General features: G+C 43.5%; 1 long non-coding RNA gene across 1 annotated transcript; it reads left to right on the top strand.

Annotated features, from left to right (window-relative positions):
* Positions 1 to 30,082: 30,082 nt before the first annotated feature.
* On the top strand, positions 30,083 to 65,612 carry LOC147700939 (uncharacterized). Its single transcript, XR_015297146.1, has 3 exons — positions 30,083 to 30,132; positions 53,264 to 53,359; positions 65,503 to 65,612. It is a non-coding gene; the product is annotated as an uncharacterized LOC147700939 (long non-coding RNA).
* Positions 65,613 to 72,089: the final 6,477 nt, after the last annotated feature.

The raw sequence follows: 72,089 nt of genomic DNA, 5'->3' as shown, positions 1-72,089 counted from the left end.
GGAGAGTAGTTGCTGATAGCCTGCCCTGCCTGATACAATGCTGGCTCCACCTCCTGCCAGGCGACTGATGGCTCTGTGCCTGCCATGGACGATCCTGGCCCCACCTCCTACCAGGAGGCCGATAGCTCTGCTCCTGCCAGTGACAATGCTGGCTCCACCTCCTGCTGGGCGTCTGAGGACCCAGCCCTGCTCAGTGAATAGGCCAGGTGCCTCTGCCTGGCTACACCCACAACAGACCCAGGATGTTGCGAAATTCCCCTGCATGGACAAAGGGATCAAAGCCAAAAAGGGGTATAAGAGAAGGACCCCTGAACCAAGAATTTAGATCACTTCTGACAAGGAAACCTGAACCAAGGACAAGAAGCCTGCTGATCCAAGGACTTGCCTACCCCTTCCGCCAGTGTGCTGTTTGTTGGGGGATTCCTGCAGTGCTTCTTTATTTTTGCCAAGGAACAAGGAGAGAGGAACTGAGTGTGTACTCTCAAGCTTTGCTAAAGAAAATCTCCAAGGGCTGGAAGAGTGCCAGCCTCCTGTTGAAGTCACAGGGCTAAAGGACTTCATCTGCTAAAAGTGCTTGTTGCTGGAACTTGAGAATCCAGCACCACTGAAAGAAACCAGCAATCTCGACGCCGACGGACGTGGCCGAATCCAGCTCGGCATCGTGAGTAACGGCTCCAGTGTCCCGCTTCCTCGACGCCGGCCGCGGGCCCGATCGACGCCAGCAGCAACGCCAGTGAGTAGTGAGTTCGGCTCCAGCTCCAAGTGACCTCGTGTCTGCCCCGCTGCTGATCGCATCGACTTCGTGCCCTCTCGACGCCGTGAGCGCTGCTCACTCTTGCAACGCCATCATCGACATCGACGACGACGCCGTATCCTGCTTCACCTCGTGAGCGCTGCTCCTGCCTGACATCTGTCGATGTCGCTGCAGGTAGCCCAGTCTCCGAGGCCGGATCGATGCCGGAGACGCGGCGCCGGACATCTCGACGCCGCTGATCATCGTGTGATTCGCTTTTCCAAGGTACTGTGTTGTGGGGGTCTGTGCGACTCCGGGCTCGACGTAGCGCTCCTCGCGGTCGACGCCGAACCTTTGGATTAACTTTGCCTCGACGTCGTGTGACTCCCGTGTGGGTTACATTGTTGCCAAGAACTGTGTTTTAAAGAAGAAGTTGCTTTTGTTACTAAAGACTTTGTGCTAAGAAGAAACTACACTTGAACTATTATTTTTCCTTCCAAGAGTATTTATAAGATTGTGGTATATTTTTGTCGTTATTTGGTCTTGTGCTAAGCCTTATATAAAAATCCATATTTTTATTATACTACTGTGTCGTATCCATTTGTAGTGTATTCACTTTATTACTGTATATGGTCATAAATGCTTAACACACAGCCTCTGAGATAAGCCTGTCTGCTCTGCCAAGCTACCAAGCGGGTGAGCAGGGGTTATCAACGGGTGTGATCCCCTTGCCCTGACTAGAAAAGGTGTGTCCCTATTTGTCAGAAGTGCATACCTCTGCCAACTAGAGACAGCCGGTTCTAACAAATCTCTAATAGTTTCCCGGTTTTAAGAGGCACACGTCAAGGTTGCCCCTTGTCACCTCTTCTGTTTGCTCTTTCAATGGAGCCTTTTATTAATTCAATACTGACTCAAGAATGTATTATACCATTTATTCATGGTAATAACGCCCTCAAAATTACTGCTTATGCAGACGATCTGGCAATTTATACAACTGATGTACCGAAAGCCATAGCTGGTATCATTAAGGAAGCTGACGAATTCGGCTAGGTTTCGGGATACAAACTAAATCTGAACAAAACCCAAATCGTTGTTAACTATAAGCTGCCGGCCCCAGTTTTGGGGGTCTGTCATACCGCAAACTACCTGGGTATTAAAATAACATCTAACTTAAAAGAAATTATGGCTCTAAACTATGACACTTTATTGAAGGAGACAACAGGGATTCTCAAAAAATGGCATACGGTTCCCTTAAATTTACTTGGACGAATCAACCTTATAAAAATGAACATCCTGCCTAAATTTTTGTATTTGTTTAGGTCCATCCCTCTCTTTGTTAACAACTTATTCTTTAAAAAACTGGATGGTATTCTAGGCAGCTATATCTGGGGCTACAAGAAAAATCGCAGAGCTCTTTCTCTTCTCAAACTAACAGCTATTAAGGGCGGCCTTGAATTCCCAGATTTTAAATTTTATTTTTACGCTTCTTTCCTGGGTCGGATACAAAGCCTTTTTTCCCTCTAATTACCCTTACTTTTTTCACCAATTTATGCTTGGATTAAATTCTGTACAATTTCTAGCAAAAAGCATTGACCCGAACTACTTGAAACGAGTGAAGTTTAAGACCGCTAAAGATGCGGTTCATATATGGAATACCATCCTGGCTATCAATAAAACTACGCTCTTCCACCCTAAGCTAAGCATGTGGAATAACCCGGGCTTACCTGAGATTTTTAGTGATCCAATAGTTAGAACATGTGCTAATCTTGGTATAAACCAACTTTCTGATTTATACGGACCATCAGGCTTTCTAACATTTGATACTTTAAGAATACTTTATAAACTACCGGTAAATACGCTATTCAAGTACACACAGATACGTGATTTCTTCGTGAATAAAATGAAACTAAAGGATATTTTAGACTCAGAAATTAGGACTTGTATCTACGGGGAAACAAAGAATGATATAATTAGCTTGGGGTACAAATGTCTCTGCCAATCTAAACCTGATGACTGCATTAAAATTGCACAAAAATGGACCACTAATTAAGGAATGCCCATCTCCCTGCATAACATCTCCACTTTTCTCCATAACAGCAACTCTTTAACTCACTCTTCTAGCTTAAAACTTCAATCTTACAAGGCTGTATGCCAGCTATAATACATGCCACTTCACTTTTTTAAGTGGTCAGGGAACAATGCATTACCCGAACGGACAAAATGCCCAAAATGCGACCTACTAGCAGCTGATTTAGTACATATAATTTTCTCATGCCCGGCTCTGCAAACATTCTGGGGCGAAATAGAAAAAGTGTTGAAACTGAATAAAATGATCTCCGGTAAACTTTCTGCCGAGATGATACTACTGGTAATACAACCAAATACTGCTATCTATACGGACCTAATGTTTATTCTAACTTCCTATGCCAGATTGATAATTGCCAGGGCTTGGATTTCAGACAAACCACCACTGGTAACCAAATGGTGGCTTTTGATAAATGAGATATACGATATGGAATTTTCATCTGCAAAAATTCGAGGGATAGGCTCCTTGAAGAAAGTGGATAAAATATGGGGTTACTTGTTCCCTACTTACGAATGAAGGACTTTTTCTTTGATGCATTAGATCTGTGAATAGCTCCTACTTCCTTCACTTTATTATTTAAGGACCTGGATTTACTGCCTTTCTGTGCAGGATTTTAAATGTATAGCACTAATCTGACTATGATGTCTAGTAAACCCGGCTATTAACATTAGGGAATCCTTACTTAATTGACTAACTTTTGGTTTAAAAGCTGGCTGCGAGCCTATTTGATGCGCCTCAAGACGAAACTGACGTATTTCTCTTCGAAATACTGTAAATCCTTTTGCCTATTTGCTATTTGATTAAGTCATTAAGGAATTGTATGTACTATAATTTTTTTATTCTTTGAAAATGCTTTATTTTTGTAATGAATGCCTGCTTTTGCTGTCAATTAAAGTTTTAAAAAAATAATAAAAAAAAAAAACAGCAACAGCATTTTTGCATGTGGAAATGCACACAGTTTACATTTACACATGCATAAATGTAACACGGTAAGGAAAATGGAATTTAGAAACTTTTCATGCTAAAGGTATGTTTTCATCTGGAAAACTTTTCTCATCTTCACACCCACTGTTACGGCATAAGAGGTCACTCCCATTCCCTCAATGGACATGGATTTATGCTTTCCCTTAACACAGGTCATTATGCAATCATTCTCTGGGTGGTATTGGGCAGAGTAACGTTTTGCAAAAACCCACAAAACATTCTGGGTCTGCACAAACATGGAAGGGCATTCTCACCCCAAGAATTGTACTTCCTGCTCCTCTGTAACGTTTTCACAGCCTGAAGATTTTGTGTGATTAAGTCTTTCTTCTTGTTTAGTCCACCGTTAAAGGGTCTCAAAAGCAGAATTAAACTTGGAAATAAAGTCATCTGTGTACCTAAAGTAAACTAAGAAGCACCACTGACCTTGCAATTTAAACACCATGGAAGTCTCTCAGTTTCACATCATCACATCATCATCATCATTGTCATCATCACTATTATTACTAGTAGCAGTAGTATTAGTGGTAGTAGTAGCTGCAGAAACAGTTGTGGCAGTTGTACTACAATTACTACGAATACCACTAACATTACTACTACCACTACTACAACTACTATATCTAATAATTATAATAATACAAATAACAATAATATTATAATACCATAACAATGATAGAAATCCTAACAATAACAGTAATTGTTATGGCAACAGTCAGCACTTAGAATTGCTGTCTCTGTATTACTAACACCTCTTCAGATATTTACCTGTCCATGGTCACTTGAGTTTAAAAGAATATAAAAGGGAGTTACCTTGAGGCAATTTTAACCTATATCAATGTCCCAAAGTATCAAACTCAAAGTCCTCCCCAAATACTGGGTTTACCCCCACCCATGGGTAGTTGACATATGGGGTGTGGACTCAGTGATAAAGAATGCCACACAAGTTCATGTGTGTGATAGTACTTTTTCCTGTTTAAGATGGATGCAGGAATTTAAGGGTCTTTCTAGGGTAGGCAGGTGTCACATTATTGTACATATTAGAATGATCCTATTGGGAAGGCGAGGATACCTCCCTCATGCAATTAAGAAATGTTTTAAGGCATGGGCAAAGTGGGCTCTGACCATGGCCCCCAGCCCTTCAGGGGGCCCCATGATAGAGTGAGCTGTGTTCTGGAGAGACTCTTGCCCTGAAGATCTTGTATGATTCTTAAACAGAATGTTTTAAATAGTTTTCCTTTAATGTATTTTTAATGTGGGTGATGCGTGAAAGTCTATTGCAGACATTCAATCGATCAATCAAAGACATTTATAGAGCGCACTACTTACCCGGAGGGTCTCAAGGCGCTTGGGGGGGGGGGGGGGGGGGTGCTGCTACTGCTGGAACAGCCAGGTCTTGAGCTTCTTCCTGAAGGAGAGGTGGTCTTGGGTCAGGCGCAGGTCGGTCGAAGGGAGTTCCAGGTCTTGGCGGCCAGGTAGGAGAAGGACCTTCCTCCTGTTGTCGTTCTTCGGATGCGGGGGACGGCGGCGAGGGCGTGACTGGCTGATCGGAGGTGGCGTTTGGGAGCGTAGAAGTTGATGCGGTTGTTGAGGTAGCTCGGGCCTTGATCGTGTAGGGCTTTGTGTGCGTGGGTGAGGAGACGGAAGGTGATTCTTTTGTTGACGGGGAGCCAATGCAGGTCTCTCAGATGTCCGGAGATGTGGCTGTGTCGTGGGATGTCGAGGATGAGTCTGGCTGAGGTGTTCTGGATCCGCTGGAGTCTCTTCTGGAGCTTGGCAGTGGTTCCGGCGTAGAGGGCGTTGCTGTAGTCCAGTCGGCTCGTGACGAGGGCCTGGGTGACCGTCTTCCTGGTCTCGGTGGGGATCCACCGGAAGATCTTCCGTAGCATGCGCAGGATGTGGCAGAGAAATGTTGTGTTTACGTTTCTTGCAAAATCCATAAAACTGTTTCTTTTTGATAAAAACAGGAGCACACATATGAGAAATGGGAGGGTGTCACAGAAACTATTTGCAGTAAAAATAGTGAGCTGCGTCTGTGTTACAATATTTAAAACACACATCACTATCCCTGAATAATTGATATAAATACATTTGGAAGTTAAACTAGTGCACTTGTGCACTGTCAGTGACCAGAACTGAAACTGGATCAAAAAATCCAAACTGTGAGTAAAAAAGACAGGTTTTTCGTGGACAGGAAGTAATGGCGCTCTGCCAATATTAACGCGATAGTGTGTTGATTGAATGGTATGTTATGGTGCTGACAGGAAAAGGGGAGTCCCTACAACCCCTTAATTAGTGTGGGAGAATCCAAACACAAGTGCATATAACAACAGTCCTGCACACTCATATAGTATAATTATACATCCGGTTGATGTAGTGTACAAGCAAATGGAACCAGTCCAATGTTGAAGTTCTTTGATTGCTTTATTTGGTCATCACACAAAGGACACACATCCAGCAGACACGTGTTTTATCAGAGAAACAGTGTTCTCCGACTCTTCAGGGCTCTATGGCTGAATTCCAGGTCAATAGAATCCCCAAGCCGGTGATAATTCCAACCCGGTACGGTGTGCTAGTTCACGTTGAGGTGATCACCCCCCAAGAATAAAACTTGCGAGCTATTCAAAAGAAACTATGGATCGGGACGCCAGTAAGGGTGAGTGAGCAGGAAAATTTCCAGACGTAATTGTTACATAAAGCAAACAAATCAATCTGCCCGGATCGGTCTTGAAAATGTACGTGTTCGTCCCCTCCGAAACTTTTGTTCCATCAAGATGCTGGCGTCCTGGCGAGTATGATACAATCTGGGGGTAAAATTCCAAACTGTTCCGAATAGTGGCCCCCAGAATGAGTTTGGCCCAGGGCCCCCAAAATCTTTAAAATGTTCCTGATCCAACGTTCTAACTCCTATATTGATTTTGGAATTGTTCATAGGACAATGGGCCATTGTAAGGTTAGTGGATTTATGCAATTCAGTGGCAGCAGTATTTAATACATAATTACGGATTTACTGCATTTGCCACACAATTTGCAGATTTCAATGATGTTTCCAGCTGAAATGGATACAAAAATTATTGCTGGAGTATGTCCACATACCTTGTGTTTTTGTCATAAAATTTAGATAACCTTGCTGCATATTGTTTTCCTCCATATTCCATAGCCACAGAAGCCCTGACAATTTAAAGCTCTGCAGTATAGTTTGGGGGTTTTCACTTTGATGACAAAATTATTTTCTCACAGGCAACCATGAAATGTGCACATCATACAAGTGAAAGTAATTTCATGGCAAACTTCATAGCATATGCAAAGATACTACTGCACACCTATTCCTAGCACAAACCCTAAACCTAACCACAACCATAAATGTAACCTTAACTCTGGACTTAATCTTAGCCGTGAACCTAAACATAGCTACAATACGTTCCACAGTCCTGAGAATACCCAAAGATTAAAAAGCATTCCCATCCCTGAGTCTAACCCTAGATCTGAACCTTCTCTAACTCTGAAATTATTCATTACTCTGAGCCTAAACCAAACACTAACACACTGATTTAAAGCTCATCCTTATTTACCTGAAGATGGCATAATGGCCTAGATGTAGGTAATTTTATTTTACCACTTCTTAAATTCCGAATTTTACCGATTCGGTATTTAAGAAGTGGTAAAATAGAGGGGGGGATGTAGGTATTACAGAATCTGTAAATACCGAATTGTTAAGAATCGGTATTTACCAATTCTGTAAATACCGATTCGGTAATGCCCATTGATTCCTATGGGCATTGAAGCCCATAGGAATCAATGGGCATTACCGAATCGGTATTTACCGATTCGGTAAATACCAATTCCTGCAAGGGTGCAGGGGGTGTCACTTTGACACCCTCTAGCACCCCAAATACAGGCATGTGTGCCATGTGGAAAACAGACATGCCCTAGGGGCATGTCTGTCTGTCACATGGCATAGGTGTGCATGCACACATGTGCATGCACACCTGGATTCGGTATTTTACCACCCAATTGGATTGGGTGGTAAAATACCGAATCTGAAAGGCCTTTGGGACTCAGAAGAGTCCCACCTACATCTAGAAGTTACAGAATCGGTAAAAATACCGATTTGGTATTTTACCAAATCGGTAAATTTACCGATTCGGTAAATTTACAGATTCGGCAAAATTGGCCCCCTACATCCCAAAAACCCATTTACCGGTCGGTAACGGCCGAAATCGGCCGTTACCGGCCTGTAAATGGCCACCTACATCTGGACCTTGGACTCCTGATATATTTGACCAGATGATAGTTTACCCAGAATATGTTTGTTCAACACTTTTAAAAACTTGGGGCCAGATGTACGTCCGGATTTTGCAGTCGCAAAGGGGATTTTGGCACCTTTGCGACGGCAAAATAGGTAAGCCAATTTACTAAACCTATTTTGCGAGTCGCTAATCAATCAGCGACTCGCAAAATAGGTTTAGCAACTCGATATTAGGAATAGGCTTTCCAAGGGCGTCCCTTCCTAATAGCGACTCCTATACCAATGTATGAATGTTTGCAAACACTGTTGTGGTCACAAAACACTTGCAGTTTACCACCCTTCTCAGAAGGGTGGTAAGGCACTTGCAAACAAGAAGGGTTTGGGAACGCATGTACAATTATTTTTTAGGGGTAAGCAGTGGTCCCAAGGAGCACAGACTGCCCTTAAAAAATGAAACTTCAAAGTTTCAATTTTCTTTTTTTTAAATAATCCTGTTTTCCTTTAAGGAAAACGTGCTGCATTTAAAAAATAAATAACTGCTTTATTTAAATGCAGTCCCCAACATGATGGTCTGCAGAGCCCAGCAGGCCACCATCCCTGGCAGGGCCAGCCAATCCCAATGGGGTCACAAATTGCGACAGCATCATTAATATGCATGAGGCATGCAATTTGCGACTCCATTGGTAATCGCAAACAGTGTCTCAGGCACTGTTGTACATAGCATTTTGCGACTCACAAATTGCGACTCGCAAGTTTGAAGCAATTTGCGAGTCACAAAATGCGATGGCCATGCAACTGGCCCTTGTTTCTTAAGGCGTCAACCACATCAGGTGCACTATGCTCACCTGTTGACTGCCTTAACTTTAACGTCTTGTACTTTTTGCGTGACACAGAACAGACAATTCTTTTGATCTTTTGCAATCTCCCTCCCCTTCCTCCAACCAATCAGTACTCGCCCTTCCTGTTTTTTCAATACATTGAAGTGTGTTTGGTGGGTTCAGTCTCTTTCCTGCCTTTCATGTCTCAGAGTTGAGGGACATCTTATGTGCTAGAGACAGACTAGAAAAGAATATCTGCAAAACGTTAGTCCATTCCAGCACAGCACTAGTTAGAGAAATTCTTGTCAAGCCATACCTGAGGATGGCAGATGTGACATATGCCGACGTGAAGTTTAGTAAGAAGGAGAGAGAACCCACAACCTCTCAACGGAGTAAAGAAGGTAAGGTGATTCCAGTATATGTCAAGCACTCATGAACTTATCACATGCTTTGTTTAGGAAGAGCTTCTAACATTCAGCAACATTATTTAACTTTGCTTCCTTTTTACTGAAATTGTTTGTTTCCCATCCTATTTGGTTTAATTGTTTTTTTAAATATTTTCACCATAATAGCCCAGATTAAAAAAAAAATTAACATGAAAATTAGATTGTATTGCTTTTTTGCACTTTACCTGTCTTTCTTCTCTAGTAACTTATTCGTTTCATGTTTTCCATCCACTCATTTGTTCAATTCAGGAGTAGAAATGTGGGAGTCTTAAGGCTTGTGACCTGACATGCTGAGAACAAGCCGAATAACAATGATTTTCTTTTACACTTGTTTTCTGCACGTGCTCAAATGAAACATTATACATGTATTCTTAACCACCATAAATACTCTTGATACCACTCAAGTCCATGGTTGAATCTATTTTCTGTAATGTCACTCAACCTGCACATCAGTAACGCTGAAATCCATCTGAAGTTACTTCTGGTAGAAGGAATGTGACAGAGAAGTCTTCCTGTTACTGTCCAGATTAGGACAGGACCAGGACTGAGTGCTATTTGTAATCGCACAAAGGGATGAAAGTGGAGTGAAATGCTAGCCGGAGGATTTACCAGTGGTTACAACACCTTTAGCCTTTACCATCCACTGCTTTCTGCTGGTGTCCATGGGCTCTATAATCGGATACACTTACACACATTGCACACTTACACACACACCTACACACCTATTTCTATTTCTTTGGGACCTGTCTGTGAAGAATACAAATCAGGACATACAGATGGTTCAGAAGAAATAGTTAAGTGCTTCGAACATGTATCACTTTTTTGAGAACCCTCTTCCCACCCACTCCGACTTCCATAGATTATTTATTTATTGGCTACCGCTATGTAATAAAGGAAAGTATATATAGGTAAGCAGCGATTTACCTCTTTCGGTAGCTCCTTCTCTACGTACCTTGACAATGTAGAGCTAGTTGTTACAGTGGATTGGATATGTTTGTAGGTTGGTATTTCGACCGTGATATACTGACCTTGTTGCAACAGAGAGAGAGGGGGCAGGGCAGGAATTCGAGGGGCAATCCACACTGCACATCCCCTCTAGGCACAAAGCTGGTGATCATGGAGTTTGGTGGACAGAGGGGACTGGAAGAAGTTCTGCCACACTTCTGCTTATCACAATGCATCTGTAAGTACAGTACTAACAGTAGTAACTTTGAGCCAAAGAGGAAAGGGCACCAGTGCTAACTGCAGAGAAACATTCCAGGGGTCATTTCAGTTTTTCCCACTTTTCAAATACATGAACCCACATCGGTCCAAATCATATATATATTTATTTATTCAAGATTCATGAGGCATACTTTTAATGCTATTGAGTTTTATTTCAAAATCAGTCATTACATATCATGATTCCTCTGAAACCGTTCATGTTGGGCTGTAATCGACAGATCGGATGTTGTACCATGAATATCGTAATTCATTGAAAAGGTTAGCTCCTAACTACATTTCCTTTTAAGGTGTGGCGGAGTGTAGTATGCTGTATTTGCAAGCCCTTAAGGCGTTCTTTCCTAAGTGGCATGTCCTCTAGTTCTGTGCAAGCTATTAGCATTTTCGTACAATGAGGTTCACTTTGTATTTGGCGAAAAGTGAATCAATAATGTATTTTTGTAGATTCTGGGTGCTGCTCATTCTTGAGTTTTCTTAAGCAGTTTGACTATTATGTTATGTCAGGTTTCAATTTGTTGTCCTGCGCCATTTTTAGAAAGCACGCGTTCTCTGAATGGAAAGAGACACTATGAATGTAAACACATTCCATTGCTGCATTTTAGTCCTCAACTCTCACAGAATATTTAGCATTTTCCTTTTTAGATGCATAGTTTGCTACTCAAATATTTTTTGATTTGTGTATGTATTTTAAAGTTAAAACGAGACAATATACTATCGCTTCATCTTTTATCATGGCTATCCCTACTCCGATCTGCCTTCATCAGAACCGAAGTCAGGGGCATATTAGCAAGAACGTGGTTAAAATTATCACCTTTTTAGCGGCAGGAAACTGCAGCTGAAACGGCGATAATTGGCTTGCTAATATGCGTTATAGAATTCCAATAGAAGCCCAGGTTAGATGTCCAGCACATCTAACCTGGGCTTCTATTGGAATTCTCCAAGGCATATTATCAAGCCCATTATCGCCGTTTTAGTGGAAGTTTCCTGCCGATAAAACGCCAGGAAAATTTTAATATGCCCCTCGGTTTTCTAGCTGTGAGGCTAGGTGTGGTCAAAGTTATTATCATGTGAACAAAGAAGTTCCTTTGGGGCAGATTATCAAGAAGGGCGTTAAAATTATCCCCGCGTTAGTAGCAGGAGACTGTTGCTAAAGACGCAATATTGTGCTTGATAATATGCCCTTGAGAATTCCAATAGAAGCCCAGGTTCACACCTGAACATGGGCTTCTATTGGAATTCTCAAGAGCATATTATGAAGCCCATTATCGCTGCTTTAGCGGCAGTTTCCTACCGCTAACGCAGCGATAATTTTAATGCTGTTTCTTGATAATATGCCCCTTTGTTTTGGGAGCTTGGGGCATATTACCAAGCAATAGCGATAATTATCGCTATTGCTTGATTAGAGACAAAAATTTACCGCTGAGCTGCGGGGATTTTTATCGCAGATAAACCTTGGTATAACCAAGGTTTATCGCAAATGCGATAAAAAACGGCCGCAATGCATGAATATCGCTGAAAAGTCAGCGATATTCATGCATTACCGAGCTAATGCTCTTAGCCATGTTATCCACCTCCCATTGGATAACATGGCTAAGAACTGCTCAGGGCAGGTGTTAGCTTTTGGAGATATTCGCGCTTAGCGCGAATATCTCCAAAAGTTGGTAATAGGAGATAGCGATGTTAGCGACTGTTTCCAGTCGCTAACATCTTGGCACGCCCACTTTGCATGTCATTAGTGATAAATATCACTGACATGCAAAGTAGAGCCCAAGATGGTCGCTATCTCCTACTAGCTGTCGCTAACTGGTGTTAACAACAGCTAGGTAATAGGGAGATAATTTTATATCCGCTTTCTTGGCTTCTAAAGCCAAAAAAGCGGAGATAAACCCCCTTGATAATATGCCCCCTTGTTCCAATCAAAGCGTCACTAACTCCTCTCCCATATATATATATAGGGCACCATCATCATCATAACAATATATATATATATATCCAGGACCCCATCATCGCGCTAATTACCAGACGCCAGCACAACAAGATCCTCTGTTTTCATGATTTATTTGAAAAAGTTGCTAATAACGCGTTTCAGCTCACAAGAGTTTTGCTCAAACTAGATTAGAAAATAGATTAATATCTATTGTGACCTTAAATAGATTAACATCTATTGTGACCTTTTCCCTCCTGAGGCGGAAGCCGGGAGGTCTCGCTCTCTTCTTTCTTTATTTTAAAATTTGTGTTTGATATTTTTAACTTGCTGCCTCTTGCGCTTGACTAAGAAGCGCCAGAGACATTTTAATGTTGATGTTCCTCTGTGCTTGATTAATAGGCGCTAGAGATTTGGGACCTGAGACTTCCATAGCGCTCCTTAGCGCTTCGTTGTTACTTCCCCCCTCCCCTACCCCCGGACCGCCCTCGGCCGAGCATCGACGCCGAGGGCTGGGATCTGGCTTTGGCGGCCATATTGGGTGTGGGCCGCGCCGCTCATGCGCTCTAGCAGCGCTATAAAAAGAATGTTCACGACTCCGCGCAGCGGTCGGGTACAGCGGACGCGCCGGATCTGCGCCGGAGTCGTGCCAGAGTCCTGCCCGTCTGCGTCCGTCCGTGTCTCGGAGGCGCCCGGAGTGGCAGGCAGGGCTCGACCATCTGTGCAGCGTTCTTCCTTCCCTGGCGCAGCCATGATTTGTTATTCGCCCCAGGAGCTCCGCTCATTTCAAAGGGCCTCCTGTGCCTGTCATAGGGTTTTTCCTGGTCGGTATAGGGGCAAGAGGAAATGTCCGGGCTGCGGCTGGACTCTGGCCAGCGCCCTCCCCTCCTTATCAACCAGGGAGGTCGGTGGTGCTAAGCACCTCTGCCTACTTTTAAACACCAGGTCTGTTCGCAGACATGCCCAGGAAATCTTTGATCTCCTTGTTACTGAAAAACCAGCATGTTTGTTGCTGACAGAGACCTGGTTAGGCGAGTCGTCCAATCCCGATATTGCTACTGCAATACCCCCAGGATACAACATTTTTAGGCAAGATAGATTGAAAGGAAGGGGTGGGGGTGTAGCACTCGTGGTGAACAAATCCTTTGCATGCTCTATCATTCCTATGGATGTCATCACGGGCTCTGAATCCCTTGCCTTCTCCATATCATTGACACCTCAACAATCTTTTAAAGGGCTCCTAGTCTACAGGCCCCCAGGCCCTGTAGGGTCCTTCTTTGAGGAGCTCCAGTCGATAATTTCGATGCTGATCCTTAGAGCAGAGCAAGGTGTGCTGGCCGGAGATTTTAATTTCCATATGGATGACAGTTCTGACCCGGATACTATTAAATTGATGGATATCATGTCACCCTTAGGCCTGACCCCCTATCTTTCTGGACCGACCCATGACAAGGGCCACACTCTAGATCAGATCTTCTCCACGTCCCCTATTGAAATGTCAGCATTATTGCCGGTGCTGTGGTAAGACCATCATCTGGCCAAATTTTATGTTCAGTGCTTTAAGAAACCATTGAGCACTGCTCTGAGACACCAGGGACCAGTATCCAGGGCGTACCATCGGGTGACTCCAGAGATGCTGGCTCAGGCCTCTCTGGATCATCCTTTCCCTGTTACGGGGAATCTGGACAAAGACTTAGACTCCTTGCAGTTGTGGCTGATGGATAGGCTGAACGATCTAGCTCCTGTGATTCCCCCCCGATCAACACCTAAACTTGCTTCTGCCCCTTGGTTCACCGAAGCACTGTCGCACTCCCGTAGGCAATGCAAAGTGGCCGAAAGGGCCTGGCGATCTCAGTATGATGCCGATGCTAGGCTTGTATATAGAACAAAGCCTACCACCGGGAAATCCTCCAGGAAAAAAAAGGCTATTTTGCCAGGAGAATTGAGTCAGCAGCCAACTCTTGTAAGGAGATCTTTTCGATCATCAGAGAATTCACGACTCCTCGGTCTAATTCGACTCAGATTGCCCCCTCTAAGTCATGGGTGTCTGCCCTGGTCAATTTCTTTACCAATAAGATAAAGCTGATTCAGGATTCTTTCCCCACAAGGCAGACTGATGCTCCTCTTAGCCCCGTGGATGGGCCAGTTCCAGCGATCCCCGCAGGCCCAGTCCTGACGGTATTTCCTCCATTTTCAATATCCGCGTCTTTGGCATTCATGGCTAATCTTAAATCTGGTTCCCCTTTGGATCCTTGCCCTGCCAAATTCCTGGTGTAAACTCTTTGGCAAATCCGCTTTTTAATCTTTCTCTGAGTCGAGGGGTGGTCCCGCAGGCGTGGAAGCAGGCAATGGTCATTCCCCTCCTTAAGAAGCCCGGCCTTGCCCTAGGGGATCTCGCCAACTATAGGCCTATCTCGCTCCTTCCCGCATTGGCTAAGATCTTGGAGAAACATGTACATATCGTGCTCTCCAATTTTCTGGAGTCCCACGATCTACTACATTCCTCCCAATCTGGTTTCCGCCCCAATTTAAGCACCGAGACGGCGTTGCTGGAGGTGTCTGAGGCCATTAAAGAGTGGCTGGACTCGGGAGGCAAAATCATGCTTGTCATGCTTGATCTGTCGGCGGCCTTCGACACCGTCCCCCACGAGGGTCTCCTCGCCAGACTTTATGAGATCGGTCTGAGGGGGACGGTGCTCAGCTGGTTTAGATCTTTTCTAGCTGACCGCCGACAAACGGTCTGGGCCTCTGGGAGGCGGAGTCCCTCAGGGCTCCGTGCTGAGCCCGACTCTCTTTAACATCTTTATGACCCCTTTGGCGACATTGGTGGAGTCTTTCGGGGCCCAGATCGTATCTTACGCCGACGACACCCAGCTCCTCTTTTCGTGTCAGAAAGGAGAAGATTTCGACGGAGAGAGTATCCGTGAGCGCCTTGGGGCTGTTTTCAAATGGTTCCAGCTAAGCAGCCTCAAGTGCAACTCAGATAAATCTGAGATACTCTTCTTCGGTTGCTTATCTGACCCAGAGTGGCATGAATGGTGGCCTGCCGACATGTTCCCTCCAGCACATTCGTCCCAGATAGCTAAGAATCTGGGAATTAAGATCGACAACGGGCTGACATTAAGATCCCTGGTTCTGGCTCTCTCTGGAACCTGCTTTGGCCTCCTCAAGATGCTCCGGAAGTTCTTCCCCCTGCTCTCGGAAGAGCACAGAGAACTACGGTCCAGGCATTAATCGGCTCAAGATTGGATTATTCCAACATCCTATATCTTGGCCTACTGGAGTATCTCCTGCAACGCTTTCAGGTGGTGCAGAACGCGGCCGCGCAGGCTATCTTTGGCCTCCACAGACGTGCCAGAGTATCCAGCCTATTGCAGTCGCTCCATTGGCTGCCCGTCCGGAAGCGGATAGAGTTTAAAGCCTTGACACTGGCCCATAAGGCCTTGCATGCCACGGGAGCTCAGTATCTCCAAAGGAGACTTGCCTTTTACCACCCGGCTCGCTCTCTGAGATCTGAGTCTCTGTTCTTAGCTGTGGTTCCCCGAGTAAAAAAGGCTCGCATTGGAGGCCGCTCTTTCAGGCTGCGAGCTCCGCAGCTTTGGAACTCTCTTCCACTGTCACTGCGCCGTATATACAATCTACTGGCTTTCAGGAAGGGCCTTAAAACATGGCTCTTTGCCCGATAGTGTTCTTTCTTTGCAGTGTTGGATCTCTCTACTCCCTCCAGTAGCTCCGTTTTTTTGTTGTAGTTGTCTGTTTTTCCGGTCACTAATTAAAGCGCCGGGACACTCCTTTGGAGTAGCCGTGCGCTATAGAAGACCAACCTAACATCTAACATCTAACATCTAACATCAAATTAAGGGTCTGACATTTCCTTTGCTCTGTGTATCTGAATAGCATGCATCTCGTCACAATAGACATTGTAAAATACTTTACATATACTATTATTTTTTCCGTAATCACAATACTTTTTTCATGATTGCAATACCACAGAAAAGCCACATAAAATGCTCTGTTAACTCAAAAGGAATTATGATCAAGTGAAGAGCTTGATATTAATTGAACACCTTCTCGACATCTCGTCCTCAAAGAAAGTGCATTAGCGCAAATTGCATTTCTCCACCAGGGCGCTGTGGCAATTCAATGTTCAGTCATATTACTGTGGCCAAAAGCATGTAATAGTTTTAACTCCCATATCTGCTCTACATAATTATGCTTATAATTGCTTAGAGAATGTGCAGGTGCATATTAGGGGAGGGGGCTACACGGACTGTCTAAGGGGATGCAGCGAGAAGTATTCGTTTTCCCATATTTGTGGTCCTGTCCCATGATCCAGACATTCTGGAAGGGTGTTACCAGGGTCAGTGGCGGCTGGTGACATTTGAAAGTAGCGGGGCGTTAAATTGTGCTGCACTGTAGAGAGCATTCCCAAACAAAATATGGGGGGGTTCGAGGGGATTCTCCCCCGAGAAACATTTGAAAAAAAAGAGTGCACAAGTGGTGCATTTTCATACTTAATCAGAGTACCAACACTTCTTACCAGGCTGCTCTACCTTAAATAAGGCAGCACCAACCGTTCTCACCAGCGCTGCTATACTTTCAATCAGAGACTACCAACAGTTCTCCCCAGGGCTGCTATACTTTAAAGCAGGCAGTACCAACTCTTCTTACAAGGGCTGATGTACCTTAACTCAGAGAGTGCCAGCACTTCTCTGTGGGTTGCTGCACTTTAAATCAGAGAGTAGCAGTACTTCACAGCGAGGTTGCTATAATTCAGGAGAACTATATTTTAAATCAGAGAGTACCAGCAGTTAGGCGTGACCTGGGGAAAAGTACATTTTTTTAATTGTAAATGGTTGTTTCAATCCTACACTATGGGAGAGTCCACAGACATAACCTTTCTGCAACAAGATGAGGAGATGAGGGACCTCATTTCAGGATGATCGGGACTCCATACAAAATACTGGCATTACTGGGAGTCCCGTGGAGTGGCGCACAGGCCTCCCCAAGTGCAATACATTCTTCTGTAACATTGCAATATTGGTGGTCGGTGGAGACATATTTCAGCTGTGGAGTTGCCATACATTGATATCCGTACATAAGAGGAGAAAGAACGTATTTGGGAGCATATTTAAAATTACTGGCGCATCTCTGCAAATTAGCAGGGATGCGCCAGTAATTGTGCGCCATGCCTCCGCCACCCATGATGCACCGCATTTACAATGCAGCGCACCATGGTGCAAAAACGGCACAGATGCGTCACGCATCTGTGCTGTAAAGGTATCGCATTGCTGGAGTTGCGTCGCATGCGTGACACAGCTCCAGCAATGCTCTGGGGGGCCCATTCTACTAATGCTGCGTCAAGCCTTACGCCTGCTTCAGGCAGGCGCAGGGTTTTGACGTAGCATTGGCCTAAAAGTGACTGAGTGAAATCTTGTAGATTTCACTCAGCCACTTTTAGGAGGCGTTCCTGCGCCCGAACGCCCCCCCCCCCCTGCATCAGAACGCCTCCTTAAGGCGCAGGGCTTTACAACGTGACGCATCTCCCAGATGCGTCTCGTTGTTAATAGCCCGCACAATGGCGCATCTTTTGCGCCGCCGCTGCGTTACAAAAGTGACGCAACGTCGGCACAAAAGAGGCGCAAGGGGCTTGTAAATCTGCCCCTTCGTGTGTAGTAGCAGAAGTAGTGGGCTATGCAGGGCATGGATGTCTCATGAAGTGCAAGATAATATGGGGACCGTGGCTGGAGTTCTGCAGCTTTATTCACAAGAGACAGAAGTTGATGCCCAGGAAGAGGAGCGGGAATGCTTCACAGCCTATGGAAGAAATACAGGTCCAGGGACAGTCTCCTAGGGTAGACGATGCTTAGAGGCAATGAGGTTTATAAAATGTTGATGGTGAATAGTTGTTGTGACAAGATGAGAGATTCTGAATGTTCATGTGATACCTAACAATGCGTTGAGGAACAATAACATGTTTTGTGGAAAAAAAAGGTGACTGATCAAAATAAGGGATTTGTTTTAGCACTCCTAAAAGTGGCCTCTTTGAAAGCACTGGAAACCGAACTCTAAAACAAGGCCAGGCGCCAAACTAGTTCAATAGTTGAGTCTCTGCTGTTATGTGTCAAAAAGGAAGACGATTTTTATCGATGTTGATTTTACTTTTGAGTGAAACGCCTATTAACGTTTATTTTAGACACTTTTTTGAGTGCTTAGTGGAATACTCAAAGCACAAATACCAGACAATCTATTGTTATGGTCGATTTTTTACTATTTAAGTTAAGGGCTAGAAGCAGGAAAGTGTGTGATGTTGGGGGGATAAACCAGCAAACAGCAGTAAAGAGCCTCGAACATTTGCCAGATTTCACAAACATTTTGCAGGTAATTTTTTCAAAATGGAAAAGCATGTAACACAACGCCTATCAATGTTAGGAGTTAGTTGTCCTTCCTTTTCCACATTGAATGATAGTGCGGGGGAAGAGATTTCATCATAGTGAAAGATCATTTATTTGTGGAGGAGGTAGGAAAAGAGTGATCTAAACATGTGCACATCACAGCATTACCTACTCAGGAGTACATTTTGAGAAGTGGGAGTACCCCAGAAACCTACAACTGTTATTAGCTTTCAAGGCTACTCCTGGGATTGTTGGTGATTCCCCAAAATGTTTCCAAACAAAGAAAGAAACTTACCGGAGTGCATTTCCGATTTTAAGAGTTGGGTGTGTGAATTAGGCCGAAAGTGATTTCCGCACAAGGGAAGCCCAGATCTTTCATACAACAATACATTTCTTATTATATAGAGCTTCATTCATTGTTTTGAAGTGCAGTAACTATCAGGTGAGTTATTATAAACACTCGCCCAGCATCATGCAATACCACCAAGCAGGGAAGACGGGAGCTGTCGGCATGATCAAGTCAGAATCTTACACTCCAGATAACGTGTCCACTCTTCTCAGCAAAATCACAAAATTCCAGTTTAAGGGCCACTGTACAAAAGTATTCATTATACGATCCATAAAACTGTCACGATTTTACAACGGTTTCAAGTCGAGCACCTGTGAGGTTTCCTATTGTCATCCCTTCACTCATACTCACATTAGTCCCGACCGGCAAGATGGCTGGGGGGTGGGGATTAGCGGGACGTTCGGATAATCTAAATAAAATTGAAAACTTACAGTGGTGGGTCTAGTCTCGTCGTGACTGACTACTCGTGTGGCACTGGTGCGCCTGACACGGTGACGTGCCGACAGAGCAGAGAAACGGCCAATCACCACTGCATGGCTCGCATAAGCCACAGTGTGATTGGCCATACAAGTGCGGGTACTGGGCAGTGCCACCACCCACGCGTAGCACCATCCAGCAGGTTGCCTTGCTGCGCAGTGACTGCTCTCAGCCAATCCTGGTGCTGCGTTAGCAGTGCCACTGTGCCAGGATTGCCCATAATGAGACTCAGGGGCCCGGGTCCCTCGCAGTCTGAGTCCCTAGGAAGGAGGAAGGGGAAGGTACTGTACTGCGTATGCACATGCGTGGGCCTGTAATTAAACTGAATAGCCCAGAAATCGGCATGCGCCCACTGAAGCTGCCTGTGTTTCTGCTGCGCTGAGCCTGTCAATCACTGCCGCAGGCCCGCCCCCACACCTTCCGCGATGTCGGGATTGTCCCGGTAAAGCTGAGTTGCCGCAGACTGCGAGGGCGCTCAGATTAGACTCGGGAGTCGAGATTATTATTTTGATGAATCCTGCCTGAATGTAGAGTGACGGTCGTCCATGGCTAGTGGGGTAACGCCCCAATGGATGCACCGCCACTGACCCGGGTAATAGAAGCTGTAACGAGTGTACGAGTTCCGCTTGAGCCCAGATTGCACATTCTTGGTGTTACAAGAGAATTCACGAGGCCAAAGTGGGCCAAAGTGTGTCGGGCTCTGGCCAGGGGTGGGGGTTGTTAAGCAAATTATAGCGCAAGCTTGGACAGCACCCGAACCTCCGACAGTGGCTGCCTGGCTCATTGATATGGATTGGTGCAGTGGCGCAGAGCAGGTTGCCCACGAAAATGGGGGAAAATATAGGGGCCCTAGACAGAATATAGAGGCCTGTGGAACACCATGTGTTTTTATGGGGTGCTCAGGGACGTACTCCAATGGGTTTTCCTGGGCTCCACGCATATTTTTTTAATTTAGATATTGCAGTGATCATACTTTCTATTACAGAATGACATACATGATGGTAACTTGAGGTCCAATTTTAACATGTCAAATTCATCTTTGAAGCTCGCATTATACTTTTGACATGGGTGTCCCCACAAAACAATGGTTAAATCAACTAAAGGAAAAGGCCAAAAAAATCAAAAAATCATAATGACATCTCTAATCTGAGAAAGGTTCACACTGATCTACAATTGTGTGTACAGCTCCTCATCTACATTGAGACCCTCTAATTATTTGCTGTCTAATCTCGGTATGTGGGTGGATTCCGGTTTCCTTAGATCCTTTTCCCTATTTCCACCCGTGATAGTCCTGGACACAGCATCAATGACAAAATACTTTATCTCTCTGTCATTGTTGCCATGAGTTTCTGTAAAGTGCCTTTCCACTGAATATGTTTTGTCCCTGTTTTTTATAGCTTTTGTGTGCTGCAGGATTCATTTGTGGACTTGAGGCCTGATGTATGAAGCATTTTACCAGTCGCAAACATTTGCGCCCAGTAAAATGCATTTTGCCATGTACCAAAAGACAAAATAGGACTCAGTAACTTGTTACCAAATTGCATTTTGCTTTTGCAATTCAGTATTAGTAAGGGGGCTTGTTTAAGGCACCTCTGCCTCATACCAAATAGAAATGGTATGTATGAATATTTTGCAACCTGAATGCGGTTGCAAAACATTAATAATTTACTGACTCCATAGAGAAGGCGGTAACCCATTTGCAAACTATATTTTATTAATGATGAGGCAAGTCCATTTGTAGCCCATTGGGAATCACAAACAGTTTCTGAGACACTGTTGTACCTCATTGTTTCTGATGTCCTAATTGAAAATTGCAAAGATACGCAATTAATGTCTAAATAATGCTAAAAAGAGACGGAGAACTCTGGGTAGTTCCCAAGTTTAGGCGGAGGGCAACTCCTGTACAGTGCGCCCTGCAACACCAGCAACACTCTAAATTTGCTCACTTCAAATGTCTGCTTTTCTATCAAAGTCTTTAAGCATAGGATTAGCACAGTGCCCTCCATGACAAGATAGAAAGGTACAAATAATTCTGCCATTTCTACTGCAAAGTATTTAAGCATAGGACTAGCACACTTCCTTCCACGCCAAGTTATAAAATGACAAAAGCATTTTACCACTCCAGGCACAGTATTATAGCTTTGAATTGGTAAAATACCAACCAAGCCAACTCAAAATGAATAAACGTAACCCCTGACATGTCTTTAGCTAACGTTATAGCTCTTCAGAGACCCAGTAGGTAGTTAGAGTTAGGATGTAGTTTCCATAGGAAGAGCATTTTTGTCATTCAGCAATTAACGTCGTTTTATGAATGCTCGCAACATTTTGAAAACTAGTTTGCCACCCACCAGCTGCTGTTTTGATAATTTCAGGATGATCCATCAAGCGGAGGCCAAGAAAAAGGGAGAGGGTCCCAAAACGTGTTTTCCCATGTTATTTTTTATAGGAACTTTAGACATGGCTACAGCCTGAAGTGCTGATTGGAATTTCACCAAATTTGGTACGAAGGTAGATATTGGTCCAGAAAGTGCCCCTACTGTGATTTGGCGTAAATCCATTCAGTAGTTGTGGAGTAATTTAAAGAAATATCCAGTTACATATCTAGGGATGCGGAGGATCCGTGACCCCGCCCAAACTCGTGTGGAGATCTGATTGGCTAGCAACACTCAAACCATGAAGTGTTGGCAGCCATATAGTGACTTGTTTGAACCAATTCACAGAACAAAATGTAAAGAAAAAGGGGCAGGGAAGAAACACCCCGGTTCCTTAGGCCTCCTGGGTGGGGTCCAACAATGACCCCTCAGGGCCCCAAAAATATTTTTTTTAAAGAAATTTGGTGGGAGTCATGCTGGATTTGCAAAACCACTGCACATTTTTAAAAAATGAAGCTCGGGCTCCAGCTCTTTGTTTATAATTAGCCCCGGGTGGGCTTGGTCCTGGGGGCATCTAAATAGTATAGAAGGGGTGTGCAGAGGTTTCTCCCTCCTCTGACTTACCAATGCCCCAGGAACCACCACCTCCCTGGGTTGTAATATGTTATAAATGGTGGGGTCTCTTTGACCCCCACAGCCCCGGGGACCACCATTTCCCTGGGGTCTTGTGATCAGACAAAGCGGGGGTCCACTCAGACCCCCCGCAGACCCGGGGCTAATTCAAACAAAGAAGGGAGGCATACAGCCCCACTTCTGAAGTCAATGATGGCCCTGGGGATCACCAGCCCCCTAGGGCCAGCTCCTGCTATGTCTCAGGGTGCCCACCCCCAGGACATAGCTGTTTCTTATGGCTTGGCAAGAGCTTCACCACTCCTGTCAATCCATAGCAAACTGTGCTCTGCTTCTAGCAATCGAGAGGAGAAATTTTTTTTATTGCTTGCTAGAAGCAGAGCACTATTGCTTTGACAGGGATTCAGTTGCATGTTCAGCAGCTTTCTCTTTGTCACAGCAATGCTGGCTCCCACAGGAGGCGGTGAGCGAGCAGGGACTGCGGTGGACTTGATCCTCCCAGCGCTGTCCCCAATCGGTGATTTCATTTGCGATATCATCAGTGATGGCATCAGTAGTGTCACTGACCCATTTATGAGAGATATAATATGTGAGGTCATTAGCAGTACATAGCGGTGGCATTATAGGTAGCTCAGACAACTGTTGAATTTAACTGGTTTAATAGGTCTGGCACCAGAGGAATGAAGCCCCCAGAGCTGAAATCGGCCCAGAAAGGGGGGCCACAAAGCCCTTCCTTCCCCCCAAAAAATTTTCTATAGAAGTACCGGCAAGTCGCCGGAGGCCCTGCCCCCCCTCTGCCCTCGCCTGTCATTAGGAGCGCGCTGAAGCGCTCTCGCCCCTCCCGCCATAATTTCTCAGGGGATCGTGACCCACGCCGGATTAGCAGCCCGCACGGACCGTGCCCTGTTGTCCCGCCTCATCATCCCCGAGTCTTTACAGGCCTCGCCGCCCCCCTTGTGGAGACTCCCGTACAGCCGTACTGGGGGTCGTGGGCCGCGCCTGCCTGTGCGCCCACACCTGCTGACTTCAAGATCCGAAGGCGCCCCTTCACGTAACGAGTCGCACGGGCCGTGCCCGACTCGTCAACCCGAGACGGAATTCCAGTGTCTTAAGTTACGTCTCTGACTACACCTGGGCTAGGGGCCCGCAACGTTTTCTTTCCCCTTCTGGATTTATGCGTTATATTGCCTGTGTGAGCGCTCCGCTTTTGTCCCGCTGATCTGCCGCACACGCTCTGTGGGGCCCTGGTGAGCTCTGAGCTTCTCATGATCGGCTGTCGGAGTACGCCTTGCATTGCCTACCGAGCGGTACGCCTCGCACTGCAATAGATCACCAGTGCGTCGTACGCTCCTCTCTGTTCTCCCGTCAAACCTCACCGCGAGATGCGTGAGTCGCGGTAGGGCCACCAGAAACCCCGCGCTACGAAGCATACCAGAGCGCTGAGCACGTACGGCTCCATCCCACCTTACCCCAAAAGTTAGGTGGTCTAAGGAGGGAAATACCCAGAGAACTGTGTAGCAGTACCAGAGATTAAGAAGAAACAAGTGAATTGAACTAGAAAGAAGACACATTGGAACTGTAACTAAGAAACGCTTGCCTATTGACAATCTTGTGGCCCAAACTAAAACGTTATTATTGGTCTTGTGATAAGTCTTACCTGCATATATATATTTTTACATAAAGAAGACGTATTTTTACATAACCACAGCCTGGTGTTCATTTGCGGGGGGATTGGTATGTTTACTGTGTGTGTTATTACAAATGCATAACTCAGCAACGCCTAGAGAATCGCCTTGGCTGCTCACGCCACGCACCTAGAGGGTGAGCAAGGGTAATTCTAAGAGGTCATCCTTCGCCCTGACGTAGAGGAGAGGGTCCCTGCTTGTCACAAGTGAATGCTTGCACCAACCAGAGACCCCCAATTCTAACAATGGTAATAGGAGGGGTAGTTAGCTCCCAAGGACCCTCAGGTGAAAAGTGGACTACATCCCCCAAACAGTAGTATGCCAGGAGGTGAGTGGTGGTTAAAGGGGGAGTGGCCTATAAAGACCTCTCATCAATCCTGCTGTGTGGGACTTATTGGAGGTAAAAGGCGGGCTTGTTGGGACCCAAAGACCCTCATCAGTCAAGAGAATGTCATTCCTCAACCAGTAGTGCACCAAGAGGTTCATTTGCAGAGTGGTGGAAAAAAGGGGGCGTGGCCTCAGAAGACCTCTAAGCAATCGCACTGTGTGTGACTTACTAGAGGTAACAACAGGAGTTGTTTGTTTGCTGATACCCCTTGCTTGCTGCAATCCACAAAATTCAGCCTGCCAGAGCCTGTTTGTATAACTGGATGTCCTTGATTTTGAATAACTTAGCCTGGGCACAGGAATCGTTTTTATGCGGCACGTTCTGGTGATGATTACAAACAACAAGGTTGAGAGGTTTTGTAAATGTCACCTGAACCCAAAAATTGCAATATACACCCATATTACACATGTTTCTTTTTATTTATTTTGTATATTATGTGATGTATTAATTTATGTCAGGTCTCTTTGGAAAGATTTACTGCATTTTTGGGTTATCACTTTAGTATGCATTTTTTGCCTGCAACTGTAGAATGTTTTTAGAAACGTTGGGGTCAATGTGTCTATATTGAAAATATACTTTATGCAACAATGTGTATTAACATAAAATACATTTTAAATGCAAAACACATTGTAAGAATATGAATAATAATGTGCTTTTCTTTTTTACTACAATGAAACTATTGAGTAAGTTTGATAAGGCACATTTAAAATAAAACAAAGGGCTTTGATGACGGAATCTGCATTTACAAGTTGATTCTCACATAGTGGGGTAGATTCATTGATACATGCATCAAGGATGGTCCTGTAAGGGTGAGCGTGTCAGTTGTGCTGATTAATGATCAACGAACAGCATTGTCATTGTGAATGCATCATTTTTTACCAGTACTGAGAGAAAGAGTAAGGTACCTATTTATGAAGGGCGTGTGCCGCCAAAGCGTCACTGTGACGCTGCGGCAGCATAAACAATCTGACACACTGCCCCTTATTTACAAAATGACGCATCTAGGCAGATGCATCACTTTGTAAAGGCCTGTGCTACATTATAACTACATCAGATACAATGTATGCAGGGTGGGGGTACCCCCATTGAAAAAGCGTTGAAGAAGTGGCATAGAGAACATTTCACTGCACCACTTCTTCAACTTGACCGCATCACAATCCATATGCCTGCTGGAAGTGACGCAGGGCTTTTTACATGGTACTCGCCCATTTGTAATGACACATTGCTGGAGTTGCATCAGTTATCTGACACACTCCAGAAAAGTGTCATTTTTGCACCACCAGATAAGTCAGGATTCCTTAATCTGTCAATCCTTGTGTCATGGAGCATCGTATTGTAAATACGACGCATCCATGGTGTCCTAAGGATGGCACTATGAAGAGTGACACATGGCTCTTTTTGCCAAGCGATGTACAACTTTTCATAAATGAGGACCTAAATGTTTTTGTTTAACTTTTTGATTTCTATATAGCTACCCATTTTTACTCACATTATGGATGTTTTCCTACCTTCATTCCGATATAAATTATTTTAGAAGGAGTGTTCGGTTCTGATTTTGATAACAGTTGGTGTTTGCAACAATGTGTTGAGATGAAGAGATATATTAATTTCATCAATTTCTTAGTTTAATATTTTTGTTTTTATTTTGTTACTTTCATTTTCGTTTTTTTAATGTCTCGAAAATATGTTTAATTTATATGTAATTTTCTCCTTTTAGTTATAATACTTACTTTTGAGTATGTCTTTCTTGGACTTGTCATTTTCAGGTGTCTGTGGCTTGATTCCTTTTTCCCCTTTCTTCCTTCTATCTTCTTTTAGTATTGTATCTGTGTTTTGAAGATGATAATGTATAATGTAGTTTTTGTTATTTGTTTACCTATTTTATGTTCCTTTTTTTGTTGGTACTAGGTCATGTTATTTGTGAGTTGAATTTAGAATTTTAATGCATTGTTGCAATCTTCGTATATGGTGCTTCCATGTGGCAGAGTGGCGCTTTGCACCTCTGGTAGCATTTTAGGATGCATTTTGATTGTATGTTTTCATATCCTTTTTATACAGTTTTTTTTATTGGGAAAGTGTTTCTGTTCGCTAACTGTTTAAAAGTGTAATTTCATAGGTTGTTTTGTCAGTAGTTTGAATGTTTTCTAACCATTCATAGTAAATGCCTATTTTTAGTTTAATTTCAAATGTATTATATTTTTATGTGTCTATATATCAATATATTCATATATATTATGTGATTCCGAGCATTTTAGTTTATATTATATAAATCATATGAAAAAAGGTGTGCCGGGCGCAAACAATGATAATGCGCCCTATTAGGGTGTATGGGCTGCCCCCAGGACAGCGCATTCATGTGAAAACACGCAGCAGCTGCTCTGTGTTTTCACAGTGCCGGTGGCACCACCTGCACTATTACAGGAGAATAGAGATCCCGTTGCAGGCGGGTGCAGTCAGTGACTGCACCCGCCTGCAAGGTGATGTCTGGGGGTCCATCGGACCACTTTTACCGCCTGCAGAGCGCTGCTCTCAGCAGGTGCACTGACAGAGAACCACCTTTTAAATGATGCACTGTCAATGCATCTCCTGAGGGCTTCTTTGCCTCTGTGCCCGCATCTGTAATATGGCAAGGGTGCAGAGTCAAAGCAATTCCCTCATATGCGTAGGGCATGCCCCTATGCAAATGAGGGAACACCCTCTGAGGGTAGTGCTGGTGCTTTAGGTGTGCCAGCGCTTTCGATATTAGTGAAGGGGATGCACTAGTGTCTGCACCCTTTCTATGATACCAAAGTGCCCCGGGGGTGAGCAAAGGGGGTGTGCAAACGCCTGTTGCGCCCCCAGGGCACTTATTCTAATACGGCCTTAGGTCTGCTTTTGGATCCCAAGTCAGCCCTTGACATTGAGAATTCTTCTAAGTTCAAGATATACTGGAAAACATTTTTTATATTTAATTTTACCTGAATAACCATGAATGAAGTCAGTATCACCCAGGATGCTTCAAAAGGGATAACTTGGAATACCATAACAATTCCACATCCTAAAATGACCAATACATGTATTATCTGTAACTCTGAGCACAAAATGATTGTGAATATATTTCCAACAAACCTGGAATTTTGGCTTAAGTGTTCATGGTGATTGCTCACATTTATGCCAACTCCACAAGATCTAATAAAAGAATGAACTGAAGAAAAGAAAAGAGAAATATTTCAGAGTGATTTTTTAAAATAACTATGAAGTTGGAAAAGAAAGAGATGCCAGTTTTGGATGGTTGGTCAATTTCAAAAGATAAGGGCTGTAACCAGGAAGAGAATGAGGAGGATCAGCAAGATTTTGAAAAACGTGCCACTTAAAATGGTTTGCCCCAGCCTCTTATGTCAAATCTCCACTACAGAGCTTTCTAAAAAATATGCAAGCTTGATCTAAAATCAGCTAATGCTTTTTGGGCCAATGCACCCTCTGAAAGGATAAGTTTTACCCTATAGTCACCGAGTAGAATCCTGGACGGCTGTTGAACCTTTCATCCCCATAATGTTGATAAAGTTTGTACAGTTGTGTTAGGTTTATTATATATCTATCATATAGCACCAAAACATTTTCTATGTGATCGTAGATGCCAGATGGTTGACCTGCCTTGACTCAGCCATTCAATATGGCTAGATGTGGAAAAATGATTCTCCAAACGTCCAGTTCGATAAAATTTTTTATTGCATCTGATTGGAATATTAAACTCCCTCACTCCAAGTTTATTTTCAGAGGCACAAATAATATTTGATGCAGAGATTTGAAGCTAGAAACCAAACTCCTGAACTCTAATGTACCTTCATTATGGAATAATATCATAATTAAAATTAATGGTCGAGACAAAAACTGGAGCGAATGGTCATTGAAAGGAGTGTTCATAGTAAAACAACTAAGGACTAAATAAGAACAAATCTTATGGAGTACACAGAATGTAGATAATATAGAATCTTATTGTTTCCTAAAACTGAAAGGAACTTTGACCAGAACTAAAAATAGTGATCTGAAGCCTTCAATTCGAGATCTCATTTCCAAATTAGGTGAAGGTGGGCGCCTAGTCTGGTTACATCTACCTGATTATAAATATACCAAACTAACCACATCCGCACAAACTAAATCGGAACCATAATTAGATTCAGAGCAAACTGTACTCAATTCGCCAGTAATCTGGGACTCTTCTTCAAAAATAAAACACTCCCTTCAGTAGCTCAAACAAAGAACCACCTTCTCCATAGAAGATATTGAACCACACAACAACTTCATAAATTGAATCACAGAGACAATACCTTATGATGGAACTGTACCCTGGAAATAGATGAGCTTGCTCAAATGTTGTTCTACCATTCGATCCTAAAGACATTCTTATAGGAAATTGATGAGCTTGCTCATATGTTGTTCTACCATTCGATGCTAAAGAAATTCTAAACAAAAATCTTTATATTTATAGATGTGATCCTATACCTCAACCCCTCCTATTGTTTTTCTTATCTTTTTCCCTTTACAGGTGGCTCTAATATTTTGAATACACATGATAATAATCTTTGTGACTTACTTCTCAATGTAAAATAGTTTTTGCAATTGGAAATGTGCTTCAAAATTTTCCTTTCAGAGGAGCGGATGGCATAGCTCTTCGGCAACCCCCCTGAAAGGATCTGTTACATCTGCATTGGATCTTTTATGAATGTCCTTCACAACAAAGCTCAGTTCTTCATTCCTTCCTTTTCCAGTGATTCAAACTGTTTCTTGATTTCTTCCCAAAAATATGAATATTGGAAGGCATGTAACTGTGATCATAAACATATGACCCTGTTCTATCTCTTTACTACTTATCATACTTTCTTTTCTCCGCTCTAATCTCAAAGAGTTGCTGATATATATTTTCTAGATAACATATAAACTCACAGTGTAAGTGGCATATGTTAGCCTTGATTTCTAGAGTCTATTCTTACATTATTATTATTTTTCTCATGTAATAAAATATTTCGAGACAAACAAAAATAAACATCTGTTATATAACACCAAAGATCCTCTAGATGAATGTGTAGTTTAGAAATACATATTTTTCTTTTCTTCTACCATACTCTAACACGTGTTTTGTTAATATTGGACATGCATCTTTAGACAACTAATCTCTTTCATGCAACTGAAACTGCTGTTTCTCAAACATTGTGGTGCCTCCTATATCTCTTCCCTTGTTATTATGACCCCCCTCTTTCTCACTTTCATTCTTTATTTTATTTCAATTCGCTGCGTTATTGCTGAAATTCATTTTTGCACATACCATAAGCTAACCCTTCGTTGTTGTTTTTCAGAGGTCAAATATACAGATCTGAGTGTGAATCTTCAATCCAGGAATGCAGGTGTGTCTTGCTGCTGGCCAGTAACTTAATTATACTATATCACTGTTTATTATGATATTGACATGTCTTTTACGGTGAGGTTTTCCTAACAGTAGTGAGCAAGAGAAAAGCAAAGTTTATCATAAATGTGGCAGTTTCTTTAATTCAGACTCTACAGCTTTCAGTGTTTTTGTGAATATGCTGCAGTAAAAAGAAACTGTCTCCCCTTGGTGTTTGTTTTCTCCATCAGTCCAACATTCTCTACACCCATACAATGAGAATGAGCATCGTTTAGGCTAAAAATTACTTATGATGCAAGCCTCCATTTGAAGCTCTCTGTCAGTGATTATTTAAACCTAATAAGACTTATTATTTGAGCTGCACAATTCCCCCTAAGAAATGTCTCTCCACATACCTTTCTTACATGTTCTGCTCATAAGCGTAGCGCCTCCATGTTCCCTGAGCTCTCCTCCTGGACACTTATTGCCTGTATTGCTTCGTAGCATAAACTCTGGGACAGAACTTGTAATTTACTTGAATTTGTTAGGTGTTCTCCAGTGATAGTGAATGGTCTCTTCTGCCCCTGTATCGGGAACTATCAGTTTAATTTCGATTCAGCCCAAATATTCTCATGGCTTGTCGAAATCTCAGAACAGACTGCTGGAAGAGGTGCCCTCTCCATACAGGCCTCTGAGAGTTTTCTGTAACTCACTTTTTCTTATAGCTTGGTTAGCTTAATTTTTTGTTTGAAACATATCACATTTGGAGGAAACACTGTGTGACACATTCGTGTACCGCTGGCAGGTGGCTTGCTTGGTCAGATACTTAACACCTCAGCTTTCTGTGCTCAGCTAAGGCTGCTGGTGACTTGCCCATGATCAGCAGAGCTCTATATTTGGTGTTTCTGACCACAACTAACACTAAAGTTCCACCTCCGTTCCAGTAAACATTCAATTGTGTGTCTGACAACGGATGGTTTGTCCACAGTAAGCGCATAGGTCACGTTTCAGTTGAGCAAAAGCTTAATTTTTAGATTAACCAATGGAGGACGAGGAAGGATATACAACTTTACACTTTCTGGAAAGGAAGAAGCCTGCAAGCTAAGGTATGTATGTTTCATATATATTTTTTGTTATTCATGCAATCTCTGCAGGGCAGTAAAAATGGACCTCCTGTACCTTGAGATGTGACAGGTCTTACTGTAAACCCGGTAGATCAAGGAGAACCTCTCACCTCCAGTTCTTATCAGTGGGGGCTCCTCCGCTAAGGCAGAGGAGAGTCACCCCACTGCTCGCGGAGCAGTGTAAAAGGAAAAATAAGATGATAATAGCAGAAGTTAATATCATTTTATTTTTAGTATCTAGCAGCTAGGTTAGGGCGGGGCTGGGCTGGGCTCCTGCGACGTAAAGGGAGGGGGAGTGGTTGCTGCATCTTAAGTGCGCATGGCAATTTGGCCTGCCGTCTTGGGCCCGCCAAACCGCTATGTGCACTATGCATGTTCTCCATCAGGCTGTAATTCACAGTCTGGGAGGATAACATTCATAGGCTGTTAGTGCCCGTCTGAGCGCCGAACCACAGTGCTCAGACCAATCACAGGGCTGGTGTCATGGTTACAGCAGCATCGTGATTTTCTTAGGGGAGCCTGGGTTCTTCTGAAAGAGTAGTGGAAGAGAGACGATGAAGGAAAGACGGCGTGCAGAGGTAAGTGACGTTTTCTTTCTCTTTTCCCCTCCTACCACCCCCATTCCGTACCGGCTGCCTCTGGTGCTTATATGCCTTCTGTTACTCTAAGCTCTCCAGGGAGCTCTCAAAACGTGCCCTTGTGGTTAGTATTACTGTTAGCTATGTAGGTTAGACTTCCTTGCACTAGAAGAGTAAGCTTTAATCACTGGAGAGCTGAGGGAATCCTCACATCCTATGCACCTGTAATGAAGGGGCGATATATTTACCCCTATGGTTCCATGACTTGTACCAGCTCTGCTGAGTAGGTAGTTCTCTCATTCATTAAAAGTAAGATACTCAAATCTCTTTGTGGTAGTGAGCCTCTCTTTTCCATGTCAGATGAATCATTTTGTTATCCTTAGCTCTGCCATAGATGAGCCTTCCCACATACCCTTGCCTCTATTACATGGGTGCCCAATGTATGACTAGGAGGGCCAATTCCGTGCCAGAGGTTCAGGATTACTGTTGACTATGCAAAGAGTTCCATTTAGGTTTAATATTATGTACGTTTGTTTCATGCACCTATCCAGAAATTGCAAAAATCACCAATGTTGGCTGCATGTATTTCAGCTTTGTTTAATGTTTGGATCATTGTTTTTTTTTTAATCTGCTGAGGACAGAGACCTGCTGAGCAGACATTGGCCATATTGGCTTTGTTAAATGATGTGTGTTTTACCTCTCAGTACAGCCCTTTCTAATGAAAAACTACCTGTCTCCCTGCCAGTGACTCACACTCGTAATGGAGATCACCAAATATATAGCAAAGCTCATTGTAAGTCATAAGTAAAAGTGCAGGGCACCCATATTGTCAAATCTGGGTTAGTTGTGGAGTATGAGCTGTGTCCTAATCCTCAAAATGAAATAAATGCATTACTGAAAGTTACAGAAACAATTCTCATAGGTTACAGTACAAACAAAATATGGTTCAAACACAACAAGATGATGGACGGAGCGCTGGAACTTTTCAGACTTTCACCCCCAGTCACTATTAGATCTGGGTTAAAATTTAAATATGCTTTATTGAAAGAAAAAGCATACTGAGAATATATCCTGAATATCCTGAGAAATGAATGACATAAATGTGATACAAATATACAAAAAGGAGATTGATATTAACCGTTTTTTCAATAAAGCATAAGCAAGATGAAAGAAAAGGTAGGGACAGAGAAAAGGAAGGAGGAAGAGTGAAAAAGGTATCCGGCTTAAAGTAAGGATTCAAAAAGATATGAAAACAAATGACATAATACAGATCACTGGGATTGATACAAATAAACATTCAGAAAACTGCAAACATTGAAACATTCTTACATTGGTTACAAAATACTTTATAAGTACAAAAGATTCAAATTACTTGTTCAAGGAAGTTTAGGAACTTCTTTAGCAATATTATTAATTGCTTTTCTAAGTGAGCTAGATTTACTAGGAAAAGTTGCCATTGGTGACCATAATTGCTCTAGTTTCATTGCTAATGAAATAGGATAGGCATAAGTTCTGTCCAGCCTGTGATGGAAACAAACAGCACACCATGTTTTATAAGAGACATTTGAAGTGCTCTTCCAATGAGTAGTAAAAGGATGAAATGCGACAGCAAGCAAGAGATCCAATATCTTAGGTGCATCAGACAAGGAAGTCCACTCAGGAGAATGGATACCTAAATATATATTACATTCAAAATAGTAGTTATTTGTTTCCATACTTTTAACCAGAAAATATGAATCTGTGGACAGTGAAATAACATATGTATCACTTTGGAATTTGGTGTTTGACAGGACTAGCAAGTAACTTATTTTATAATTTTTCCCTTCAACAGGGATCTAGGAGTGAGTATTAATCTATTATACATAAAATATAATGTTTGTGTCATGTTTGCTGCTCAAGCTGTGTAATGTAATTTCATACACATCTTATTCAAAAAAACTATTAGGCCAGCTAATGTGGATGTCCTGTTCCCATTGTAGTTGAAGAGCAGATTTACGTCTAACATCAGAGAAACCAATTAGAAATCTCCATGAAGGAACTGGAGCAGAGTGACCGAAGAGCAGCTCAAGTCCACCCTCAAACAGGACACCCACACTGCCGCACCCGACTCCAAACTCTCAGCCAGGGAACTGCACACATGGATCTCTAACTGCGCAAACAAGCTCGCCTGCTACTCAACTCTTAGAGGCAGCTCCCCAGGAAAGCCACCTGGTTCACCACCGACCTCCAGGAAGCCAGGGGCACCTGCCAACACCTCAAGAAGAACTGGAGAAACAGCAAGACACCTGAAAACCACACCGCATACAAGAATGCCCTGACGGAATACCATCAACCCACCAGAACCACCAAAAGAACCTTCATCCACAACAAAATCCTAGCCAACTCCAGCAACTTCAAGGAACTCTTCAGCATCATCCAGGAGTTCACCAAGCCCCCCTGTGATGCCACTGAGATCACTCCTCCCAAGGACCCCTGCGACAAGCTCGGATCCTACTTCCACCTGAAGATCAAAAACCTCTCTGACAATTTCAACAACCAAACACTTGACTCTGCAACCATCATGTCACATGGCAACGCCAACGCCAACCAACCCATAATCTCCTCCTGACGACGAAGAGACCACCTCAACCATGAAAGGCATCCACTCGAGGGCTCCCACAGACCCTTGCCCACCACACATCTACTACAGAGCAGCCACTGCCATCATCACCACCTTTGAGACCAGCACGTTTGACAACAACTGGAAACGCGCAGAAGTCAGACCCCTGCTCAAGCCCTCAGCAGATCCCACAGACCTCAAGAACTACTGACCCATCTCGCTGATCCCCTTTGTGGCAAAAGTCACTGAGAAGACCATCAACGTAGAACTAACAAGGTTTATCGAAGACCACTCCATACTCGACCCTTTGCAATCCGGATTCCATAACAACCACAGCACCAAAACAGCCCTACTCGCCGCTACCGACGACATTCACACCCTCCTCGTCCAAGGCCACACCACAGCCCTGACCCTTCTGGACCTGTCAGCAGCATTCGACAACATCTCCCATGGCACACTCGCCGCCAGACTACATGATGCCGGCATAAAAGGAATGACCCATGACTGGATATGCTCGTTCCTCACTTGGCAGAAGCCAGCCAATCAGTCGGCCACCCTTCCTCTCCGATCCCACGGAAATCAACTGTGGAGTACCCCAGGGATCATCGTTTAGCCCCAACCCTCTTCAACATCTACATGCCCCCCTCACCGCCATTGTCAGACAGCTCCGGCCTCAGCATAGTATCCAATGCTGACGGCACCCAGCTCATCCTCTCCCTCAACAAGGAACCCACCACCACCAGACTCGACTTCCAGGAAGAAATGCAGGACCTCGCATCCTGGATGAGCAACAGCTGCCTGAAGCTCAACTCAAAAAAGACAGAAGTCCTCATCCTCAGAACCTCCCTGTCAGCATGGGACAACACCTGGTGGCCCACCGCCCTCGCCATCCATCCGACCCCCTTAGGCCACGTCAGAAACCTCAGCATCATACTCGACTCCTCCCTCTCCATGAGCCGGCAGATCAACGCAGATGCTTCCAGCTGTTTCAACACCCTCCGCATCCTCAGTAAAACCTTCAAAAGGATCTCCCGAGGCAAGGAAGACAGTAACCCGCGCACTCATAACCAGCAAAGTTTACTACGGAAACCCACTTAACACCGTCATCAACAAGTCTCTACTCCGCAAGCTCCAGATGATACAGAACGCTGCCGCCAGACTCGTCCTCGGCACCCCTCTACACAAGCACATCAGCGAACAGCTACGGAATCTTCACTGGCTCCCCTTCGAGAAGAGAGTCACTTTCAAGATACTCACCCACGCCTACAAATGCCTCCACATCACTGTCCCCTAATACCTCAATGAGAGAACCACCTTCCACACATCCAAAAGAAACCTCCGATCTGCCAACCTTGCCCTCGCCAAAACCCCACACATCCACAGAGCCAAAACAGGGGGAAGAGCCTTCTCCGTCATCGCAGCCAAGACCTGTAACGAGCTCCCGATCGACATCAGACGCGGCCCGTCCCTGAATACCTTCAGGAAGGCTCTTAAGACCTGGCTCTTCGACTGAACGGTACTTCAGACCCACCCACCACATCCCCAGCACCTTGAGACCCTCTCGGGTGAGTAGCGTGCTTACAAACTCCATGATTGATTGATTGATTGGAGGAGGCTTTTGAGTTTGTGTTCAATAGAGTAAGTACATTTGCTTCATGAATCTGCTGTCATTATGTAAGGTTTCAAAAGATTCACGAATAGTGTGATTTAGTTATGCTTAATTGTATGCACAAGATTTAGGTAGTTGGAAGGAAGTCTGAACAGTTTTGAATGGAAGGGTGTGATTCTTAAAGAATGAGGGTTATAGCAAGCCAGGATTTCAGAATATAGTTCTGGTATTAATTTTGAGATCTTTATTATGCCATAAGTATGATATAAAAAGTGTGGTTTTATGTTATGTTATGTTAATTAAGCTTGTAACACATTCAGATACTCCAAAGAGTGTCCTGGCGTGAGTCTTGAAAGTGTGAAGAAGGGCACATTTTGGTGAAAAGAAACAATTTCAGTCTTTTTTTTAAGAGAGTGCAAAGGGCAAATGGCAGAGAATTCCAGGTCAAAGAGGCCCTGAAAGCGACAGTGCTTCCACCCATTCTCTGGAGATGAAAGCACGGAAGGTGTGCTAGGAGCTGAGAGGCTGAGCACACCTGTCTAGCCGTAGGGTAGAACCGGAGCATTTCCTTAGGTAGATTGGACCGTATTCATGCAAGACAGAGTGTGTCAGGACGAGGGCTTTAAACTTGACTCCTTCGACCACAGGCAGCCATTGGAGTATGCGTAGATGTTGTCTTACACTGGTTCTTATCGGGATGTTAAAAAGAAGCCTGGCTGCTACGTTCTGCAGTCTGTTCAGTAGATAGCCCATCACGCCAACGTACAAAGCGTTGGCATAGTCTGTACGAGAGAGTAATTGTTTCCTTGGCCGCCCTAGGCAGGAGCTGGAGACATTTTCTGAGGGATTTAGGTCTCCCAAAGCAATGCCCAACAAGCTTCTTGAGCTGAGTGGGAAAAGACAGGTTCTCTTCAAACCAAATCCCATTTTTTGCGGGTCACCCCACTGAAGCAGGCATGGTATATTCAGCAGGCCAGAGTTCTTCCATAAACTGAGGGAGGAAAGTCCGAAAAAGTAGGATTTCTGATTTATCCTTGTTGCATTTTAATTGTGCAGAGGAGAGCCATTGAAAAACTGCTGTTGGACAGTTTTTTGCTGAAGAAGTGGAGCACTCGTTTTTTTTCCAAGTAAATAGAAGCTGTACATCATCAGCTTATGCAACAGTTTTGGCACCAGCTCTCCAGCCATCTAAATCAGGAGAGTTACATATATGTTAAAAAGAAAGGGGCTCAAAGAGCCCTGAGGCACTCTTGTGTTCACAATCTATGGGGAGGAATAGGAAGGAGGATCCAAACCTGTTCCGTTCAACCCTCCAGGAATTATTTCAACCAACTCAAGGCCAAACCTGAGATTCCTATGACTGCAAGGTGAGCCAGCGACAGGGAATGGGGTACAGTATCAAATGCCGCAGAGATGTCCAACAAAATGAGTGCCGCCCTGCCGCCAGATTTCAGGCATTCTGAAATGGCTTCAGAAATTTCACAAAGAGCCGACTCAGTACTATAAGAGGCTCTTAGGATGGAGTAGGCCAGAGTCTACGGCAAAGTCGGTAAGCTATTTGTGTACTACCAGTTCGCAGACTGTCGCCACACCCGGTAGAAGAGAAATGGGGCGATAAGTCACTGGGTTCAACTGATCCAGCAAGGGTTTTTTTAAGATTGGCAGGTTCTTGGCCTGTTTCCAAGCTGCAGGCACTAGAGCCTCCTGGAGGGACAAGTTGATGACCGTGTTGATCTCTGGGTTGACTTTCTCTGCGACCGAAGCCCACCGCCTAGATCCAAAGGAGTGGGATGGTGAGCCTGATTTCTAGGTTGAGGACCATCAGTGAATCAGGCGGATTTCTAAGAGTCACCTTAGCCAATGGGCAGTAGTCCTGACTCTAGCAATGTTCCAGTTTTTTGCATTGTTGCTCCTGCACTTTGAGCTCAGATGAAAACCAAGGTTTCGTGGGTGGATGCCGGGAATGCCTATGGAGGTACGCAGGAGAAAGGTGCTCCACCGCCCACATGATCCAGCTGGAAAAGCTATTTAGAGCCCCATCCAAGTCCTTAGGGAGGGTTGGCCTTGACCCAGCAAGAGCATGGCTAAAAGTCATAGGGTCAATTTTGGTAGAGGCACGACCTTGACATTACATTTTGTACAGTAACTGGGTCCAGAACATCCTCATCTAGGGAAAGTAGTGTAGTAACATTAAGAAAACCCTGGATAGACATATCCAAAGTCACCACTTCCTTTTCAAAAGTCTCAATAGGTTTAGGATTGGTTTAAAAAAATATTTTTAATTTCAGCTGTCTAATAAATTTAAACAGATCAATCTTTATATCAGTAATATCGTACATCATTTTCAGACATAAATTCATGCCCTTTTTGTAACGCAGAACTATATCATTGGCATGTTCAACCATATCTTTACAGCAAATTACAGCAGACAGCTTTTAGCTGGATAAGTTAACCACTTGCACCCATTCACCTTGATAATCATTCATTGATTGTTTTTGTTCCATGAGCGTTTGTGTATTCTTTCTCTTTCTCTTGTTTGTCTTGCATTGTTCTCCTTGATGCCCATTCTTAATTTTTGCACTTCCCTTAAAAAAGAGCTATAAGGCAAAGCAGTGGAAGGTCTCTCAATGGGATACTAGAGTATCATAGGTTCCCCTTACTCTCTATACTAGACTTACTATTTGATGTTATTTTTAAATAGTACTGTCGCATAGCAATTCAGGAGGGAAATCAATTTTGCTATATTTAGATATCACCTCAGCCCTAATTGTTAACGTTATTTTGCATACTTGGTCCACCTTTCGATAACTAATTACATAGACCAGGAAAAATGTGGAGAATGGATATTTAATGCTACCTTTGCAGCATATATAGGACTGCGGATCCCATTCTTGATGATATATACAATGAAAACTCATCCCCATTTTAAGATGGCGACCATGTATCCTTGGTCCTCAATACTGGTAGGGCGAATAGACTTTGCTGTTATCTTGGATATTTTTCTTTACTTCATATAACCTATAAAGGGATCCAACTACTGCTTTGGGTCTTATTAGACATGAATTTTCTTTGATTCTCTAGACTATCATTACAAGTAGGTGGCCACCTACCATGCTGGTTTCTGATTACACACTTTTTCAGGGCGGGCTTTCTATAGAATTACTAAGGCACACTTTATGATACGCTTGCGAGAAGCCGAATATGTTACATTTAGTACTCTCCGTCGGTAGGATACTAATAATGGAGATGCTTGTCTTTACGTGGTGCCATATGCATACCTTACTCCCCTGATGTCGAGTCTTTCTGGTAACACGGGTTCCCAACTCATGTTATATACTCTCTAGCTATAATTTGGCTGCTAGCATTATACTCTCTAATATTTAAGCACTAACACACTTCTTAATCCTCACTATACGGAAAGTGTACGTCCTGAGTTAAAATATTTTCTACCACGATTGCTGAATTATTATTGAGTTTGGTTTAAATAAGTAGGGCCCGATTCACAGAACTAACGTAAGACAAAATCCTAAACTTACTACGATTTTGGTATTCACAGAAGGCACTTACTCATTTTGGTATTCACAGAAGGCACTTACACATTTTGGTATTCGCAGAAGTTAGAAGTCCTAACTTTAGGACTCCTAAATGCCTTCTGTGAAGACTGAACAGGTCTCTGAACTCAGCTATCATCAGGTAAATTTCACAAGGGCATCCATGCGGTTAGAACATTAATTTGCTACCGCTTCTTGCCTCCTATTGCTAATAGTCCTAATGAGATGCCTTTTATTTAATCCTAGATTACCGATCACATCGTGACTTTGACACGACTTTTGATGGGTCTCACCCACACCGTGATTTAGATACGACTTTGACCACACCACAAGCCTTTTTGAGGTGTGTTTTAGCAAGTCTCTACTCCTTGAGCGGGTAGGCCTTATTCAAGCACGCATATTTAAGCCCAATCAACATGGCATATGTTTATTCCTCCCCAGCGCCTGCCTACTATAGTGGATGAGTTTTTCCCAGTAAGGCTGATATGAAGTAATTACCGGCTCCCCACGACGCACACACATAGGGTAAGCCTCTTTCTTTTGCCCTTAATGGTGCACAATTGATATACCTCAACATACCTGACCAACACTCTCTTTATCCATTAGGTGACTTAACCACCTAATTCCAGGTTGCCCTACACCACCCCAGTCCTGAAGAAGATCCGCACGGCCGAGGCCCCAAGTTTCCCTTGTGCCCTAAGACGAATCGAAACGTCGACGACCCTGATTAGGCCTAGACTTTCTTATGTGACCCTTATTGTGCCAAATTTGGAACTTAATCCTGTAATCATGTAAATAACTTTATTAGCATTGTATCATATGTGGAGCTAGGCTGTATATGACGGTGATTGACAACCGTACATATTGTCCAAAAAGAATACTAAGTTCCTTTTCTTCTATGTCACTGAATTTCCTTCCTTTTCACTGACTCACACTGAGCACTTCTTCCTTACGCACATTCCCCCTCTGTAGCAACCTTTTATCAGTTTCAATATCGAAATAATAATTGACAAATTCACCAAAATCGTTTCATTTCTAATGAAATAGGATAGGCATAAGTTCTGTCCAGCCTGTGATGGAAACAAACAGCACACCATGTTTTATAAGAGACATTTGAAGTGCTCTTCCAATGAGTAGTAAAAGGATGAAATGCGACAGCAAGCAAGAGATCCAGTATCTTAGGTGCATCAGACAAGGAAGTCCACTCAGGAGAATGGATACCTAAATAGATATTACATTAAAAATAGTAGTTATTTGTTTCCATACTTTTAACCAGAAAATATGAATCTGTGGACAGTGAAATAACATATGCATCACTTTGGAATTTGGTGTTTGACTGGACTAGCAAGTAACTAGTTTTATAATTTTACCCTTCAACAGGGATCTAGGAGTGAGTATTAATCTATTATAGATGAAATATAATGTTTGTGTCATGTTTGCTGCTCAAGCTGTGTAATGTAATTTCATACACATCTTATTCAAAAAAACTATTAGGCCAGCTAATGTGGATGTCCTGTTCCCATTGTAGTTGAAGAGCAGATTTACGTCTAACATAAGAGAAACCAATTAGAAATCTCCATGAAGGAACTGGAGAAGAGTGACCGAAGAGCAGCTCAAGTCCACCCTCAAACAGGACACCCACACCGCCGCACCCGACTCCAGACTCGCAGCCAGGGAACTGCACACCTGGATCTCTAACTGTGCAAACAAGCTCGCCGGCTACGCAACTCTTAGAGGCAGCGCCCCAGGAAAGCCACCTGGTTCACCACCGACCTCCAGGAAGCCAGACGCACCTGCCGACCCCTCAAGAAGAACTGGAGAAACAGCAAGACACCTGAAAACCACACCACCTACAAGAATGCCCTGACGGAATACCACCAACCCACCAGAACCACCAAAAGAACTTTCATCCACAACAAAATCCTAGCCAACTCCAGCAACTCCAAGGAACTCTTCAGCATCATCCAGGAGTTCACCAAACCCCCCTGTGAAGCCACTGAGATCACCCCTCCCAGGGATCCCTGCGACAAGCTCGGATCCTACTTCCACCTGAAGATCAAAAACCTCTCTGACAATTTCAACGACCAAACACTTGACTCTTCAACCATCCCGCCACACGGCAATGCCAACGCCAACCAACCCATAATCTCCTCCTGACGACCGAAGAGACCACCTCAACCATGAAAGGCATCCACTCGGGGGCTCCCACAGACCATTGCCCACCACACATCTACTACAGAGCAGCCACTGCCATCATCACCACCTTCGGGACCAGCACGTTTGACGACGAGTGGAAACGCGCAGAAGTCAGACCACTGCTCAAGCCCTTAGCAGATCCAACGGACCTCAAGAACTACCAGCCCATCTCGCTGATCCCCTTCATCGCAAAAGTCACTGAGAAGACCATCAACGTAGAACTAACAAGGTTTATCAAAGACCACTCCATACTCGACCCTTTGCAATCTGGATTCCGCAACAACCACAGCACCAAAACAGCCCTACTCGCCGCCACTGATGACATTCGCACCCTCCTCGACCAAGGCCACACCGCATCCCTGATCCTACTGGACCTGTCAGCAGCATTCAACAACATCTCCCGTGGCACACTCGCCGCCAGACTACACGATGCCGGCATACAAGGAACCACCCTTGACTGGATCCGCTCGTTCCTCAGTTGGCAGAAGCCAACCAATCAGACTTCCACCCTTCCTCTCTGAGCCTACGGAAATCAACTCTGAAGTACCCCAGGGATCATCGTTCAGCTCAACCCTCTTCAACATCTACATGCCCCCCTCAAAGCCATTGTCAGACAGCACAGCCTCAGCATAGTATCCAACGCTGACGTCACCCAGCTGATCCTCTCCCTCACAAAGGAACCCACCACCACCAGACTCAACTTCCGGGAAGAAATGCAGGACCTTGCATCCTGGATGAGCAACAGCTGCCTGAAGCTCAACTCAGAAAAGACAGAAGTCCTCATCCTTGGAACCTCCCTGTCAGCATGGGTCAACACCTGGTGGCCCACCGCCCTCGCCACCCATCTGACACCCACAGGCCACGTCAGAAACCTCGGCATCATACTCGACTCCTCCCTCTCCATGAGCCGACAGATCAACGCAGATGCTTCCAGCTGTTTCAACACCCTCTGCATCCTCCGTAAAACCTTCAAAAGGATCCCCCGAGGCAAGGAAGACAGTAACCCACTCACTCATAACCAGCAGACTTTACTACGGAGACCCACTAAACACCGGCATCAACAATTCTCTGCTCCGCAAGCTCCAAATGATACAGAACACCGCTGCCAGGCTCGTCCTTGGCACCCCTCTACACAAGCACATCAGCCAACACCTACGGAATCTCCACTGGCTCCCCGTCGAGAAGAGAGTCACTTTCAAGATACTCACCCACGCACACAAATGCCTCCACATCACCGTCCCTCAATACCTCAATGAGAAAATCACCTTCCACACACCCAAAAGAAACCTCCGATCCGCCAAACTTGCCCTCGCCGAAACCCCACGCATCCACAGAGCCAGAACAGGGGGAAGAGCCTTCTCCTACATTGTAGCGAAGACCTGGAATGAGCTCCCGATCGACATCAGACACGGCCCCTCCATGAAAACCTTCAGGAAGGCTCTTAAGACATAGCGCTTCGACTGAACGGAACTTCAGACCCTTCCACCCCCTTCCCAGCACCTTGAGACCCTCTCGGATAAGTAGCGCGCTTACAAACTCCCTGATTGATTGATTGATCGGAGGAGTCTTTTGAGTTTGTGTTCCATAGAGTAAGTACATTTGCTTCATGAATACACAATCTGCTGTCATTTTGTAAGGTTTCAAAAAATTCATGAATAGTGTGATTTAGTAATGCTTAATTGTGAGCACAAGATTTAGGTAGTTGGAAGAAGTCTGAACAGTGTTGAATGGAAGAGTGTGATTGTTAACAAAGGAGGGCTTTAGCATGCCAGGATTTCAGAATATAGTTCTGGTATCAATTTCTAGATCTTTATTATGCCATAAGTATGATATCAAAAATGTGGTTTATGTTATGTTATTTAAGCTTGTAACACACTCAGATACTCCAAAGAGTGTCCTGGCGTGAGCCTTGAAAGGGTAAAGAAGGGCCAATTTTGGTGAAGAGAAACAATTTCAGTCTTTTTTTTAAGAGAGTGCAAGGGGCAAATGGCAGAAAATACCAGGCCAAAGAGGCCCTGAAAGCGAAAGAGATACCACCCATTCTCTGGAGATGAAAGCATGAAATGTGGGCTAGGAGCTGAGAGGCTGAGCACAGCTGTCTAGCCGTAACGTAGAACCGGAGCATTTCCTTAGGTATTGGACCGTATTCATGCAAGACAGAGTGTGTCAGGACGAGGGCTTTAAACTTGACTCCTTCGACCACAGGCAGCCATTGGAGTATGCGCAGATGTTGTCTTACGCTGGTTCTTACAGGGATGTTAAAAAGAAGCCTGGCAGCTACGTTCTGCAGTCTGTTCAGTAGATAGCCCGGCAAGCCAACGTACAAAGCGTTGGCATAGTCTATACGACAGAGTAACCGTTTCCTTGGGCACCATAGCAGGAGCAGGAGATATTTTCTGAGGGATTTAGGTCTCCCAAAGCAATGCCCAGCAAGCTTCTTGAGCTAAGTGGGAAAAGACAGGTTCTCTTCAAACCAAATCCCAAGATTTTTTGCGGGTTACCCCGCTGAAGCAGGCCAGAGTTCTTCCCTAAACTGAGGGAGGAAACTCCCAAAAAGTAGAATTTATGATTTATCCTTGTTACATTTTAATTGTGCAGAGGAGAGCCATTGAAAAACTGCTTTCAGACAGTTTTTTGCTGAAGAAGTGGAGCACTCGTTTTTTTCCAAGTAAATAGAAGCTGTACATCATCAGCTTATGCAACAGTTTTGGCACCAGCTCTCCAGCCATCTAAATCAGGAGAGTTACATATATGTTAAAAAGAAAGGGGCTCAAAGAGCCCTGAGGCACTCTTGTGGTCACAATCTGAGGGGAGGAATAGGAAGGAGGATCCAAACCTGTTGCGTTCAACCCTCCAGGAATGATTTCAACCAACTCAAGGCCAAACCTTGGATTTTTATGTCTGCAAGGTGAGCCAGCAACAGGGAATGGGGTACGGTATCAAATGCCGCAGAGATGTCCAACAAAATCAGTGCCGCCCTGCCGCCAGACTCCAGGCATTCCCAAAGGGCTTCAGAAATTTCACGAAGAGCCGAGTACTATAAGAGGCTCTGACCCCGAATTGGGAAGGATGGAGTAGGCCAGAGCCTTCGACGAAGTCGGTAAGCTGTTTGTGTACTACCTTTTCGCAGACTGTCGCCACACCGGGTAGAAGAGAAATGGGGCGATAAGTTACTGGGTTCAACTGATCCAGCAAGGGTTTTTTTTAAGATTGGAAGGATCTTGGCCTGTTTCCAAGCGACAGGGACTAGAGCCTTCTGGAGGGACAAGCTGATGACCATGTTGACCTCTGGGTTGACTGTCTCTGCGACCGAAGCCAGCAGCCTAGATGCACAGGGGTTGGACAGTGAGCCTGATTTCTAGGTCTTGAGGACCAACATTGAATCAGGCAGATCAATAGGTGTGAATGCCACCAGAGGAGGAGATATAAGAGAGGCAGCAGGCGGTACCTCCTGAGGCAAAATCCAAGCTGTGGCGTTGGTGCCTTGGTAAAGGATGCATGGAGAGTTCTAATCTTATCGGTAAAGAAATGTGAGAGTTTCTTGCACCAGGCAGTCAAGGAAGGAAGCGTGATAGGTTCAACTCTTGGATCCAGAAAGCTCTGCACAATGGTAAACATTTCCTTGGAGTTATTTCTGGCCAGATCTATGAAATCTGCATAATAAAGGCTTTCCTAAGAGTCACCTTAGCCAATGAGCAGTAGTCCTGACTCCAACAATGTTCCAGTTTTTTGCATTGTTGCTTCTGCGCTTTGAGCTCAGATGAAAACCAAGGTTTCGAGGGCGAATGCCTGGAATGCCTATGGAGGTACCCAGGAGAGAGGTGCTCCACTGCCCACATGATCCAGCTGGAAAAGCTACTAAGAGCCCCCTCCAAGTCCTTAGGGATGGATGGCCTTGACCCAGCAAGAGCACGGCAAAAAGTTATAGGGTCAATTTTGGCAGAGGCACGACCTTGACATTACATTTTGTACAATAACTGGGTCCAGAACATCCTCATCTAGGGAAAGTAGTGTAGTAACATTAAGAACATCCTGGATAGACATATCCAAAGTCACTACTTCCTGTTCAAAAGTCTCAATAGGCTTAGGATTGGTTTAAAAAAATATTTTTCATTTCAGCTGTCTAATAAATTTAGGACTCCTAAATGCCTTCTGTGAATACCGAAAGCCTTAAAATTAGGATTTTTCTCAGAAGGCATTTAGGAGTCCTAAAGTTAGGAGTCCTAACTTAACTACTACTAAACTGAAAAAACTCCTAATTTGAAGACTTTCAGTATTCACAGAAGGCATTTAGGAGTCCCAAAGTTAGGACTCCTAACTTCTGTGATTACCAAAATGAGTAAGTGCCTTCTGTGAATACCAAAATGGCAGTAAGTTTAGGATTTTGTCTTAAGTTAGATCTGTGAATCAGGCCCTATGACGACTATGATTTAGTGCTTATATCACGTAACCTCTTATTTGAGTAGCATCATGTATTTTAGGATGCAAGATTTAGACTAATAAATACAACAGCATTGTTGGTTCACTTATTTTTATGGCACGGCTAACGGTTTTGCGCAACCTAGATAGTTTGTTATCTTTCATTTTTACTCATATACTTTGGGCATTGATAAGATTCTTTACATGTGTGGCCGGATATCTTGACAATCATGTTTTTGCCTCCTTTATTGGATTTTAGACATACTTACCATGTACCCATATTTGGAACAAAAGTGGATATGGGTATACGTACACTTCAATATTTCCTAATATTTCATCTGGGCCTCAGATGGAATATGATTTTGACATGTTTTCTTTTCTTACTTAGGTTACACATATTTTAATTTGGGAATATTATTCTCTGAAGTCTTTCTCGATATTGTAGACAATTTGGTGAGCCTAAGATTTATACAGAATCAGTATGGTTTATGGAATCACTAGGGTGATGGCTCTTAGTGTATCTCTTTTTACTATGGATACCTGACTCCTTTATCTTTGCACACTAGGGGCCCGATGTAGGTCGCCAATTACCGGTCGGCCGTTACCGACCGGTATTTGGGATCTGACATGTAGGTAGGCTTAATTTACAGAATCTGTATATTTACCGATTCGGTAAATTTACCGATTCTGTAAAATACCGAATCGGTAAATACAGATGTAGGTGGCACTGAAAACAGTGCCACAGGCCATTACCGATTCGTTATTTACCATGTAATACTATTACATGGTAAATAACGAATTCCAGTGTACATGCACATCTGTGCATGTACACCTGTGCCATGTGGCACACACACATGCCCTAAGGGCATGTATGTGTGTCACATGGCACACAAGGCAAAATCAGGGGTGCAACAGGGTGTCAAAGTGACACCCTGTCACCCTTGCAAAGTCGGTAATTTTACCGAATCGGTATTTACCGATTCGGTTTACCGATTCGGTTTACCGATTCGGTAATTGACATTGATTCCTGTGAGCCTGTAGGCCCAAAGGAATCAATGGCAATTACCGAATCGGTAAATACCGATTCGGTAATTACCGAATCATATAGATTCGGTAAAACTTACCGATGTTTTACCTACATCTGATTTACCGAATCTAGAATACCGAATCGGTAAAATTCGGTATTCTAGAGTCGGTAAATCAGATTTACCTACATCTAGGCCTTGCTTTCTTGCATTTTGGGGACTGTTTTCACTTAGACATAGTTTTAAACTTCTCTCTCCCTGCCACCTTCTCATATTCTCTATTCTCTTTATCCTTGGAAGACCGTTTATAATTTCTGGGTCTTTATACTGATGGTCTTTTTTGGTACTTTACTAACTTTAATATAATTGTAATCAAAACGTTACTGGGTGCATATATGTTTTTGTTGTTGTTGTAGCCCTGAGGAAGTTGGTGCATGATGACCAAATAATGAAACGTGTTGGCTACGTCTATTGATTACGACCATCACCAGGTTATGACGGTAACAACTAACAGTATTACCAACTGTAAATCAGCTGTTCTAGATTTGATTGGCAGGATATATGCGATGACTACTTAAAAATAAAGAAGAAGAATTGGACTATCATACCTTTCGACCTCTGAAACATTATTATCATTGTTTGCTCTGGATTAAGACTGATTATTGCTTTAGTTTTTGGGACCTTCAGTCCTTCAGTCCACAGAAATATTTGGGAACATGGCTGGCCATTTCCCCTTTTTACTTTGAGCACACTACAATACTTTTCAGTGAGCTAATTGTTCTTATGGTTATGCGCAGACCCTAACCCAGCCCCACGTTTTAGAAGTAGAACTCAGTCAGGCCCAAAACAGAAGATATTTTACATTCTAATAATGCCATTATGTACCAAGAAATCCCTGATTGATCTGCTTTTGCAATATGTGATCAGTGGTTGTCTGTCATACTATTGCACATCCCATTATCACATTTAATATTGTTCCAGTTTTTAAAAGTTACTTACAGTACATAGTATCAGAAGCAACAGTAAAAAACACACATTCAATCAGGTTTTTACTCTTAACTTTATCTTCAATTCAAAATATACAGCATTGCTATGAGATGACCAGATTTAACCTACATCTCCTACCACTCATAGTAGGTTACCCAGAGAACTGTTCTACCTTACCAGGTCTGAGTCTCTGTCCTTGTAATGGGATTTCCTACCAATATAATTTATACATCATGCTCTTTTGCACACTTTACGATATTCCTTGAAGAAAAGGTTTAGTTCCCTATTTAATGTTTTTTTTAATTTAGACAGAGTAGACCAGCCTTATTGTCTTTACAAAAAATACATAACCCTCTGATATGCCTTGCCAAGGCCTCTTTTATTTGTCAGGTTCCTAAACTTTGGAAATGTGTATTTTTAATGTGATAACATGATTCAGGCATTTTAATATATTAATGTTTGTTAAAGATAAGAGCTATAACATTCCATTGTATTTTTGTCCTTTTAGCGAATAAAGTGTATCTTACATGACTTGCCTGTTAACCATTTTGCTTCCTTATTGTTTAATATCGCTGGCCCTTTCCATCCACTAGAACGATGAATGTTGACCGGGTTTAATGTTTTAAAATATGAACATAATTAAGGGCTGTTGGACCTGGCCCTCTCTGCTCGCTGACCCCAGGAAGTTTGCTGAAGAGGCAGACCTCTGGGTCAGCATCAGAGTGTCCAAAAAGGTACCTGGGAATGACCCCAAGAGGTTGCTTCGGGTCCCCCCCCTGCAGAGTGAGGAAAGAGTAAGGGAAACCCAGACAAGTCTTGTGGTAAGAAGGAAGGAAAGGGTTCCTATGTCATTCTGGAAAGAAGGAGGGAGGTTCTGGTGGGTGGTGGCCCAGGGCACCCCATCTCCAGCACCGCTGCTTTGATTGTTCCCAGCTAGGCAGGGGGACTCTGTCTGTCCAAAGAAACCAGCTACTGGTGGAAATTCTACAGGGCTAGCCAATATGGCATTTGGGGTAGGTTGTCCCCAGAGGCAGGAGATAGATCAGCCTGAATATCCCTTAGTTGAGGGTGGTCTCAGTGGGTAGACTGGAGATCCTTGAAGGCAGAAGTCATCACTTCCACTAGGTCAAGGTGAATGGGGTCCCTGTCACTTGTCTGAGGAACGCCAGGCCAGCCATTCCAGGGTATTGGTCAGGTACATAGGGTAAACCAGGTACAAGGGCAGGTCTTTGTCTGCCCCATTGCCCTGTTTTCCCTGGAGTGAGGTGGGGAGCTGACCCAGACATGGGTCATAGTTTGTTCCCTGATGCCCATTGACTGTATTCTGGGGAATGATTTGCCGCCGGTGATGGAAGAGCTAGGAGGTGAGTCCCACCAGGGTGCACTAAAAGCTCAGACATCTGGGTGTACCACTTCCAAATGGAGGATACTAAGCCCAGATGGAGGGGCAAGGGGAAGAAGGACTCACCCCTGAATTGTACTCAGCCTCAGGGTACAGATCCTGGGCTTAGTGACCAGTCTCAGGCTACCACCCCTGGACTGAAGGGAAGGAGAGTGGAAAAAGGGTGCCTAACAACTGTGGCTGTTGCCCCCCACTCTGAGAATCTTCAGAGGTCAGAGATCACAGGGAGGACTGGGACTTGGCTCTTGACACTGGTAGCGGTCTGCGACCTCTGTTGGTTTATGTCCTTTTAGGGAGAGTTTTCCTTAGGTTGTGGACAGAAGCCTGATCCAAGGTATGGAATGGCCACATCACTTTGTTGGCCATGGTGGTATATCTGCCTACTGGGATGCATCTGTGAGCTAATTAAGGCTAGGTGCTGCACAGATGGCATCCACAGGTGAGGAGAAGGGCTTCCCATGGGTGAGTTCAGTGGCTCAGGAGAGTGTAGACAGAGGGATCCAACTGCATTTAAAGGGGCATAGATCTGACACACGCCTCTGCAGTAGAGAGCCAGTGTCCATGTTCTATTGTCTAAACGGGGAAGTCCATCAAGGTACATCTCCCCTCGCTTTAGGGTGGAGGGGTCATCCCCCAAACATTTTGCCATTTCCCCTCCACATTTTTACTGAATTTGTTTCTGTTGGCCTTAGGACTCTGTGCACTTTACCACTGCTAACCAGTGCTAAAAAGCTTGCCTTCATTTCCCTAAACATGGCTTGATTGGCATATACATAATTAGCAGATTTTATTTATATGCATGTCCCTTATGGTATACGTATTGTGTCACCCACTTAAGTAGCACCTTAAAACATGTCCCTAGCCTGCCATTAAAGCCTGAATAAAGTTTCACATTGCCATGTTGACTTGGCATTTAAAACCTCCTTGCCAAGCCTTAAACTCCCCTTTTAATACTGATACACAACTATTACTGTAGGCCCTAGGTAGCCCACAGGACAGAGTGCTGTGTAATTTAAAGGCTGGACTTTTACTTTACGTTTTACTTGTCCTGGTAGTGAAAAAAAACTCCCAAATTTGTTTTTCAATATTGTGCGGCCTACCCCTTTCATAGGATAATATTGGGGATTCCATATTACTTTCAATAAGCTGTAATTCCTTACTTGAGAGAAGGTAGATATATGTTGTTTGCTACCAATGAAACTGTAATGATAAACCCACTTTAATCGTAAAGCTGGATTCTTCACTACAATACTGAAAATGCCACTTTTAGTAACTTGCCATTTTCCTGCCCTTAGCCCTCTGTGCCTGCAGCTTGTCTTGGGTTACATGAATGGATGTAGCTGACAGTTAGACTTTGTAAATTCCTCCTAGACAGTCAGTCATACAATTGTTGGTTTGGTGTGCCTCAATGGGCCATCAACTGGCAAGATGGAGGGGTGGAGCTGAGCAGAGCCCTACTTGCACCTCAATATGCTGTGTTCTTTCTACTCAGAAAAAGCTTAACAACCCTGTATTGTCACTGCAGCCAGCTTGGAGCCAGGGCATGGTTGTAAGGGAATTCCATGCACTTTAAAGAATCTTTCCAGAAACTTCTCCCACTTTCCAGAAGAATGGTCCCAGGACATAAAAATAAGACCTTCAGACCCACTCTTCAGTTCACTACTGGACTCTAAAAGGACTGTCTGATGCTGTGATCTGCTGTACACTCAGCAAGAATGCAGCTGCACCTGGAAAGACTGTTTTGCTAACTCAAGCCTGTCTTGAGTTCTCAGAGGCCAGCCCTGCTGCTGAGCCCTGCATCTTCACCTGCACCTAGGGTTGCCAGAAGTGGCTCCAAGTGATACTTTGCTGCCTTCTGTTCAGAGCCACAGGAAAATATCAGACTCCCACCATCTTGAATCCACACCTGGACCTAGCCTGTGTGAGTCCTGAACCCCCAAGAGATCTCTATCCATTCCAGGACCCTCAGTTGTTGTGCTAAAGGTGCCCACTGGCCACTTTTTAAAACTGAGGACTTTGACAAAATGTAGCCAAAATGTGCTCTGAGAACCAGGAGAAGACCTGGACCAACCTGTTGGCCTATCTGCTCGAGGTGCATCACCGGTCAGATTGACTTGGCAGCTTCTCGACTACGTTCTTCTCTGCAGCAGCAAATTCATTTCAGCGCTCCGTCGCCAAAGGGGCATATGACCTTGTGGAACTGTTATTGGCTACATCCCTCTGCTTTGCCTTCCTCATTGCTTCTAAGTTAAGCCTGACTGCTTTTTGTGCCAAACCACCCAGGGCTAAACACAGGTTAATTTAGTGACTTTTTGTAGTTTATCCTGCAATGGATTGGGGCTGTTGCTTGACCAGGACTCACACCCCAGTCTCCTAACAATCCAATTTCTCACAATGGCTTCTTCACAAATGCACATTCGCCAAATAAAGAAAGAATTGTACTCATTTTGTGCCAACATGTTCTTTACATGCTGCAAATTTCACAATGATAGTAACACTTTTCTCAACTTCCTGACATGAGTAAGCAAAAAAGACAATTTCAGAATAATGTAGTTTGTATATGTTGTATTTATATGCAATTGTATTTATCTAAATAATAAGTGAAATTTCTTAACCATTGCTTAAATTGCGTTTATATATTGAGCTAAATTGTTAACAATTATCTAATTGTTTTAGCAAACTTACACAAAACATTTCTCCCTGGCGTTTATTTTTAAAAGTCAAAAATAAGAGGTTTTGATAGTTACCTACATTACCTTTCATTTCCTTCACATAAATGGTTTGTGAATTCGACATGTTTTTTTTTTTTAATGAACTGATCGAGTAACATTGCCTATGTTTCTTACTGGTGTAACGTGAAGTTTAGCACTGGTACTGTGGCCCTCAGATTATGGGGCATATTATCAAGGGGGTTTATCTCCGCTTTTTTGGCTTTAAAAGCCAAAAAAGCGGAGATAAAATTATCTCCCTATTACCTAGTTGTCGCTGACACCAGTTAGCGACAGCTAGTAGGAGATAGCGACCATCTTGGGCCCCACTTTGCATGTCAGTGATATTTATCACTAATGACATGCAAAGTGGGCGTGCCAAGATGTTAGCGACTGAAAACAGTCGCTAACATCGCTATCTCCTATTACCAACTTTTGGAGATATTCGCGCTAAGCGCGAATATCTCCAAAAGCTAACACCTGCCCTGAGCAGTTCTTAGCAATGTTATCCAATGGGAGGTGGATAACATGGCTAAGAGCATTAGCTCGGTAATGCATGAATATCGCTGACTTTTCAGCGATATTCATGCATTGCGGCGATTTTTATCGCATTTGCGATAAACCTTGGTAATACCAAGGTTTATTTGCGGTAAAAATCGCCTCAGCGCAGCGGTTAATTTTTGTCTCTAACCAAGCAATAGCGATAATTATCGCTATTGCTTGGTAATATGCCCCTATATTTTGTAATATGTGATTGTTCAAGCCCACACATTGGTTCAGAGACAGTTTATTGGTGGATTTGAAATATATATTTTGTTTACATGTAAAATTGCTGCCTGTTTGTATTAGTGAACAAATTCAATATCTACTTGAAAACCAAAAACGTGCTTACTAAGTCAAAAATGACTTTCAACGTTGCATTTCCATCACCTTTACAGCTTCTTTGCATTTTTAGCTCCAGCCATGCCTCCAGTTTGCAGTTTCCTTACTAAGGCGTTAGGGGCTCTGGTGGTGTTGCTGCTTGCTGTGGTGATAGCTCTAATGATTTTAAGTAAGTAGATTCAGGTTTACTATTTCAAAAAATCCCTTTCCATTGAGTTGAAAGATGAAACTTTAAATTGATTCTAAAATGCACTTTCAAGTACCAGTATGTGTAGCTTATGCCTACACACATTCGAAATGTATACATGTTTTACCAATATATATTTACTTTACAGTTACACTAATACTTATGTAGCTAAAATAAAAATAAAAAAAGCACACTAAAATTCCCAACATTCAAACAATCCAATGCTACGCCTAATATAAGAGTAACGATCAGACGAAAAATCACGTCTTCATCAATAACAGTACATTATGACAGAGTCATATCAAGCATTGGCAAAGACAATCGTTCTATCATTTTCACCATCCGTCTGGCAAATCATGTTTCGTTTTGGCATGTTTTTTGCAAAACTTTATTGTTTGTAAATATGCTGGTCCTTCAGCAAAATGAAAAAAATAAAAATGCTACAGGCAAAAACGTTTTGGGGATCACAACAAAACACACATTACCATGATACTTCCTGGCACTGAATCTAACTATTTTGTGTGTGAATGTGTTACTTTGAAAGGATAGCATTCCATAACTCATAGTGAAGTCAGCCAATGGCTTAGTGCATAATGCATTGGGTGGAAGTCAAATGCGAATGACACCAAACACTGAATAATGGATGAAGTCTGGCTGAAACCCCTTTAAATAACAATGTTATAATCATAATTTTAGTCAAATCAAAAAGTCGTGGTTAACACAGACCTAAAAAAAAGTTAGTCAGTTTGGCATTTGCTGCAAGCCTCATTGCCTTTGAGAAAGAAAGAAAGAAAGAAAGAAAGAAAGGAAGAAAGAAAGAAAGAAAGAAAGAAAGAAAGAAAGAAAGAAAGAAAGAAAGAAAGAAAGGAAGAAAGAAAGAAAGAACAAGCAAACATAGAAGAAAACAAACAAACACACAAAGAAGGAAATAAACAAACACACAAAGAAGAAAATAAGGAAAATAATGTAGGGAAAAGGGAAGGGAGGAAAGAGGGCAAGAAAGCAAGCAGGAAAGCAAGCACGAAAAGAAGAAAGAACGACAGGAAAATGAAAAGTACAAAAGAAGGCAAGAACGGAAAGAATGTGAAAGGAAAAGAAAGAAAGATAGTTAAAAAGAAAGTAAGAAGGAGAGAAAGAAAAAAGTAGGAAGTGAATAACTTAATACAGATCTGTCTGGTATCTTGTGAAATAGCAGCTTTCAGAAAAGCGAAACATTCCAAAAGAAATTTACAACAGCATTGGCAAGAGATGGGATCTGTTGAAGATGAAATGCATCCTATGTTCACATTAAAATTATCCTGTTATCACAGCAGGCTTTTACACACAAACGCAACATTAAACTAATTATAAAGTAAAAACAAAAACACTGACTCTGAAGGGAACTGGCTTTTGTGTGGATGTGCTTCTTGTGAAAAAGCAAAACGTAGTCACATTAAGTGAAATTAATCAGAGGCCTAAGTAGACTGAGCCTCTGCTCCAAGCTATATGCTGGAGCGGGTCGAAGCAAAACGTGAATGGCAGAACAACAGACCAATGGATGAAGAAAGGTGGTAGAAAGCCCCTATTTATAAGTATAATATTTCTATTTTTCTAAAATCAAAAGGGTTTTGCTAACACCAGTCTGAAAAATAAACGCAAAGTACACTTAAAAAGAATGTGAGTAAAATGTACCAAATCCGTAAAATACAGTGGAACGAGCATTGGCTAATTTTGTTTGTGTGTGTGTTAGTTAAACCATTGGCATATTTACAAAGTAGTCCCAAGTCATGTGTGACATCTTCAGTCAGTCCTTCATGCATTATGTAGACACTTCACCTCCCATGCATTGCATTGAAATTACTGAATACCTGGACTCATAAGCTGAATTAACCAAATTATACCTGTGAAGAAGAGGCACTCCATGTGTAAGGGACAACAGCTACAAAAGCAATGGTTGTACTGTGGTCTCATCAAAATGTGAATTTCACTTTCAATAAACAAAATAGATGAGGCAGATCTTGTGCCAATCTTTTTTACAGTCTCACGAAAACAGCTGAAGCTACCTTTAACCTGGTCTATAAAAGGACTCTCATGTCAGCACTGATACTGAGCTTGCCTCATGTTGCACATGCATCCATGGTCTTAGTAGTGAGTATCTGTGGCCCCACACTGTATATGCACCCATGGGCATAGAAACAGTAACATTGGTCCCAAAAATGCATGCATCATCTAGGCAACAAATGTCCCTGACCCCGCAGAATGAATGCTTTAGAAGGCCTAGTATTGAGGACCAGTGGTCCATGGACAGCATGCGTCAGTTAGTAAAGACCAGTGGTTCCATGTGTTTCATGTGTTAATAGGCCTACTCAAAACTGGAGGCTTCAAAAAGCAAACACATCAATAAGATTAATAGCAAGAGGAAGTGACCCCACACATTAACTTCATTAGTTGGTGCCAGTCCCCTCACACAGTACATGAATATATTTGATAAAGGACAGTCATGGACATTGAGTTACCAAAATGCCAGTGATAGCGGAAGTGTCACTACCCATCCTTTGACATTAGTGACAGTAGAAACTGAAGTCATATGACCTTTGACCCTGATGTTTAAAGACCCAAAATAAATGCATAATTTATATAGCACATTAGCTACCAGCCCAAATAAATGTCTGTTTTTTATAACATCTCTATTTTATTTAGGCTGCTGACATGATGTGCCAGGGAAACATTACTCATTTTTCCACTGAAGTGGAGAATATAGTGCTAAAAAAATAGAACAATTTTAGGGACCAAAATGATTTCTACCACAAATGGTCAAGATACCATAATGTACACCAAAATTGTGAGATTACATTAATAAATCAAAGGAAACTCCTTTAAGAAACTTACAAACAATGTCTATTATAAAAGAGAGAGGTCTTTGAGCAAGTGACCAAATTTGCAGAAACAAATGACTTTCTTGACCTTTATTAGACATTCTTCTCTTCAAGACAGCACCAAATGTACTTTTGTTTTGGTGCTTGATGATCTAAGATGTACACAACAGAGAAAGGGTATTAAGTATACGGGAAGTAAGGGCGCTCAGACAATATTAGCGTAGATATTAATGTAGATACAAAAAGTACTGGTGCTAGCAGGGAGGGGGACCCAAAGAACCCCTCAATTTAAATGTGAAAATTCACATCTAAGACTTGCAAAACAAAGTCCTGCGCACTCAAATCAAATTTAACAAATAGTAGGCTACTATATGTAATTGAAAAAGACAACTGTCCAACGTTGATTCCTGGAGTTTGATGTATATCTCCTTTTATTAGATCATCACACCAATGGTAATTTACAGCCAGCCGACACGTGTTTCGTTGTAGGTCTGTACATTCACAGATACTACAACTCTTCAGGGCTCAATGGCTGGATCCTTATTATTAGGGCCCACGTCCGGTGATAATTCCAACCCGTCAGGGTAACCTTATAATGGAAAGATGACGGTATATAGTGTTCCGATATTTCGTGTAAAAAATGTAGAAGAAGACGCCAGTAATCTGCACCTCGGTGCCACAAGTATTCAAAAATCCAATTTCATAGGAGGTTAGAGTTCCTTCACGACATACCACATGGATACGTGTGGTATAATTAGCTCCAGGGTCGAATCACCCTCGCTAAACTGGCGTCGGGTCCCATTTTAATGCTTCCCTCACAGACCATTCTGTAGAAATAGGGGAATATTCACAAAAGATTGGCTTGTGACAGGGCAAAACACAAGGGATGGTGTACATATTTCCCATATTGACTGAACTGATAGCTGAAGCCTCCAATTTAGAGTTAGGAAAGGAAGTTTAAAGATTTTAAATCTTCTTATCAAAAAAGCTGATGAAATTTCACAGAGTTCGACCGAGGGGGTGATGACCATTTTTGTCCTATTCATTTCATTTGATTTAAAAATCTTTATTTCGGTTCCTTTAAACCATGAAAGATACATAAAAACACATACAATTTTAAATACAGATAAAAATAGTCCAAGTAAAAACCTGTCTCTTTTCCATATCTGCAGACTCCACCAGGTAGGCAAATATCCCTAACTTACTGATAGATGTATCTCAGTACAACAAACAACAAGGGGATGTGGCAAATTCTGAACTGAGGTCAGATTTCTGCCACCAGTCCAAAGCAAGCTCTTCCCTAAATGTTAACAACCAACAGAGGCAATTGACAGCTGTCAAGAATCAGGTTTCTGGCCACCCAATGCCAGGTGGGGTCTCCAGTCTGAGACCTTTTGTAGGCAATGAGATTACTTCCAGCTGTGGGGCTGGCAAGGAGTCGCCCACCTGCTCCTGAGGTCTAGCTCACATCTTAACCTTCTCAGAGTGCAAGGCTGGGCCCACCTGTGACAGACATTCTTCTTCCACCATATCTATGGCCATCTTAGGAATGATACCCTGTAGATGGTCTTTCAGTCCAGGGCCTGTACTATGAGACTGAACAGATGCTAGGTAGTTCAGGACTTCTAGGGAGGAAATACAAACCCCCTCAAGGGGTAGTATGAAAGAACCCTGCATGCATTAACCCTGCATACCTTTACAACGCTGTCACTACACTACCAGTGACATTACCACACATTACTTTACCACGCAAGACATCACACTGACTTGCTTTAGAGGGAGGTGGACTTTGGAGTTGTATAATTGGGGAGAGGAGTTGGCCTAATGGCTAGGGAGGTCGATCTCGAATCTGGGGAACTGGGTTCGAGTCTCGGCACGAACGCTGAAAATCCTGTGATTCTGGGCAAATCACTTACTCTCCCTGTGCCAAATAAAAATTAATGTGTCCTATTGTAATGCAACTGGTACTATGTAAAGCATTCTGATATCCGATTTGGGTCAAGTTCGCGCTGTATAAAACTCTGTAAAATAAAATAAATAAAAATATAAATTACAATTCCAACTCCAGTCTACGCAACAGTAGGGGAGGAGTTAGAATAAAAAATCCAACATCAGTCCTATAATGCGCCCCTAAAGCTAGTCGTTGTAATGACTTGAGTGGTAAAGTTACACATGGCAATGTTGTAGGTGGTTAGTGACTTTTTTGTAAAGGCAGGTCGCTGTTGAGACTGCAGGGTGATGGATGTTTCCCCTACAATGGTGCTCCACTCTGTCTGTGTCACGTAGGATCACCAGCAGAGTCCAAGACAGGGCAAGTTGGAACTGGGCAGCTGGAAATTTGCAGAAGAAAAGAATCTTGAAGATTGTTTCATCCATGTAGTTTGAACAGGGGTTCAGCCGTATGGCCCCTGGAATTATTGTATTTGTCCTCGGTACAAGAGGGAACTGGTCCACTCCTTCTGGGCTCCTTTCAGGTGGTAAGCAATAGGCCCAGTCTACTGTTCTTTCTCAGGTCCATAATGTATTATGAGGATGGTAATGGGCATGACACATTTATGCCTGGCACCTGTGTGTGGGTAGAGGTGACTCATAGCTCCTCCCTTACCAATGGGCCTTAAAGTTCTCAGAGGTCACCCTTTGCATTTTTGCAGCATTTCGTATGTACCCTACTGCAAAAGAAACCACAGTACTCCTCTCCACCTAAATCTAAGATGATGAAACCCTTCTCCCTTTTTTTATAGCCTGTGTGCCCACCCAGAGTTGTAGGCCAGGGTAACGAGAATCTACTCCTCTGTGGTTACTCCAAACCAGTTCTGGGTGCCATTCCCCTCCCAATTGAATTGGTACCTACCGAACTGGGGAAACACAATAAGAGACCTGTCCAGCTGTCCTCTGACATCTGCTTGTGATAGGGGAGGTCCCTTCGTAGTTTCTAAGCACAACCCGTATGTTCATCCTGCCAGAGGAATAAAAGCACCTCCTCACCCCGGCCTTTGTCTCTGTTCTGGGGTCATTTCACACACCTTGTTCAGGCCCATTCACTCAGAGCTCTGCAGCTGGAGGTTAATGCAAATTAGCCTTTAGATGTTTTAGGCAGGGAAAAGCAACTTTCTAAAAGTAGATTTTCCTTATTATCCCCCCAAAAAATCCAACACTATTGAATTGAGATTTTAACAAATAATAACAATGAAGAATTAATTACACTTCTAGCTCATCTATACCCCAAGATAGAAGAATAAATATTTAATATTGTGTTCCTCTATGGGCCAGCCAGCCCTTATGATGCAAAATTAGTTTTCGGGTGTTAATCAATAAAAGGACATATTAACACCACTATTAAATATTTGTTAATACCATGCTTACTGCCTTATTAGCTATAAGTCCTATATTGTGGGGAATTATTACAATTTAAAAGAAAGATTTTGACCTGTCAAAAAGGGTATATATTTTGACAGGTTGAATTGTAGGCATTGCACTACAACATTCAGGCTGCAATAGAAGGCCTGAAACAATGTTTGCACTGCCTCTGTAGTGGCATAATAGGTGCCGCAGTCCACTAGTGGAAGTTAACATTTAGGGCCTGGGTACACTTTCAACCATATACTAAGGGTTTGTATACAAGCTAAATATGCCAAATAGGATTATGCCACTCAAATATGTTGGGGGGTGCATACACTTTACTACTTGTTAACAGGGATGAAGTGCACAAAGTTCTAAAGCCAGCAAAAATATAGTCAAGCAAAAGGGAAAATATCTGGGGTGACAATGCAAAAAGGCATATTTCCTACATTAGCTACACACTGTCCCCAAAACAAGCGCTAAGGTAGACTAATCAGTCATGTGATTGGTTCCCATGCTCAGGCTACAGAGCAAGGACAATCTGCCACCTCTGCAATGTAATTTGTCTGTTGGATGTCCCTCTTGACCCTTCTGTACTCCTCTATCAATGTCAGTCTCAGACATCAACCTTGTCCATGGGGAACTCTGTAGTTTATCTGCAGGACCCCGCCTGATTAGCAGGGGTAAAGTGCACAGAGTACTAAGAGCAGCAACAATACAGGGTCTAGCAAAAGGTGAGAAATTCAGGAAGGCAGATTTCCTACCGAGTACATGAGCATACTTCTCAACCTAGTAAGTCTAAAGAGTACAGAAGTTTTGGCCATACTTATATACACTTTTTGAGTACAATAATGCACTTTGACAATCTTTGAAAAGCATCATACATAAAAAAACAAATAGAACCATCTGATAAGGGGGTCACAGATGGCTCTCAACCTCTGGGGAAGCTGGTGTGGGCCAGTGTGTGCGTGTCCAGATGTCCGGTGTGGTGAGCGCCTGATCACCCAGTGCATTGTACACGTCGTGCCCTGATTGGCTAAGTGTTCTTAACTACATGTGGCATCTAACTTTGTGGTATTTTATGAATGCGAGCCTTTAGCAAAATGTGTTTTATTGGAGCTAATCTCCACAGTCCTGTTTGTGGTGTTACTACCCATCTGTGGGATTGATTAGGGACCCATACCTGTCAAACTCTAAATAAGTCCTTTACAGTATTGCTGTTCTTTCTTTTAGTTAGTCAAGAAAAACTTGTGCTTTGAATGTCTTCTGACAGCAGTGAAAAAAATCAGACCCAAATTATTTATATGCAATACAAATAAACAACACAGCAGTCTATAGTATTATGGCTCCAAATTATGATAACCAAGGCATAGCTGATAGATGAGGGAGTCACATTTTACTCCAGAAACAGCAAAGTTGAAAGAGCAACAAGCAAAGTTTTTTTAATCATCTACCGCACTTCATGCAGACTCCTAAAAAGGGAATAAGTAGAGGAATCAGGACAGCCTAGACTTTCTCCCTGGGCAGTGCATAGCAGTGCCGTCTTAATGTAAAAAGCAGGTAGAAATAGAAGTTCCAGGCATTCATGTGTACTTTACAATTAGAAGAATATAAACCAATTTTCTTACTGTCCTAGTTGTAAAGACTACATTCATATCATGAGTTTTTGCACCTATCAGTATACAAACCCAGGGACGTCTAAAGGGTGTGCACCCTGAAAGGGTAGTAAATATTGAGGACAAAATATTGACCCTAAAATATACAAAGGTATGTAAATATAGATGTTTTACACCTAACTTCTCATAGATGTAACTTTAGGAGATACACGTATAGCTTCATGGTACATAATACAAGGTTGGCAGCCATCTTGTAACGGCTATCCTATACTCTCTCTTCATCTGACTTTTGTCTCACCCTTATTGAATGACCATTCGCCTACACCCATTAAGAAGCTCCGAATATTCGGTCATCTTGTAATGGGCCAATCAAATCTGGTAGCCATCTTCTAACAGCCAATAGTTATTTACTCTGCAAAATTGTTATTTACCTTGTTATTGTCACTCCTCACGGCCAAGGGAATTCCACATCATGACTGACCCATTCATGATACCTGAAGGCAATAGTGCCTACTCTATTCAATACCCTCCTAAGCTATCAAAAAATGCTTCAAAAACCTTCAAATACAACCTCCTCAAACCCGGAAACCTTATTCCTAGATCACTCCTACAACGTCAAAAAAAGCACCATAATCAATAACCTCTTATTTTTCACTAATAAGACCCTAGTCCAAAGAATCCTCTAAACCAGATCTCCCGCCTTCTACTAAATTTCCGTTCGGCCACTAAACACGCCTCTGACATTGCTGACCTCATCCTTAGCATGAATATGGAGATAATCATCCTTACGGAAACATGGTTCAAGGAATCATCCTCTGCATGCCTTGAACTTCTGGTCCCCCCAGACTTCAACATCATTAGACTAGACAGACCTCACAAAATAGACGGTGGCTTAGCCTGCATACATCGCTCTGACCTCACAGTCTCTAAATTTCACGCGGAACCCCTGGACTTCTGTGAAGACCTGGGGATCTCTGTAAACTCACCTAGTAACCTCCCCCTCAAATTACATATATTCAACCATCCTCCAGGGCAAAACATATCTTTCACAGAACAACTCATGGAAATCATCACGGCAAACTCGTCCCCACTAATGACATTTTCCTGGGTGACTTCAATTTACACTGGGAGAACAATCTGGACAAACAGGTCAACGCCCTTAAATCCTTTCTTGCGGACCACTCCCTGGTCCAAGCTATCTCAGAGCCCACTCACTCAAAAGGTGCCACACTAGATTGGCTTATCTCCAAATATTATTGAATTGATCTCGATTACCCCTTGTGACTGGTCAGACTAGCCCATTAGCACTTTTCAAATCCCCTCTTGTAACAAGAAAATCGTCCCACAACAAATTAAACCTAAGCAATGGATAAGAGACACTCAGAACATCAAATGGATCAAGTTAGCCTCTCATTGTGAGAAGGCTCTTATCCCTCCCAACAACTTAGGCAATGTCACTGCCCTCACTGATCGCTATAACTCCACGATTACCAGAATATTCAACCAAGCCGCACAGCCAAAACTCAAAAGAACAAGGACAAAAACCCATGGTTCAGTGAAGCCCTGAATGAGGAGAGACACAAACTCAGATCAACTGAACGGAAATGGAGGTCTCAGCCCTCCCCTCCCCAGTTGAAACTACTCCGAAAAGCAAGAAAATCATACAACAAAAGTATTCTAAGATCAAAAAAAGACTTCTTCAAATCAGAACTAGATAATGCCAAAAATAGACCTAAATAACTCTTCGAAATTCTGAATCAGCCTCTCAGTTAAGCAGGGACAAATTTTCCTCATTCATCGCTGCGAAAAATAATGCCCTCCAACTTGAACTCAAAATAGCTGTGACCAATTTAGCCACCCCCAAGATCAGTCAAGCTAATAACTTGGTACTAAACAAGCATTCTCTTACCAAAAACAATTCCAACTCGTCCAACTTCAAATGCTATGATATCGATGATATCCTAAAAATTCTAACAACTACTAAACTCAACAACCACTTCAATAATCCTGTCCCAGCAAAGTGCCTACCCCACATCTATCATGGCATAGCCCCTCTTTGGACCAAGATAATGAATGCCTCGCTTTCACACGGTCACATTCCTGACTGCCTAAAATCTGGCCAAGTTACGGCTGTCCTAGAAAAAACGACAGCTAGTAACTCCAACCCCAACAACTTCCGACCAATAACCAACATCCCTATGCTAGCAAAGGTCCTGGATATTTGTGTTTAACAACAATTCAACTCACACATCACAAATTTCAACCTACTGAACATACACCAATCGGGCTTCAGACCTGGCCATAGCACTGAAACAGCCATCCTACTTATAGTAGATGACGCCCTCTCAGCTCTTGACCGCAATGAAACATGCCTGCTAGTTTTGCTTGACCTCTTCTCAGCCTTCGATACGGTCAACCATGACAAACTGCTAAGAAGACTAGAAGACAGGATTGGCTTTTCTGGCACAATCCTCCTATGGTTCAAATCCTTTTTGGAGAATAGAACACAATCATTCATAACCAACAAGATCCTCTCTCCATTCTCAACTAACCTACTAGGAGTACCTCAAGGCTCTACCTTGTCTCCCACTCTATTCAATTTATATGTTAAACCTCTCACTGACATACTACAGCAGGCAAGCATCTCCTACCACAGGTACGCGGATGACACCCACGTTTACATCAAAATCACCTCCATGGAAGAAACAAAGTTAATGAATCTAGCTCTTAAAAAACTGTACAATGGCTAATGAACAACTTCCTCAAGTTAAATGCTCAAAAAACGGAATTTCTCCTAATCCCCCCTCAAAAAAACTCCCAAGAAATAAAGGAATGGACCAAAATTATCACCGCCTTGAATTGCACCCCAATGTTGGTGAACTCCACAATATCACTTGGGGTCATACTAGATAAGGATCTTAACATGCAAGCTCACATTAACTTTATGACAAAAAATGCCAGCTTTCACCTAAATTATCTAAGAAAAATAAAGTCATTTATTGAGATCCCTGACCTCAAAACTGTAGTTCAGGCCTTAGTCATCTCAAGGCTGGAGTACGGTTGTTCCACCCTATCTTTACTACCCAAAACATCTACCGCACCCCTAAAAGCCTGTCTCAGCGCCGCAGCTAGACTTATTTCAGAATCAAGGAAATTCGGTCACATATCGCAACACCTGAAGGCACTAAACTGGCTATCCTATGAAGCCCGTATTCACTTAAAGATTGCTTGTAGTACTCATAAGGCGTTACACCACAATACTCCACAGTTCCTAGCCCAAAAACGTACGCTATCTGGAGGAAACAGACATTCCAGGAGCACAGATAACCTACTCCTGATACCCGCATGGTTCATCAAGACTAAAACTTCCAACAGAGCATTTTCAGGAGCGGCACCAAGAATCTGTAACTTGCTCCCACCATTCATCAGAAAAATTACCTCAACGTTCCTCTTCAAAAAGGAAGCAAAATCATCCCTTACCGTAAATTCATCACAAATCCCAAGACAGCCGCAAACTCTAGTGCGAAGATAAGTCCTTTTCAATCACGATTTGACTGCCTATAACATAGCTGTTCCATTCTCTGTATCTGTACCCCAAACTTTATTATGTCTCTGTTGTTACTTATTTTACGTTGTATTGATCTATGATATTGGAAACAAGTGCTTCTTTTATTTCCCTGCTCACTTTGTAAACCGTTCTGTTACCCTATCTTGGGTCTGGTTCGCGCTATAGAAAACTCTAAAAATAAAAACAATAAAATAAATAGAGGAGGAGTTAGGAATAATGATCTATACTTCCTCTATCTGCAATTATCTTTCAATATTTTGTGTTCAATATTTTTTCAATGATATTCTTGTAACACAATACTTATAACCTTAAAATTCAGTTGTACAATCATCTAAAGGTTTGGACAGTATGGACTCTATCCTTGGGCATCAATGTTTCAGGGGTCCCTCGGTTAGAATGATCAGACATCTACTGCTGCTCTACCTTTATCTCTAATGAAGCAGAAACCGTCAAATTATTTGATGATTCTTTCTCTTTCATATCCACTTACATTGATCCAGAGGTTTGCATCAGGATGGGGAATTTAATTGATACATTAGATTTGTTAGTCAAACACTAAAAAGGAGATTTAGTGTTTGCTATTTTTGAATGAATGGAGGGTGCACTTACCATCTGTAATCCAGAGTATCCAATATTATGTTGCCTTTACCCGATCAGGTCAAGGGTATTAAATATTATAATACTGTTTGACTCCATGGATGCGTTTTCTCTGCACAAATGCTCACTAACGTCTGTTTAATATGTCAGCCCTTAGGTGTTCCACTCAAATTCCTTCCTCAACCACAGCGATACCTGTTAACCGCAAACTCGACATATGTCTCAACTCTGGCTTCATCTTTGAGAGGACATCATTGACAATGAAGGCGTTGATGTACCATCTATGTCAAGAGTTAAATGGTGAGGAAATGGGAAATGGTTGTATGGCTGCGACAAACTGGAGCACAGGAAACACTGACTTCAAAGCTCAAGTACGTCTTTGAAGATGAATTAAGGCTGCAAATCATCACCTTCAGACAACCGAAACCAATAGAAAATGGAGAATGAGTAGACAAGAAAGACACAAGTACCATCCCCATGCTAAACGGAATTTTGAGGGGTAGTGATTTATATGTAAGGATACATGTGAAAATAATTAGATTCAGAGAGGATAAAGGTTACAGAAACTACAGTGTAGGTTTTCGTGTGCAAGTAGTTAATTTCCCCAAACATTAAGAAAATATAATGTACAGGCTTTTCAGTAAGCGTAGGGGGTTTATCTGCTTAGAAGAAAGTGGAAGAGGAAGGAATACAGGTAATAGTAGGAGTTATAGTAATCTGCCAGAAAAAGAAGTAGTGACCAAGAAGGGGTTAGGGTACAACCTTACACTTGTCAAGACCATTGCTGGTCTACCAGAAGCAGCGTATTGAAATAGGAGAATGACATTCAACATTTATGATGCTTAATTTGTAAGCATTGAAAAGAGTGACTTTAACCCAGTTTGTTAAGAGAAAGAAAGACCTCTCCTTCGTCGGCTGCAGCAGGCCGTATATTGCTTTTATTCAAGGAACTCACTTGACGCAGTGGGAGTGTGATAAACTTAGGAGGCAGTGGGTGGGGCAGGTATTTTCAGCATAACCTGGCACCCCAGCAATGCTTTGCAGTCTATGTTGCTGAGTCACAGAACTAAGGGAGTGGTTATACTGATTCAGAAATTCCTCCCCTACTGCATGCACAACAATTGGGTAGATGATGAAGGACTCTATGGGGCATATTATCAAGACAGGCAATAAAATGATCGCCGCTTTAGCAGCAGAAGCAACGATAATTGGCTTAATAATATGCTCTATGGAATTCCAATTGAAGCCCATGTTAAATGTGAATGACATCTAACATGAGCTTCAATTGGAATTCCATAGAGCATATAATCAAGCCAATTATCTCTGTTTTAGCTGCAGTTTACTGCCCCTAAAGCAGCGTCAATTTTATCGCCTGTCTTGATAATATGCCCCTATGTCTTTTTTGATTTTTGGCTCTATATAAACTCCAGTGGGAGAAAAACTGCGGGGCATATTAACAAGGAACAGCAAAAATTAACGCTAAGGGCGCTTAGTGTTAATCTTTTTAACGCCCGCTATCGCTGTATATTATCGCTTGGTTATCGCGTTAATAACGCTAACCGCCTAGGCGATAAAAAATCCAGCGATAGCGGCATTTTGGGAGGTTATCGCTGTTAACGCAGCGATAAAACTACAAGGATAGGGATATCCTTGTTGATAGCCCATGGTGGATTTAGCCATGTAATCCACCTCCCATTGGATTACATGGCTAAGTCTGAAAATTAGCAGATGTAAAAAAGCAGCAGCGTGGTTAGCACTGCCTTTTTTGTCTCTAACAGGGTTAGCGTGAAGCTTGATAATAGGAGAAATGGTGCTTAGTGACATTTCTCCTAAGATTTTGCTCTGGAACGCCCACTTTGCATCTCATTAGAGATTTTTAGGGCTAAGGACACAGTGAGGTAAGTGGGCTGGGCCTTGATCTTGCGGGGTGGAGGGGTAGTTTTTCGGGGGGGAGGTAGGTCTTAGGACTCAGGAGGGGGTCGGGTCAGTTTTTAGCGTGGGGACAGTTTTTAGCGTGGGGACAGTTTTTAGGTCTAAGGGTGTGGGGAATAGGAACAGTTTACAGGGCATGGAGCATGGTTGAGGTAGTTTAGGGATGTAGGGGGTTGTTTTTCGGGCTCAGGTCTGGGGGCTGCAGTAGGGGTAGTTTTTGGGGTGTGGGCTTAATTTTTAGGGCTTAGGGCAGCGGGAGAAAGGACAGTTTACTGGGCAAGGGGCAGGAAAGGGGTAGTTTAGGGATAAAAGAGATAGTTTTTAGGGCTCAGGGCAGGGGACAGTTTTAGGACTGAGGGCGGATGGGGGCTGAGTCAGGGAACTTCACGTTGGTAGGGAACAGTTTTTTAGGGCTAATGGCTGGGTTTGGGATAGTTTTTGTGGCATGGGGTACATTTTTAGGGCTGAGAACAGGCAGAAAAGGGACAGTTTATAGGGCAGGGAGCAAGGTCGGGATAGTTTGGGGATATCAGGGATCCTTTTTAGGGATCAGTACAGGATGGCTGGGCTTGGGGTCGTTTTTGGGATGTGGATTTACAAAAGGGGGTGGTGATGAACAGAGTGTCTGAATTGAGCAGACCACTCTTACCCAGTCCAAAGATCAGGGCTTGATCCATCACCGTTATTTATCTCACTGCCCCATCCCAGCTCAGAACCTGGCTATATGCAAATCAGTCTGTCCCTGGCCCAGTGCATCATGGGAACAGGGCAGACTAAACTACCAAGCCAATTCTTTACCAGAAAGGAGACAAGCTACCGGGGACCGGTTTCTGGCATTTCAGCCTCTTCGGCCCGGCTTGCTTGAATCCTGATGGAGCAGTGAGAAAGGGACTCATGTCTGAGTATACCCTGCCACACCTATAGTGGCCAAAATCGATTTACAAAAGGGGGTGGTGATGAACAGAGTGTCTGAATTGAGCAGACCACTCTTACCCAGTCCAAAGATCAGGGCTTGATCCATCACCGTTATTTATCTCACTGCCCCATCCCAGCTCAGAACCTGGCTATATGCAAATCAGTCTGTCCCTGGCCCAGTGCATCATGGGAACAGGGCAGACTAAACTACCAAGCCAATTCTTTACCAGAAAGGAGACAAGCTACCGGGGACCGGTTTCTGGCATTTCAGCCTCTTCGGCCCGGCTTGCTTGAATCCTGATGGAGCAGTGAGAAAGGGACTCATGTCTGAGTATTCTGTTTAATTCAGAGACTCTGTCCCTCACCACCCCTTGTTGTAAATATTTTTGTCCACCCTAAGCGTGGAAGGGTATACTCAGATGTGAGTCCCTTGCTCATTGCACCATCAGGATTCAAGCAAGCCGGGCCGAAGAGGCTGAAATGCCAGAAACCGGTCCCCGGTAGCTTGTTTCCTTCCCAGTGTAAGAATTGGCTTTTGTAGTTTGGTTTGCCCTGTTCCCATCATGCACTGGGACAGGAACAGACTAATTTGCATACAGCCAGGTTCTGAAACTGGGATGGTGCAGTGAGCTAAAAAACGGTGTTGGATCTAGCCCTGATCTCTTGACTGGGTGAGAGTATTCTGTTTAATTCAGAGACTCTGTCCCTCACCACCCCTTGTTGTAAATGTTTTTGGGATGTGGGCTTACTTTTTAGGGCTCAGGGCAGGGGGAGAAGGGATCACATACAGGGCAGAGTCGGTAGTTTAGGGATGTAGGGGATAGATTAGGATGCAGGGCTGGAGGGGCTGGGCTCACGGTAGTTTTTGGGGTGTGGGTTTAAATTTTAGGGGACAGGGGAAAAAGGGCAAGTTTACATAGCAGGGGGCAGTGGTATGGTCTTTAGCCAGCATGCCCCTTTACCCAGCATGTCTTTACCACGAAATTGTGAGGTAAAGGCATACATGATAAAGGAATGTGTGCTAAAGACATGGTTGTGGTAGGGACTGCGTCATAGAGGCATGCGTTGTACCATCATGCAACTGAACCCGGACTTCCGTAATCCTACACTAGGTCTCCTCACTCACCCCTGTGAGATCCTCAGGAATTTCAAGCTTTTAATTCCCGAATGTACAAGTCGGAATCAGTGGCGTCACTAGGGGGGAGCGGGGGGTGCGGACCGCACCGGGTGTCACCCCATCTGGGGGTGACACCAATGTAGCTGCCTCCACCCTCCTGGCCGCGCTACTACTGCTAGTGCACGCAGTGCTCAGACTCAGCGCACCGCCAGCGGCAGCCGCACGATGCACCGCGGCACGCCACCAGAGATACTGTGATGATGATCCCATTCGGGATCGATCATCATTGCCTGGGCTGGTGGTGCGATGCGGGTGCGTGCGGCGCGGCGTTCACTGGTTCGCCGCGTACTTAGCAGTTAAGTTTACTTTGGGTCCCAGGGCCGTCAATCTAATTTGTGCACCAATGACGGCCCTGGGACAGCCCCCGCGCGCTGTGCGCACCTGCTGCTCCCTCTCTGACACGTCACGGCGGCGTTCACGCGCCCGGCATGCGCAGTGGTGCCTGGTCATCGTCGTGAGAATGAACAATTAATACCGACCGACGACGACATCAGAGAGACCACCATCATCTTTTTGTTGTTGATATCGCCGCGATTGCCGTCGTCGTGGTCTCGTAGTCGTCTCTCCAGTCTCCCCTTTAAAATTTGGGACGGTGAGAGAGAGAAATAATATTTATTTATTACAGTACTACTACTCCGACAGTACATGAACCTATTACTAAGTTAAAAATGTGGCAGTGCAGTGGCACACAAATGTTTATTTATTACATAGTACTACTCCGGCTGTTACCAGTCTACAGCACCCTTGGCTATGGTGGCATAAACTGGTACCACCATTAACTGCCTATGTGTTACTAAACTCTTAAACTGTTTTGCGACCAAATTCTAGAAAATCCACACAAGTTACAGAGCAAAATAATTGTACAATGTGAGCTGGAACTTCCCTTGGACTCGCCAGAGTGCTGGTCGTTAAGCAATTGGGATCCATTAGGCATACGTAGGTCAGGCTCGAGGTTGGACCTGGGTCACATTGCATGTCTATTGCGGTATTTCAGGGTGTTACAAATTCAGGTGCTTCATGCTCCGCTAACAGCTCCCCAAGGAAGAACAGGTGGTGCTTGGAGATTCTGCCGGCCTCTCTGATGGTAGTGATTGAACTGGAAACCCAAGGCATATTCTTCCTTAGTCCAAGACTGGCATTTCTTCACCGAAGATGGTACTGCCAAAGACCTTTGAGACCATCTACTTTGATGGACCCTCTACTTTCTTTGCCAGTGAGCCCAAAGCTCTTACTTTACGTAAATGTGAGTCTTGTTTTCAGTTTGTTATTTTTTATGTGTCTTCTTCTTCATATCGCCAGGCTCTGCAACACTCACTCGACAGACAGTGCATGAACTTACTAAGTTAAAAATGTGGCAGTGCAGTGGCACACAAATATCATGCTTTTTTTCTTTTTGCTGTAAATTACTGGCACAATGACAAACGAACGTGCGGCCCGTGCACCAGGCTAAAGCTTTCAATTCTAACCTTCCTTAGTTGGGCTGCGGGGCGGGCAGACAGTCACGAAAGAAAGGCCCTGGCCCCCCACCACACCTCATAATCAATCATTGATGTGCCCCCTAAGTGCGACTTGTGAATGCTGGTGATAATTGAAAACACGGTCAAGTCACAAAACAAGGTCTCATCACCTAGTAATCAGCGCAGGGCTCTGAAAGAGATTATCCTTTTTAATAACACCCTCGATGTGGTGGACATGAAAAAATCTTAGGCGCCAAGATGCAGCCAGGCTGGCAGTGGCATGGGGAAGAAGTCCGACCTTGTTGAATTAAAATTTTCTCCTATGGCCTTTGTAAATATAGGAACTAAATTTACAAACGTAAGGATTCTATATGGTCCCGTTATTTGCCATCTGTGTCCACTGGCTCAGCGGACTCGGAACGGAGGAGGTCCATGCGGTAAGTCGTGAGGGGGTGACACCATGAGTTACCCGCACCGGGTGACACCAACCCTAGTGACGCCACTGGTCGGAATCCCCATGGATTCCTTAGAGGAAGGCAGATTCCTTAACACACTGCACCTTCCCCATTTATCGGCGGACTAAGCAGTGTTGTTAGAGGCCACCATAATGGAGGAGAAAGTAGAGCATACCATAAATAATCTGACAACAGTGAATGCCACGAGAGAACAAGGTTTCCTGGCCAAATATAATAAGTTTACTAAGTCTCTGGTTATCCCGCTCCTGTGTTGGTTGTTCTAGGAGACGATAGCTACAGGTATCCTACCAGCGGATTCTCGTGGTTCAAAATAGTTCTCATTCCAAACAGGGCAGGGAACCCCAGAATGAGCTTACTATTCCCCTGCTTAACGCAGGTAGGCCACCTTAAACAAGGTACCATTACCATAGTGCACCATAATCAAGTGAGGTTCATGCCCGGGAGGGCTTTGTCTAATCATTTACTGCTCCTATTGCATGGTATCTGCCAAGTGCGGGACGGCAAGGATGAGAAAGTAGTCATCTGCCTTTACGCTGAAAGGTGTTTGACAGAGTGGAGTGGGGGTACTTTCTCCACACCATGGAGCAGATGGGTTTTGGGGAGACATTCTTGGGCTATGTAAGATCCTCTGAGGCAGTGATAACAACCATGGGCTTTACGTCACCTCGATTATCAGGGCACCAGGCCAGGGTGCTCACTGTCCCCGCTATTGCTCCTTTTGGTGCTTGAACTGTTGGCAATAGCTATCAGATGGGCCCGGGAGTCTGTTGGGATATGGAT

Source organism: Lissotriton vulgaris, chromosome 7 (genome assembly GCF_964263255.1).
Source record: "Lissotriton vulgaris chromosome 7, aLisVul1.2, whole genome shotgun sequence".
Taxonomy (NCBI): Eukaryota; Metazoa; Chordata; class Amphibia; order Caudata; family Salamandridae; genus Lissotriton; species Lissotriton vulgaris.
Note: the sequence above shows the minus strand (reverse complement) of the source record. Positions and strands in the feature narration are given on the sequence as shown.